This window comes from Diadema antillarum, unplaced genomic scaffold (genome assembly GCF_040938485.1).
Source record: "Diadema antillarum isolate AM-2024a unplaced genomic scaffold, OU_Dant_1.0 seq00000728_RagTag, whole genome shotgun sequence".
NCBI classification, from domain to species: Eukaryota; Metazoa; Echinodermata; class Echinoidea; order Diadematoida; family Diadematidae; genus Diadema; species Diadema antillarum.
Genome location: NW_027271630.1, coordinates 270,448 through 342,536, shown reverse-complemented (window position 1 = coordinate 342,536; position 72,089 = coordinate 270,448). Strand labels below are relative to the sequence as shown.

Here is a 72,089-nt window from a genome sequence, read left to right as displayed (position 1 = left end):
CCCCTCCCCCCCCCCCCCCCCCCCTTACAGAATTCCTGGATCCGCCCCTGCATGTATACATACATGTACATGTGTACAGATACATTGTACAGAAGGAGATAGTAGGGACTGTACGTGGGGAAGGTGACTTGCCATCCTTGTATTGAAGCGGTGGTACGTAGAAGTGCATTTAAGTAGAAGCAGACAGTGCTTGTTATGACCGGCAGCAAAATGTCCCACTGCCAAACTGCAAAAGTTTAGCCATGTAATTGACATAGTCTATCTGGCATTGGTTAGTAAATAACCATTCTGGGAGAGAAATGAAATCCCTATGATTGTTTCTATAAAGAGTGTAGTTATCATTTTGAGACAATGAGGGACAATGGAAGTGTTTAGCCAAAATATGTCCTGCTAAACTGGTTTGTGGTGCTGATTCAGCAATAAAAAAAAGCAATTCTCAATTATAGGGTGAGTACTGTGGAGCATAACATTCAAGTACATACATGTACATTGTAGTACATGTAACTTTGTACACTGTACTCGAAGTTCAAACATGTGTAGAAGTGCATAGAACCTAAGATGAGAAAAAGAGCAGCCTTGAGGGTAAATTTTATCCTGAAGAATATCTGATAATTACAAGAGCAGTGGCCCTAAACCAACCACTCAAAATTAAAAATGTGGTTAAATTCTTTACTAATACCTACATCAACAAAAGACAAAATACAGTTGATTTGGGTCAGGTTGATACAGTGGTGTTTTAGTCTAATGCTACAATGTATCTTGCTCTAAAAGGCCTAACCTTCAAGGAATGTAAAATCTCCCTACCACCAATCTTCAATCTGAAGACAATGTGAGATTGTCTTTGTTTGGTCTTAATAAAACTCTGGAAACTGTACGAATTACAGACTGAAAATAATATCTACGCATATATAAGTGAACACGGGGAAAGCACTGTTCAATGGACTGGTGGTATGAAGCAGGGCTGGCGCAACCGGAGGGCTCAGCTCCCCCACTGTTTTTTTGCATAATACATAGGAACACATGGAGTCTAACCACTTGGCCCCCACTTTTTTTACCCCAGAAGTGGTGCCAGAAAATGTGGTTAAGCTTTTATTGTTTTGCTTGTTAGTCGATGTCGATTGCTGATTGCCGGAGCCGACTGGAACTTGTACCAAATGGCTTTTTTTCCTCTTTTTTTTTGCCTGCTGATGACACCTGGAAGTGGTAGAAAAGAACTGCACGTAAGATCTTGTTTTTTGTTTTGTTTTATTTTGCTTTGCTTGTCAGCTGAAGAAACCCACAAGTGGCACCAAAAAGTTGCACTGAAGGCCTTTTTTTTTGTTTATCTATTTCTTTTTCCTATTTTTTATTTTTTGCTTGTTAGCTGCCACCACTTTCACTGGTTCTTGGGATGTTGCTGGAAGAAGTGATGCAAGGTTCTGCTGTGGTGGGGCTCAGACTTTCGTTTCTTGTTGGAGGAAGAGGATGTGGGAAGAGTTCTGCAGAGAAAGGTAATAAATAAAATACAACTGTAGGTACAGGAAAAGGCTGCTATTCAACCTGCAGGAGCACAAATAACAAGACAAGGTAAGCCGGCCAGCGATGTGTTGAGTGTTTGTTGTGTAATCACTATGCTGTATTTCAAAAGGACAAAATGTAGAGCTTACAGGGCATTTATCTGAACTGTAGACAAATTGCTAGCATCAATTAAAATACATATGCAGTGTAATAATGACAACGTAAGATGATATACATGAGCTGAATTCTCTCATTTCAGTGTTGTTTCTTTTTGTTGCTGTTGTTGTTGTTCATTAGAAAAGAAAGTGATTATAGGGGAGTACCATGACACAGTAGCCAAGCTAGAAAAATCTGCTTTAAACAGAGTAAACTGCCAGGTCCGTGCAAGGTCATGTAAGGGCAGAAAAGCAAAGACAAATTTGTGCAGGTACATTGTATAACAAGGAAAACTTCTGGTCTCAAATGAAACAGAAGACAAAACCATGATGCACTGTGACAAAACCATGTGTCTTTTAATAACCAGTGCATTACTGTTGGATTTGAACCATTCCTAACATTCTTCTGCATTATCACTGTTACAGTATGTGACTTTTTCCACTGACAAGCCGCACATACATAACTGTACATGTGTGCTCTGTACTATATGAGCTGTGATAGGCTTAGTGGATAACAACATAATGTAAGGCAGGTCCCATCTGTGACCGGACTATTGCTGAATCTATAACATTTGACAACAAGTTTCAAAATAAATCAATTTTAGGTTGGGTTTTTTGTTCTGTTTTGGTGTTTTTTGTTTTTTTTGCGAGAATACATGTAGCACTTTGTTGCCGCTTTTCCTATTCTTCAGTATTGGGTGGTACTTTGTACATGTTTGTGACTGGGTCATTGCAGACCATGCTCACTCAGTGTACATTTGTGAGTGTGTTCCAAGTTAAGAATAGTAGGAGAGTCCAGATATAACAAGATTAACTAGCCAGACCAAACGACCTCATTATACTGCAGGAAACAACCCCCCATGCAAAAAAACATTCTGTGGCCCTTGTAATGAGATTCCCGTAAGTTTGTTAGACATGGTGACGCAAATTTATCCCTCTCTCTCTTGACTTGTTCACAAACAGTACCTTTTTTGAGCAGATTTCCTCTGAGGGCTGGGCCTGCTTGGTTTGTGATGAAAACTAGATGAGGAGCTGGGAGTTGCCGTATGATCTGTGTGAAAAAGTAAAGTAGGAGGTTGCTGTGACATGCATCTACTTGGAACCATATTTCTGATCTTCATCGATCTAAACTGCCAATGTGGACCACACAATCAACCCTTTTCTAACAAGATTAGCACAAGTCTTTTCTTGTAGGTCTATATGTGTAATTTGCATAGGACCCACCAGGTTTCCATAACTATTGGTTAAGATTTTTGTATGACTCTGCCACAAAGTGTCTCAGACAGAATTGTGCTTTCAAGTTGTCTGTCTGCCTGTCCTTTTGTGAACAGTGTATCTGTAGATCCATTTGAGGAATCGACATGAAACCTGGCATATGTACCTGACCTGAGCTGAGCGTATCAACTTGTGGGTGCATGCACCAAAGGTCATAGGTCATGGTCAATTTCTAAATTTTACGATTCCCTTGTACGATGTATCTCTGCAATGGCAGAAGGCATTTTCATACATACAATTATTACTATATATTGAAACAACACTTTTCTGACAAGAATCTTTATACAGTGTATATAAAGATTCTCTTCAGAAAAAGATGGGCCTTGGGGTCAATGGTCAAAGGTAAAGTGAAAATGCTAAAATATCTTTTTTCTCCTCCATAGCTCTGAAATGGTTCAAGGTATCTTCATGAAACTTTAGTAGTACATACTATACACATATTGCCTGGTAATGATTCTTTTGGGAAGTTTCGGGTCTGGGGCCAAAGGTCAAGGGTCTATAGTTGGGTTAAAATGCTAGAATAATCAGGTTAAAATGCTAGAATAATGCTATCACAGAAATTTCATTGGTTCGTCATGTTTCTTAAGTGGCTTAAGCATCTCCATGAAACTTAGTACTTACAAGTGTATGCACATGTATTTTCAAAGTTTACATGTATGGGGACATAAAATAAAAGGTCAAAGCATAAAGGTCAAGGGTGAGGTGTCAAAGGTAAATACATAATGCTACCATTTTACTAATTCCCCTATATCTCTAAACTTACTCAAGCTTTTGGAGATGTAGCACACGTTTTATCATCTAAGGCTTCTCTGCTGAAAATGGTCATATGGTCATGAGGTCAAAAATCGACAAAATTGTACCTAAATAGTGTGCCACAAGTTCTATTTCTAAACTTTTTAAAAATTCCCAAATAACTGCTCTTTGAAATAATTGTACCATCCACATGAAATTTGGTTGAAGGAAAGTACATATAACCACTCAAAACGTTTTGGGGTTGTGCCATCAAACTTTCAAACATGTCATTTAAATGTCTTGCCAATCGTGTGACACTAGTCTTACAGTGTCAAGATGTACTGTAGTCCTATGGGGAGAATAATGCAATATAGTGGAAGCATGCCAATAGCAAAAGTAGTACTGCTTTTTCAATATTTTATACTGGAGTTTAGATAGCTCCCAGTTGACACCAATGTCTGCTACTTCAGTGGAAAGTGCCTCTACAAAAGACAAATGAATTATAATATGTTGTTTTGCTTCATGTGATGACAAATAGCAAGGACAAAGTAAAGCTTACAGAATTGAGTAAAGCTTACAGAAATGAGAATATTACTCCCACACAATCTATCACAGCATTTGTTTCACTGAACAAAAACACATAGGTGAAGATGAAAGCTACATACATTGGGCATGCTTAGCATCTGTCAGCAGTAAAAAATATTTATTTTCTTAGAATTTGTCAGCACTCTCTCCACGAACAATTTCACCATTGTGCCCAAATTTCGAAGCTCACAATTCAAAGTTGATATTTAAACATTTAGAGTTGATTTCTTACCTTTTTGCAGTATCTCTTTTATGGCTGAATTGCTCAGGCAGACATCAATGTGATGGTTGAATGCAACCAAGCTTGGGTACTCCTTTGTCATACCACAGATGGGGCAGACGAAAGACTGCATGGGAGTCAAATTTTGGTCAACTTCTGATACAAAGTCTGCAACACGACCAGGATGATGTTCAGATATCTGCTTTGCTGCAACACATTCAGTTTCAATCCAAGTGTCATATGCTTTGCCATTGGTTTCTGCCAAGTGCTCTGAGCTGTCACCATCAATATGGTGCCTTTGTGACTGAGAAACATCTGAAGTCCTTGTAGAGTTTTCATGTTCAGGTGATTTTGAGGTGTGACATTCTCTTGATTCACTCCTGGTGGGAATCTTGCTGGTCAGGAGCTGTTGCTCTTCTGAGGTTTTTCCATCAACTGTGCTACAAGGTGCATGACTCAAAGCATCATCAGAGACTGAAGAGTCTTGTCTTCTGGAATCTTTTGCACCATTGCTGGAGTCTGAATGTCCTTCTTTTGCCTGAAGTACATGGCTTGAACATCCTTGAGCGATGGCATTCTTTCCTCCACCAATCATTTCATGAGAGGGTAATGCATCATCATCATCATCATTACTATCAACAGCAGTGCTAGTGTTTTTGTCTAAGAGGTCTTTGGTGATAGTGGTCTGAGAGGAATTTTTGAGGTTTTGCTTTTTGCTGAATAGGTCCAAAAGGGTTCCCTGTCTACTCCTGGATTCCTTGCTGGCTTCTTGTAGGCTTGACAACCTCACTCCTGTCATGAAGATGACAAAAGAAAAAAACTGTTGCCAACTATATTGGATTTGAAGACAAGAGCTGCCATATTGTGTCTCCACATTGCAGATTTGCACTTATTCATGACACAGTAAAGATGAGGATTCCTTTGAAAATTTGGTAACACAACTTTACATTTGGAGGACCATTTAACTTTACCTTGACCAAACCAGCGGTACACACAAGAAGAATTCAAGTGAAAGTTGACATTGCCCTTCAGTCTACAAAGGGTACAAAATTCATGGTCGATTACAGGCAGAATTCTCATTTGTTAAATTTCTGATGGGTCAGTGATTAATGAAGATTAATGAACAATAAAACTGAGTGTAACAGAGGTGATATATTACCCATCAATCTGAGCCGAAGAGGTTGTGGATGGCAGGCCTTGATCTCTGTCTTTAGCAACTCCTTGGCAACAGGGAAGATCTCTTTGGCTGACCCTACTGGACTCTTCAGGGATGAGGCACGAGTCTTCACCTCAAAATTCACCTTCTTCAGTTTAATGGTCACCGTCTTGCCCTGAGAGGGAAAGAAGGATAGGACATTTGCACCATCACAGAAAGCTTCCTGTCATCAATTTTTCCATAATGTTTTCCAACTATAGATGGTTCATATCAAGCCCTTTAACATGTCTCTGTGAGCAGGAATCTAAAATTCTGCTCGTCTTCTTGCGAAAAGTACAATGACAAAAATACAACATGGGAGTTCAAGGCTATATACAATAGAAACTCATTAAAAAATCAAACAAACTAGGATCTGTTCAGTTTGTTCAGTTTTATATCATTTCTGCAATTTCCCATAAAAATCAAACATGAGTTAACACCAAAAGTACATGTATTTGAACAAAAATCTACAGAATGAGTTTAGAGTAAGTATACAGTGATCATGATAATCTTACAGTACTTGAACAAAGACAATGATATGCTTAGTTTGAGTTTAAGAGAGGAAAAAAATGCATGAGTCTGCCATTTTAAGCCCATGCTTGACAGTTGATGGCAGCCTCAGAAAAAAAAGGAAATGCACACACACACACACACACACACAAATAAAAAAAAATGGCAGTTGCTGATACAACTCTGCCCAAAACTTGAATGAAATTTGTCTAAAAATGTGGTCAGAAGAGTGCAGACAAGGAGACATGCAAAACATCATTTTCCATATACATGTAAAGACAGCACAAGGGAGATCAATACCCTATAAGTTACAGGCGGCTGATCCACATCGAATTTGAATAAAATAAATCATACCACCTAGTACAAAATTTCAATGTCATGAAATGCCACCTTTATGGTGCACACAGGACACAAATCACAACATGACCTTTGACCCTATAAAATGTGGAACACTGGGGGCAGCATCACCAAAATGTATAAGGGGTCTAAGTTTTGGTCTAATGCACCTCCAATACAATTTTGAAGGAAATTGAATGAGATATGTGCAAGGTAGAGCACATGCAAAAAGTATAACATGGTGGCTGCATTTTACCCTGTAAAAGGTTAAATATTGTGGGCAGCATTACCAAAAATTATAGGGGTTCAAATTACACTATGATTAACATCTGTAAAATCTAGAATTATCACTGAAGGTGATTAACACCCCCACCCCTAGTGTTGCTTTATAGTATGTGATGTCATGAGGGCAATAACGTTAATACCAAGTTTGTGCATTTGTCGAATTGGAAACAGAATAATTTTAGTTTACTGTACAATTACAGAGTTGACACTGAGTATAAAACTTACAGCAAATGGAAACATGCTTTCCCCCAGCATCACTACACTTAAAGACCATCATACACACCAAATTTGACCTTCATAGCTTGATTGGTTTATTTTAATACAAAAATGAGTGGTTACCATGGCAACACATTTCCCTTAAACAAACACATTGGTGTCTTGCATAACTACACCTCCCGATCATCATACATACTAAATTTGACCTTAATTGCTTGAATGATGTGGAAGGTATTCAATCCACAAGGTTTTGGTAAAATTATGGTTACCATGGCAACGCTTTGTCCGACAAACACAAAAATTATGTGTTCCACATCTATGCCTCAAGGCCATAATGCCTACCAACTTTGATTTCAATTGCTTCAAAACTGTGGAAGTTGTTCACTCCACAAGATTTCGAAGAAAACATGGGGTTACCATGGCAACACTTCGTCAAGTACAAGCACAAAGAGTGTCTTGCATAACTACACTTATAGATCATCATACAGTGTAGATACCAATTTTGAAATAGATTGCTTAAATACTATGGAAGTTATTCCATCCACAAGGTTTCGGGTAAAATTATGGTTACCATGGCAACGCATTGTCCAACAAACACAAAAAACATGTCTTGCACATCTATACCTCAATATCATCATTTACCCTAAGTTTCATCTAAATCACTTCAAAACTGTAGGAGGAGTTCGCAACACAAGATTTTGCAACAGACCGCCCGACTGCCCGCCCGACCAATATCGTGAGAATTCCTATATACCCCCTTCACACTATGTGTGGCAGGGGTATAAAAACTGGAACAAAATTAGTCCAGAAATATGGCTAGTAGAGCCCACGCAAGCACACCCTAAAAAATCAACCTTTCTGAGTATAAAGGTGGAACATGCAATCGCTCTACCATAAAATATCATATGCGGCTCAATTTTTTAATGCTACATGTGCATACTGAAATTGACTAAAATCTGTCAAGAAATGTTGTCAGTGTCAGACAAATGTGAAGCCATTGCCACAATCGCAGCTGCTTACAACACTGCTAAATCTAAAGTACCCTCTTGTACACATACAGTAGGATATGATCAACTTTGATGAAGTTTCTTTTGAATCAAGATACGTGTATATTCATAAATGTAGGATATCCCTGAGAATATGATGATACATAACATTCTTTGAAATGACAAATGCAGGATATGCTTAGGGGTGTGGCTGATCTACATTCCCAACTCATTAAAAAAAAAAAAAAAAAAAATCACAATAGAGGGGTTCACACGTACACCAATTAGCGGGATACAAATCTTGAGATTTGCATCGCAATCAGTATCTTGAGTTTTTTGCATGTGTGGACACAAAAAACTCGAAAAGTAGCGCGATCAGCATCGCGATTCTAATCCCAAGAAATCTTGCGCTAATTTGCCCAGCACCGGTACATGTGAACGGTCAGGTTTAGAATCTCAAGGTTTTATATCCCATCATGTAATGCGCACATCACAACAGCGAGGCCTCTGCAAAGAGGTCCTTAACCTCTTTGGCGCAACAACACCAGCGCGCGAACCACACCACTGACGTGCAAAAAAAACAATGGCCAAAGAGAAGCTCAGGCAGTGAAGCGCGCTGTGTGACCCAGTTTGCAGGTTTGGCTGTTCTCTCAATCGACAATTAGTGGGATAATTCTGTACGTGTGAACGGTTGCAAAAAATCTCGAGATATGGAGCGCGATGGTCATCCCCTATTTTGTACGTGTGAATCCGGCTATTGTAGATAATACAGTTTTTGAGCAAAGTCTAAATCAGCTAGTAATCTCACCATGATACGTTTCCTTTTCAGGTCTCTATCCAGTGCCTCACAGAGTTCCCAACACTTGTTGTAGAGATCACTTGGGACACTGATCTCTCGGAAGGTTCTCTCCGTACTGATACTCTTTCTCTCACCATCACTGAACAGAAGAAATTGATCAAAATCCAATACATTAATAACCTAACTCACTGCTCAGATAACATGAATTGATTGATTTACTGTGATTATCATACACCCATCACTATTTTTTTTGACTTACCTCCAGCTCAGAAAAGTGTTTGATCTCTTAATAGCCAGTGTGATGTCAGGCCATTGCAGATTGTCAGTTTGAGTGCCACTTGCATGACATAATGTTGCTGGGGTGACAAGACCTTTTATCTCAAATTTCGGTGAAAATCCATTTTTTTTTAATTGCCAGATAATCAGTTAAGTGCTGTCCTGTCCAAATCCTAGCCGTCTTACCCTAAAAATAAAGCTACCATGGCATGTCAAGGAGAGGCAATCCCATTTACTACAGTGCTCTGTCTGCCGTGTTTCTTTGCTCTGTTGATCATTGGTCAATTTTTGAGATATGATGATAAGCTCAAGCGGGTCTGAGGGAGCAGATATTTGCTCCATGAACAATGGCCAACTGTTGATATTCATTATAAATGCAAATTCCTATTTATTTCTGATCAAACAGACATACAAAATAAGAAAGGACTAAGAAGAATACTCTGTCAGCTAAGGAATGTGATACAAATTCAAGCATCAGGGACTAATGCCCTTGCTGTCGTTGTTGCTGAAGAAACTAAAACACTCTTCTCCATTTCCCTGTCAACAAATAACATACAAATATGTCATGAGTCGTGAGGTATATTTCATGTAAAGCCTAAACAAAATACAAAAGTCTAAAAATATTTTGTTTTCTCTTCTTCTTTTTTTTCAACAGATGTATTTACTGGGATTGATTATTTGTTACACACTGTCAACTCAAGTGAATTAAATTTGCATCTCTAGTTGGAATAAAAAAAGCAAGTCAGAAAACAAACAAGCAATTAAGCAAAAAAAACAACAACAACAAAACAAATAGACTGTACTTTTCTATATGAGAGGCACCAAGGCCAAGGCTGACTCGCAGAAAATGGTGTGAGGAGATTGACGAGAACAGAAGATTTAGAAGCGCCCTCTGCTGGTAGAGATCTGTACAGGTCTGGATGCCCAGGGCACTCACCATCCTCTCTGTCACCTTTCCTATTCCAGATATCTGAAGGTAAGTCAGTGAAGGAACCAATTAATTAGAAAAATAATTACAATAAAAACTTCTCTTTTGGAACCTATTTGATCATACACTGTCCGCAACTTCGGCTGCAGATAATCAAAAGACTGTAAATACACATATTCATATTAAGATTCTTAAATTGCAACACTCATTTCATAAATTCAAGCTGATATTTCTCTCTGAAACTGGCAGTTTATTGTACTTCTATTTTCTGATTTTGAGCATCATACAATGATCATTTCAGCAGCAAAAATTACCCCAGGACTTAATGGGTTAATTAGATAAAATGCAAGATATCACATACTGAGAGTGAGTATTACTGTCTAACTACATCACTGTCTGGGATAATTGAGACACAGGGAACACAACAATGATAGCTACAAATCTAATTACAAAACTTTTCCATAATGCACTTGATAAAATCTCGAGCACCTTTTGGAAGCAGGGCAAACAATGGTTGTGAAAGTAAAATGGGTATTTGCATGCTTATAGCACTCTGTGTATGCTGTATGTCACAGCCAGACAGATAAACTACCAATATAAAACATTGGTTGGGTTTCGTATGAAACCAATTTCCTTTTCTAACCATTTGAGTTCTCATGGTTTCACCAACTTTTATCAAAACTGCTTTAAAGTTCAACTCCATGTATTAATCTACTACATGTATATCTAACATTCGTAATGTAAGGAAACAAAATCACGGAAATGTGAGGTGAGAGAATGGTTCGATATAAGAACTTTTTACTGGAAGTCCCTTGTAGTATTAAATCATAGGAAATACAAGGTCTGGTAGCATTTACGATGCAATTCAAAACTCGCCTTTCTGATTGGTAAGTCCTTGATGAAATCCATGACAGCTTCTCGGGTTGGTTGGATTGTATACTGGCCATTAGGTTTGTTCCTGTCTGAACACACCTTGGCTAACATGCAGTTTGGCGCAATGCCTGACATTTGAAAGTATCAAAGGATGAAAAAAGAGAGAGTTGTTAAACTTCATAAGATTTCGGCAGCAGAATACAACTGTACATCTTGCAATATGCATATTGTTAAAAACCATCTGCACAAAAAAAAAGAAAAAAAAAAGAAATTTCCTGTCAAACAAATGTAGGCAGAGATATTCTGGTATGAAGAACTACATGTGTACTGACATGATATTCCTTTCAGAAAACCAGATTCAAGCATGATACAAAGAACATCCAAATTGTAGATATCTGTCAAGACGACATCTGGAACCTAATTTGCAGGCAGATTTTCTCATTGATCTGCATGATGGACCCACATGCTAGGGGCAAAGAGGGCAAAAGTGAGACGTAGACTACTGTCTGGTGACTGCTACACCTTACATCCATACATGATTAAAATGTTTGATAGTAATGGACCTTTGCCATGATAGTTACACATATGTACCTTTTTGTACAAATATCTGTGAAGAACAAGTACAGGTTCATCACATCATCAAACTAAAGAATAAGTACTGATAACTTTTGATTTGTAGATACATGTATCATGTAAATAAATGTTTCGAAATAGCTCTTGTACCTGCACTGGCTGTGAGCTGTGTCTTTTGCTCAATCCGGAATCGGATTTCTCTCACAACTTCCTCAGCTGTCAGCCCAAAGGTTTCATATTTCTGCTCTTCAGAGGATTGCTGTCCTTCCTCAGCAGCATCACCTGGTCCCTCTTTGCCTGATGACATCCCTGTATCATCTTTTATATTGACTAGAGATTTATTGGAAGAATGAAAGGTGTCCAGAGGAGTTGTCCTTTGTAATTCCTGTTGGCATGATCCATCTCCCACAGTTTCTTCATCAGTCTCTGCTGGCAATGCAGTCATTTCTCCATCATCTGTTTTATTTCGGAATTCATGAATACTGTTGTGATCACCTGTCACTAGGTCTTTACGTAAATCCACACAGTCTTGGTCACAGGAGTCTGGTCGTCGGTAAGGAAATGTCCTCTCCTCAATACTTATTGTCTGCCGTTGTCTCAAATATTCTGTCAGATCAAAGTAAGCTTCATCAAGGCTCATTGGGGCAAAGTTTGGGTCATACTCTGCCAGAATTTCCCTGACCTCATAGCTCACAGCCTTATACTTGTCATAGTGTGGGGGGACGATCATCAGCTCTGGACAAAGCTTCTTCCCAATGAATCCTGGCATTGCGGCTCTTACTCCAAACCGGCGAGCCTTGTAGTTTGAAGTTGACTGAATGTGAAATCAACAATGGCACAAGGAGTACAGCACGCTGAGAGTGAAGCACATTGATAGACAATAATCTTGGTATAGGAGTACATGTATATGAATTTTACATGTTGTATCTCAAGCTATTCCAAACAAAGCGCAATAACTTTGAGTTATGTATAGCATATGGACAGATGTTGCTACTCAAAATTGAATAAGGTTTGCATAATTTTGACGGAAGACACATAAACTATCACATGTATTCCTTATTGGAAGATGAGGGAGAGAAATGAGAACAACCTGCTCCTGTCCAAATCTACTTCACACAATGTATCACACCACATCAATCCAGACTGAATTAAAAAGATAGGGGTGGAATGTGAAATATTCCTGACATGGCTTAATCCCAATTAGGCTGGGCTTTTTTTTTCTTTTTTTCTTTTTGCTATGCTAAAACCAGAGGGGGCAGTGAAACACCCACAGTGTACCCCTACATCCAAATAATCAATAACAACTATGACAAAGAAGGCGCAAGATAATTATTCCTTCTTGCAAAGTAAGTGCAGATTTTAACACGTGGGATATTGATGCCAAGATCCCTAGTAGAACTAACATTTTTTTGAAAATTGGCTTGCCTGTTGAAGGAGGAGCTGCAAACATTGCACTACTACTCTGTGTGGGATGAACATACCAACATGCCCATTCCTCCAACGGCCATTGGTTTCTCCTTCAGGCTTGGGTCATCCCTCATCTCCACAGCAGCATAAAACATGTCCATGTCCAAGTGTACAATGGTCCGGGACAGGTCTCGACTCGCCTCAAGCTCCATCACCGACTGGTCTGCCTGTAAGATTGACACAGACATGGCACAGACATGACTAGGTTTGCATATAAGTAAACCATGGTATGGATACATATGTACCTATTTTCACTAAAATGCTCATTTTGTTGATTCAACACATCTTATTGGACCTGACACACAGGTAGACAGGAGGTGGAGTCTCAATAAGCATAATTTTGGTTACCCCAATCTCTACTACATTATGGAATTCACACAGGATTCACAATCATACAAGACACAGCAGGATTCTTCCATGCAATGGGATGAACATGATATCAACCCTTTACATGCCCAGGCACTTTGATAGCATAACTTGCCAAGCTATTTCATCAGCATTCAGTTACCCCTAAAACTTAACTTAGTTGTAAAGTATGAAAATCCACTCAGTTGTAGCACTGTGCCTCAGTCCAATAGAAAGGCCAAGGCAACACAATAGGAATTAATCTCTATTCATCGACAATTATAGAGTGGGTAGCGAGAATCCTGCAATCTCATTATCGAGAGCTATGTGTTGATTTTGTACTGGCCGCACGTTGAGTCACAGTGGTAAACATGTTATCGCGCACTTGTAACAAAGGTTCGCACACTCAGTACGAGACGCCTATTGGCTAAAAAATCATGCATCCAGTAAAATACTGGATGCATGGTTTTGAAAAAAAATCATGCATCCAGTATTTACTGATTATCCGGCTCTTGTCTATGGCAAGCCAAAAGGAAATGCATTCAAGTAAATTTGTCATCAGGTAACATGATAGAAAAATGGATTTTTGGCAAGAAAATTACCCATTCTATAACACAGATGACGCACATGTCTTTTCGTGCGTCAGGCGGAATATAGTGTGCACGCGGTAACTATGGAATTTAGCCTAAATCCACTTAGCTTCGCCTCGTGGGTTAAGCATTCCATAGTTATCTTATGCACACAATTCCGACTGACACACTCAAACCTGTGCGTCATTTGTATATCAGTTCCTAGATTCTGTGCCAATCGGCAAACACAGCACTCCAGCATGAACGCCAATTGGCGAATGAAGCGAAATAAAGGGGAATGAAACCCAAATACATATATGTGGGTTGAGTAAATGCAGAAATATTGGTAAAACATATCAGTAAGTTTTGTAAAGATTTGGTATTGCCATTGCTAAATAAGATGACTACAAAAATGTGAAATAAATGTCACAGGACAATGATATAAAGAAAACTTTTAATTCCCTTTTAGGGCATGTATCATACTGGGCACCAGACATAAAACATGATATTTTCGCAGCATGAAATTTTCGCGAATTGGAGGCGACGGCCTTTATTGCGTCATGAAATTTTCATGAGTTGCCTCTAACATCTAATGCATAAAGTGTAGACAAGAACTTTCACATGCATCTTAATTTTGCGAACCTTGGCCCTGGCGAAATTCAGGCCATTAAAACGCATGCAAACATTCCTCGTCTTACAGTATAGGTACACAATTACAGGAAAATATATTTTATGTCTATGAAGTACCTGTGAACCACTGCATTTGACTAACACTCTTCACAATAGAACCCTTAGGTGTTCATAGTAGCTTAACCCATTGAAGACGAGTCCAAAGAATACTTGGGCAGGTGTCTATGGGAAATGCGTGTTATCACAAAATCAGTCTGTCCTCAACGGGTTAATTGGTCTGACATACCTGTCGAAGTGCTGCTTTCTTCTCTGCATCAGTCAAGGTAGCAAGTTTGGCCATCATCCTGGCAACCCTTTCACTATTCTGCTGGTCTCGCTTCTTCTGATTCTCATAGAACCTGTTACGACATATTACACATCGATGACAATGTTGCTGTTAGCATTTTCAATTTCTGAACACATAGAGTAGAAAGCCAACACTGAACAATCGACATTCACACATCATTCAGTCACATCTGGACACATCATTTGGTGTTTCTCGATGACTAACATCAGATATTTCCATTACCAAGCCACAGCTTCAAAACTTGTTTAAGTGAAGAGAAAATTTCCCTCAATGACAGGAATGATGAATGACGAGGTCTTACTTTGATCCCTTTGATGCCTCCATAATGATTTTGTTGATCTTCTCCTTGTCTAGGCCCTCCATTCCAGCTTTGTGAGTATTGAGTTCCATGCTTGGTAACCTGTCCTCTGGGGGCTTGGACATTCCCCCGTCTGCTCCTTGAGCACAGCCTGCACGCGATTCAGAAAAACAAATATTGAATAAAAAATCTGCCTAAGAAGGGCAGGTAAAAACTCATAAAACATGTAGAACTTGTACTACGGGTGAAAAGGACAGAAATTAGATGGTGATAAAAACGATGGTAACTGATGATAACAATGATTTGTCATCGGTATACAGTGCACTCCCGTTACAACGAACACAGTTATAACGAAATTTCGTTATAACGAAGTACAACTTCTGGTTCCAAAATTATTGCCATTAGGCCTATAGTCTATGGTACAAAATTCGCTTATAACGAACACAGTTATGGCGGAATTTTCATTTCTTTTCCGAGCGCCACTGACAAAGAAAGACAAAAGAAATGTGCTCCATTATGACGAAATGCGGATCGCTTTCAAAAATACATAGCGGATGAAGCATTTATAGAGCATCTCTGCATGGGCAAACGCTTCACAGCACTGTTCACTCCATGTGTCATGCATAGTTTCTGAGGGGAACTTCCATTATTGTAATACAATAATCTAAGATTAAATAAGGTTCATTTTATTGTTCCAAAAGTTCTTTGTTACAAAACACACAGATTCTGATACACTTGAATGTCCGTTAGCTGAAATAGGGTTTGTTATTACGAACATTTTACCGTTATTCCAAACGTTCATTAATCCAACAATGAAATATAGTTCTTATTATGACGTTAGGGTTAGGGTTAGGGTTCTGGTCAGTCTGAAATGATAAGAATTCCAAACGTTTGTTAATCAGAACATGAAAAACTAGATATATCGCTACGGCTACTGATATGCCTCCGCCATAATGCATGGTTCTCCTAATAGGTCTATAGCACAATGTCTTGACAATGTGTGATGACAGTTTCACACAATTGGCAAAATATTAAAATGACAGGTTTGACACAAATGTGCTGAATGTTCACTTTCCTAGAACTAGGTTCAATTGGATGAATGATTAAAATGTAAGAGTGCAGGTATTTGGGGAATTGATGATTTTTACTTGACTTTTGACCCTTTTATAAGTTTATGCATTGAGTAATTTTCAAGGTATTGAGAAAAAGTATAATTTCAGTATCAAATGGGAAAATAGCATTATCTAAACCTGGTCTTTGACCTTTGACCTCACAGTTCCAAAGAGAATCACTGTTAGGTTGAACATGCATAAATATGTAAGTTTCATGATGATACCTTGAGTTACTTTCGAGATATGGAGGAAAAAGTGCAATTTAGCACTTTCACTTGACCTTTTACCTTTTGACCTTTGACCTTTAGGCAAGAAACTTCCCCAAAAATATATATTGGGTAATACATGCCATACATCAAATTAAAAAAAAAAAAACCTTCAGGCATATTGCATTTTAAGGAAAGTAGTGATATTTTGAGGAGTTGACCTCAACCTTTGACCCCCTGACCTTTGACCCATGACCCCCAACTTCCCTAGATAATCACTGCCCATCGGTACAAGCATATATACTAAGTTCCATGAAGATACCTTGAACCATTTGCGAGATATGGAGAAAAACATGAAATTTCAATTTTTTTTTCACAAAATAACCTGTGACCTTTGACCTTTGACCCTGTGACCCTAAAATCCACACAAAGTATTATCCCCCAAGGATATACCCTCATACCAAGTTTGATGTAAAACCACCACACGGTTCTTGAGATATCGACAAAAACAAAACGGGACGGACGGACGGACGGACGGACGACCCGAAAACATAATGCCTCCGGCCACTTCGTTGCGGAGGCATAAAAAAAGTTTCATTAATCCAAAAGTGAACTAGAAATGTGGTATGCCTCCGCCATAATGTATGATTCTCCTAATAGGTCCATAGTACGCCGTGACAATGTGTGATAACAGTTTCATCTAACTGGCAAAATACTAAAATGACAAGTTATAAGTGTTAACTTACCTTGAAATAGGTTTATTTTGGATGACTGGCCACATTTTCTAAGAGAGCATATATTTGGGGATTTGAGGACTTATGACCCTTTTATAAATCTATGCATTGAGTAATTTTCAAGGTATCTGATCGATAGAGAAAAAGTGTAATATCTGTATTAAATAGTAAATTGTTAGCATTTTAACCTGACCTTTGACACTATGACCTTAGAATTCCCAAGAGAATCACTGTCAGGCAGAACATGCATAAATATTGGTTCCATGATGATACCTTGAGCCACTTCCAAGACAGAGAGGATGAAGTGAAATTAAGCACTTTCAATTGACTTTTCACCTTTTGACCTTTGACCTTTTTGGCCAAAAACTTCTCAGAGAATCTCTATTAGGTAATACAGTACTCTCTGCATTTAATCAGGTAGGCTCGAGCAGAACGTTTCCTACCCAATTAAGCGGAGTACCCGATTAACAGAAGAACACGTCTGATTCACATTTGACACATACAATGTGTATACATGCATTGCATATTGCACCAAACACCTACACTGTACGCTCAACACGCATGCTTGCATGGCACATTATACATACCTTACACTTGCTCAGTCAAGAGCAATAATTTACACTCTTTTTTATGGACTAATATGTCTTCAGAAAACTTTGTCGTTTGACTATAGACTCCTCACTAACATGCAGGCGTTTTCTGAAATGAACACGTCTCTTTACGTGCACTATTGTCACTTAGAATGTCGGGTTACTTTTTGAGAAGTGACTTGGGAAAAGCAAAATTATGGAAATGGTGCACGGCCTGATTTTCGTTGCAAATTTCTTGTACAGGGGAAACTCGGTACCAGGTATAACGAACACTGCTATAACGAGATATCGGTTATTACGAGGAAATTTTCCCGGTCCCAAATTTCCTTCCACACAAGTCTATGTAAAATGCTACTCTAATAGCGAGATCGGCTATAACGAAATAACTGCTATAACGAGATAAATTCTGTGACTTCCAAACAAAGAAAAACATAGCCAATCAAACCTGTTATAGCGAGGTAAAGCAAAATGTCTTCGGGTAAAGCTTTACTTCGCATGTGCTATCACCTTCCGAGATTGTAAAGCTCGATGCGCCAAAAACTGCCTTGTACACACATATTTTCTTCAGTGCACTCCAGCTAGCACCGCATGATGTACGTGTATTGTGTGCGCGCACACTGATACATGCAGAAAATGTGGTGGGACGCCCATATGTATACATGACATCATCATGACGTTTAGCAGGTGTGAGGCAATCTGATGCTGTGATTGGCTTTCTACTTAGGGAATTCCCCATCTTCACACACACGCAGTCATAATGTACATACAGAATGTGTCACATACACACACAGCACTGTGCAGACCATATTCCACACACACCACACACTAACCACATACCAATCCACAGACGATCTTGACACAATCGCAAGCTATATAAATTTATAAATTCAAACATCTACAATTAATAAGAAACGCATTCTTGATGTTGGATTTCATTGGCGAAAAACATCTTCTTACCCATAAAGGTGAGTAATTCCCTCACACACATTATCAAGTTATCAGTATTGATTGAAAGATGATGGGTAGTCCCATATGTGCAAATTAATGTCTTTATGTTATGCTTTCTTTTATGCCTACTGATATAACGAGATATCGGCTATAACGAGGAAAATGACTCGGTCCCGACCATCTCGTTATATCGAGTTTCCACTGTATTGTGAATGTTGTTGCGGAGCAAGGAAGGACCATAAGTGTGTTCAAGTCCTGTCTGTCTATGCAAGTGTGAGTACCAGCTACATGTGTAGTGTTCGTTCACGTGTGGCAAGTCGGTACTGGTACATGTGTTTTGATGCTAATCACTCCCCAAATGATTGGTCTTTTTTTGCAAATTAGGCAAAGAATGTGATTAGCCATGGAAAGTTTGACATTCATGTTTTTAAAGTGTTTATATCTGAGATAAAATGTGGGTAGAAATTCGATTCTAAAGAAGAAAATTATTTACCCATTTAAGCGGAGAGGCAACCCGATTATCAGGTAATTGGTGCATTGGAACTAATTTTGACAATACTGCCCAATTAAACGGCGTACCCGTTTAAGCGATACCCGATTACACGGAGAGTACTGTAAATGTATTCACTAAGTTTCAAGAAAAATCCTGCAGGCATTGCATATGATGTAAAAAGTGAAATGTAACGAGCTGACCTTGACCTTTGACCCCTGATCCATGACCTCATGACCCCAAAGTTTCCTAAATAATCACTGCCAGTCGGTACATGCATATATACTACGTTCCATGAAGATACCTTGAACCATTTCTGAGATATGGAGAAAAAAGTGAAATTTTAACATTTTCACTTGACCTTTGACCTTTGAACTTTGACCTCATGACTCAAAATGCTCACTAGAGAATCTTTATTGGGTAATACACGTATATACTAAGTTTCATTAAAATACCTTTAGGCATTGCATAGATATGGGGGAAATAGTGAATTTTGAGCATTTGACCTTTGACCTTGACCATCTGTGCCTAAAAGTTCATAGGCACAACTTCCCCCCTCATACATACACCTGCCAAGTTTCATTGGGATACCTCACAGTTGTTTAGTTATGCTGTCCACAAAATTGATTACAGACGGACGGACGGAAGGACGGACAACCCAACAAGGCAAGTGACAAATTGTGTCTCGCCCATTCACATACAAGAAATTAATATTTTTCTAACTCTCAGAAGTTCATTGACCTGCCTATGACCTTTGACCTTGTGGCAACCTTCAACTCCCCAAAGGACATTTACCATCCACGTTTGGTCACAAACGGACAAAGGGATCAAAAGTAATGAGCCATAATCGAAACGCGCCATAAAAACTTAACATTGGGCCCTACAAATTTGTTGACCCCTTTCTGTGACCTTTGACCTTGTGATGACCTTTAATTCCCCAAGGGGCATCTACCGTCCAAGTTTCCCACGGCTATAGGGATCAAAAGTTCTAAGCCACAATCGAAACGCGCCCTAAAAACTTAACATTGGGCCCTAAAAGTTCATTGACCCCTGTCTATGACCTTTGATCTTGTGATGACCTTCACCTCCCCAAGGGACATCTACCATCCAAGTTTGGTCACAAACGGACAAAGGGATCAAAAGTTATGAGCCATAATCAAAATGCGCCATAAAAACTTAAAGGACAAGTCCACCTTTATATACATAAGTGGATTGAGTAAATACAGCAATATTAGTAGAACACATCAGTGAAAGTTTGGGGAAAATCAGACAGTCCGTTCAAAAGTTATGAATTTTTAAAGTATCTGCGTAGTCACTGCTGGATGAGAAGACTACTACAGTGTATGATGTCATATGCGTACAACCATATAAAGAAAATAAAAAGAGAATTTCACAAAACTTTACTTTTTGAATAAAGTGCACATTTCTTCGACTTGTTACTGACATATGTTAAGGGTGATATTATTCCCCCTGCCTCCTGAAAGAGAGAAGTCAAGTGTTCTTTTGTTATGCAAGAAAAGTGAAAATATGTTGAATTTTCTTTATTCTTTCTTTATATCGTTGTACTCATGTGACATCACAAGCTATAGTAGTCTTCTCATCCAGCCTTGAGTGAGCAGAAACTTTAAAAATTCATAACTTTGGAACGGATTGTCCGATTTTCCTCAAACTCTCAATGATGTGCTCTACTAATATTGCTGCATTCACTCAACCCACATGTCTATGAAGGTGAACTTGTCCTTTAACATTGGGCCCTAAAAGTTCATTGACCCCTGCCTGTGACCTTTGACCTTGTGGTGGCCATCAACTCCCCAAGGTACATCTACCATCCAAGTTTGGTCACAAACACTTACGGATCAAAAGTTATGGCCCATAATCGAAACGCGCCCTAAAAACTGAACATTGGACCCTAAAGTTCATTGACCTCTGCCTGTGACCTTTGACCTTGAGGTACCCTTCATGTTTGGTAAAATTTGTATAACCACTCTTCCCTCCAAGTTTGATTGAAATTGAAATCCTCAGTAGAGATTTATTCAAGTTTTTTGTAGTGTTACGGACAGACGACGGACGGACGGACAGACGGACGACGGACGGACAGACCGACGACGGACGGACGGACGGACGGACGGACTACAAGACGGACAGACGCCGCAGGCGATCCCTTAGTCTCCCCACACCTCCGGTGGACTCGACAAAAACATAATGCCTCCGGCAACACTTCGTGGCGGAGGCATAAAAAGGTGAATCCACTAACAAGACTTTGGGATTACAACCCTTACAATCGCCTTAAGAAAACCGAACCTCCGAAATAACAAACTTTTCTCTCCTTTTTTTTTTTTTTATTAACAAACCCCACTTAAGAATAACAAAACTTTTTTTCATTTTCAGATTAAGAAAACCTTCGGAACAACGAACCTTCGGAATAGTGAACCTTTCTTATTTTTTCTGATTTACAAACCCTTGGAATGATGAACCTCATTTCATTTTCCGACCAATGAACCTTCGGAAAACGAACAATATATTTCTATCTAAATCATGAACTTTCGGAATAACCTATCTTTGGAAGAGCAAAACTTCAGATGAACAAACCTTCGGGATCTCGGGAATGGCGATACTTCGAAATAAGGAGCCTTTGGAGTAACAAACTTCAGTAAGAAAAAAATCTTTAGAGTAGCAAACTGTAACCGAATCCTAAACCATCATTTTCTACTACATGTGTGACAGTACAAACAACTTTATGCTCTCTTTTAAATGTAAAACCTAAACGAAATTTAAAAGGTACCATCCCATTTGACACAGCTTTCTAGTATATGATGAGTATTCAACACGCAGAACATACAATGCGTATTTCCCTTGTTTTCGTTATATATTGTATTTGTTCGGTTATAACGAAAGAAAACTGCCAGTCCCGAGCATTTCGTTACAACGGGGGTGCACTGTACAAATAATGCAAAGTACACAAGGTGTAAAGTAAGACACAGTTTAACACAATACACAGTCAGAACACACAAGGCGAAGTGGAGTGCGTTTTGCACTGTTCAAAAATTATGAAGAGCGGATTATTTTACTAATGCCTGACCAAGTTTTAGAATTAGTGACATGATTAAAATTCCACAGTAGCTATTTTGGCAAGATTCACAGGCTAGCACCTGCTGGCATGCGTAGACATCAATACCGGTAACAACATGGGATAACACAACTGATGATTTTCTCTTATAGTTACTGTAAATTATTGGAGATTAATTACCAAAAAGTCCAGAGAAAAAAAACATGTAATGCATGAAACAAAGCATTTTCCGACCTATAAATACGTAAAATCAAGTTTTGAGTTCTCACGCTACATCTACATACGTATAAACTTGAATATATGCTTAAATGTAAACAGACTATCCCTATGAGTGTGGTATCAAATTAATGGACTTTTCCCTGGTATCCCTTGCACGCAATAACTAGAAATGTCGCTAAGGCGACTGGTATGCCTCCGCCATAATGCACGATTCTCCTAATAGGTCTATAGTACATGTAGACAATGTGTGATTACATTTTCACAAAATTGGCAAAATATTAAAATGACAAGTTTTTCACAAATGTGTTGAATTTTCACCTTCCTTGACCTAGGTTTAATTGGATGAATAGGAGAGCATGTACTTGGGGATTTAAGGACTTTACCTTGACTTTGACCCATTCATAAGTTTATGCAATGGATAATTTTGAAGGTATGGAGGAAAAGTGCAATTTCTATAATGAAAAGTTCATTGTTACCATTTTCATCTGGCCTTTGACCCTAAAATTCATAGGATAATCACTGTCAGGCACAACATGCATAAATATGTAGTAAGTTTCAAGATAACTTGAGCCACTTCTGAGATATGGAGGAAAAAGTTAGTTTAGCACTTTCCCTTGATCTTTAACCTTTTGACCTTTGAGGCAAAAAAAAAAAAAGAGAAGAAAAAAGAAAGCTTCCAGAGAATCTCTATAAGGTTATACACGAATACACCAAGTGTAAAAAAAAAAGATAATCCTGCTGGCATTGCATAAATATGAGGGAAATAGTAAAATTTTGAAGTGTTGCCCTTGACCTTTGACCCCTGACCTTTGACCAATGAACCCTATATTCTCTAGATATTCACTGCCAGTCAGTACATGTATAATATATACTATGTTCCATGAAGATACCTTGAACAATTTCCAAGATACAGAGAAAAAAGTTTTGATATTTTTACTTGACCTTTTGACCTTTGACCTCATGACCCCACTCTTTCACTAAAGAATCTTAATTGGGCAATACATGCATACACTAAATTTCAAGAAAATATCTTCAGGCATTGCACAGATATGGTGGAAATAGTGAAATTTTATGTATTTGACCTTGACCTTTTGACCTTTGACCTTGAGCATGTGCACCCAAAAGTTGATAGGCACAACTTCACCCCCTAATACACATACATGCCAAGTTTCATTAGGATACCTCGAAAGGTTTTTTAGTTACGCTGTCCACAAATTCATTACGGACGGAAGGACGGACGGACGGACGGACAACCCGAAAACATAATGCCTCCGGCACCACTTCGCGGCGGAGGCATTAAAAAACAATGGTCCTTTCTGCTGGAGAAAGTATGAGGTCAGAAGTCTCTTCATGGTAGGAGTGTAATGCTGGCTCAAAGATGCCCTTGTGACCTTTTAACCTATGTACAACTGTACTTGGGGAAGCAGCTTATTTTTCTGCTTTTCCTAAAAGTACTGAACACACGACAAAATGTGGTATACTCTTTGCAATATAAGTTCAGGCAGTTCTAAGTTTTGAGCGATCTTCAAATGTTGAGGACAAAAAGTTCAGACCACCCGGCCATCCGCCATCCAAGCGATTCCTATATACCCCTATACCGTACACACTATGTGTGGGTAGGAGTATAAAAAGTTGTACGGACCCCAAATTCACACTATTCCCCTTTCTTTTCACGCTAGAATCACTGACAGTGTAATCTCACCTTGCAATGGCATTTGTGCCATCAAAGCATCAGACCTTGTTGGCATTGACAAGCCAGGAGGAAAAGACACAGGGTGCATCCAGTCTTCATCCTCTTCATCTTCACCCTCATCTCCCCTTTCAGCCATCGTGGCTGCCAGTATGCTGCCGACTTCTCCTGCCTCCATACTTTCACCGTACAATGTATCTATGACAACAATTATTTTAATAGACAATGCAATTTAGTTTCATCAAAGTCAATCGATCAAAGATCTACTGTATTATCACATTCTCACAGTGGTAAATGCAAAGGTTTGCATTTAGTGGTGATATTTTGGCATGAAAAATGCTAAGAAATGGAATTATTATAATCTGAATACATAATAGATGTAGCGATAATCAAAAATAAATCACCAGGTAAAATTTGGCTCTTCAAATATTCCTTTACTACCCAAATTGATGACCTTTGTTGAATCGATATGCCAGGAAATCGCTACACTTTGACTGCTAGCCTGACCAAACACTGTGTGAAGCACGTGCAATTTGCCTATAAAGATGGCAACACTTGTGTACAGTGACAGGGCTGTGTATAAATTCGACTGCGTGAAATAAGTGATTTGGAACTTATGTCCATGTGCTAGCTGATCCATCACCCTTCAGGACACTCTGTTTGACACCTGTTGTATTGCGGAAAGAGGATGAATGAAGAAAAACATCTTAAGATCATGGGAACAGTCTGGATATGTTCAAGTTTACAGTGAGGAACATGTAAATGTATGATGCAGTCTATTGGTATAACACTATAAATGCCAGCCTACAGCCAGATAGCTGGTAGGTGAAATAGGCACTTTTAGAGGTGTCTGAATTTATGTTGCTTCTCAACAACTCAAATTGTCGGCTACAGTATTTATTCAGAGTGCTTCCATACACATGGTAGACAGTGGAGTGCTCGCCCAGAGGTTAATCTAATTAGGTGATATGCAGAACATGCATATCACCTATGCATATCACCTATTGTATTCGTATCAGGTCTTTATCTATTCATTTTTATTTTTATTTATTACTGTATAAATTTCGAACTTGTTTTTCTCAGAAACCACCTACATGTTGTATCCAGTCCCAATGAAATTTTCACAGTAGTTCTGTCTCACATACTTTTACAAAGTCCCCTATTTTGAACTTGATCAGTCAATCGTGATGTCATCTAGATGCCAATTTGTATTTTGACCATAAAAAACTGTTATCAACGATTTCTTCGATACTAAGCATCACAAATCAATGAAACTTGGCATGGTACACATAATCGTCATGTCATTATCTATCAGATGATGCCATGTGACTTGGTGTGCACGTCATGACGTGCACACATGCGGGCATCAAAATTTCAAAATGCTCAAAATCCACTTTTGATATGTTTTGAGTGAGTTTCAGACCATTTTGAGCATTTCAAAAAAAAAAATCTGCGTGTACGCGTCCACGCGCACAGCACAGAAGCTAAAAATGTCGTTTTTTCAACTGTTTTGGATTCCGGAGTTCATAATGTTATATTTCCATAAATTTGCAATAATTGTCATGGAACAACAAGACCGTACACGCATGTCAAACACTAAAATCCGCGCATGCGTCTATGGCCACAAGCTGTCAAAATATGCTTAAATGAAGCCTACTTTCAATCGGCTACACAATGTATAGCTCCTTAGGATGTGGGGTGACCCCCATTTTTTGTTACATAATATGAAAGCATATGAGTCGTAGATATGATTTCATATGTCAGAATGGCTGATGAAACATTGTTACATCATACTGGTGTTTGAATGTAAAAATCAGAATTTTCATGTGTGACATCACAAATTTTGTATTCATTCATGAGTATCTTACTTTAAATGCTTGGTCGCTTTTCTCCCAAATTTCAGTATGTTATAGCTGATACAGTTTTCTTTCGGAATTGTAACATCCATTTTTCAATTTGATGATGTCATCATGGTGAAAAAGTTTGATTAAAGGAGACATTGCAAAATTTACTTCATTTACGTGTAACGTCTATGGGATGAGATTTTTTCTGAAATCTTGATTGTACATTGCAACGTTCTTCGAGCAATAACTTGGTCATTTTGACTCAGTTTTCTTCCAACTTTTGAGATGTTGTAGCTGAAACTCTAAGCTATCGGAAGTGTGAACTTCATTTTTTAATCAGACATCAGGATCATGGTGTCAAGTTTGATTGAAAATTGGACTTTTGAAGTACTGTAGGTTGATTTTCACTCACGTGTAAAGTCTATGGGGAATACTTTGGTCTAGCTGCGGGTGAGCATCTGCCTCCCATTGTTATGGCCCCTAGTTCGAGTCCTTGTGGGGTAATTTTTTGCCTCTCTTTGCCTGTTATATGTCTATATATATTTTACCTCCCTTCAACATAAAAAAGACTTTTTAAATCATGTTATTGATCATTTGTCATTAATTCACTTTTGAGTAAGTATACAAATATATTTAATTCAGTTATATCTATTTCATATAGTATGACTCCATCTTGGCTATGCAAATGAAGGTCAAAGTTCAGATATCCCTTTGTTTTGTATCTCAGGAACCAATCATCCAATTGAGCTCAAATCTTTTATGCGTATTGAATGTGATCAGACATTCATTTCATAAAATAACACCAATTTAATTTACACCAACTTACTAGGATGCCATCTTCGACGTGTAAATAATGTTTTTGTGTGTAATTCACTATTTCACTAAACACGTGACCTGTTACATCAACACAGTTTGCAAGCAATTAATTACGGATATCCATCTCTGCATTCATTATCACCTCTTGGGCTCAAACGTTAGAAGTTCTATCTCATTTGTGTCACGTCACGAATCAAATCTAGTTTACAGCTGGTTTAGGATGATTTTAATGTAATGTCAATGATGTCATACAACATACAAATGCCTAAAAATGTCAAGTGGTAATCGAAAGACAAAGAACACAGACTAGATTCATTATTGTATTGTCATGACAACTGCCATCCCAGCAAGAGTTGCTATCATATCAACTTTTATGAAACGGGGTCCAGGTTCGGTCCCCTAATATTAACCACACGAACACACGAAAATTACACAGCAACTTACAGCAGAAATTGTTGGACTTACACAAAAATGACTTGGTGGGACACCTCCGTTCTCAACTCAACTCGACTTGGTGAAAATGAACTCTGCTCGATTTTGTCAGATGCAATTATCCAGGGAAAACAGTAATCGCTCTCCGCTATTACCTCCTTTGGCCCCTCCTTCAATATATTGCTATATTTCATTGAAATATTGATATCACAATGTCATGATTGCGCTTAGAAACGTCAGTATGAAGCGCCATATAAATGCAATTATTATTATTATTATTATTATGATTATTATGGTGTGCGAAGCATCAGCTAGGACGGCGATGTGTATAATGGTGTGGACGAAATAGTGTTGTGTACGTACGATGGGCTTGGTTACGGAAAAAAAGGCGCCGTTGGGACTCCTGAAAGCGGGAAGCCAAGTTAGTAGACTTGCTAAGGGGGTAAACGCTGCATTTTTTAGTACAAATGTCCTACTTGGCACAGATGTTCCCCTGGGGCAATTGAAAATTTTTCATCTAAAGAGACAATCTGTATCATGCAAATAAGCCTTAATTTGCGTAATTTATGCAAAAATACAATAAAAATTATTCAAAAATATATGTACATCCAGCGGAAATACCTAATTTGGTTAAAAATTTCTATTGAGTAAGTGGAAACAATTCCTGCAAAATTGATTTCATACTTATGTAAATTAACATAAAATTTGCATAATTACGCAAGTTATTGTGCAAAAATCTGCATTTTTGAGAGAATTTCTCAACTATTAAGCACTTCATCCATTTCAAGGCCTCCATCCATTTCAAGCTTAATCGCTTATGATGGTGGTCTCCTGCATTCAATTATCTCTGTTGTTTACTGAAAAATACTGTATATTTTATTTTATGTTTCTGTGTATCTACATTGCTCAATGCAATCACCTATGTGAATCTATTTATGTACTGTTATCGATTTATTTCACTGCACTTGTTATTCTTTGTCTTTGTACTTTTTGAAGTTTGCATTCAAATTGCATCTGATTGAATGCAGAAATAAAAGCAAACAAACAAACAAACTTGGATCTTGTAGTACAAAGTTTGAACCTGGGATGGATGTTCCTTGGGTCAAAAGTAAATGATTCATCTGAAGAGACAAATTGTCTCTATGAAAACAACCTGCTATTTGCATAATATGCATATCAATACCTACACATCTACAGATAATCAGAACAAACAATAAGCCTAATGTGACAATGTCTTAAATCGCTTTGAACTTAATATCCAAAAAGCTAATAGAATAAGACAATATTCTCACAACAACACTTCAGTTGCTTAAATTGTTTCCATATTGTTAAATTAACTTAGGCATTTTAAGCATAAATTGTGTAAATAAGTACACCAGACGTGAAATTTCAAAACATATTGATCTTTGAAATAATTTTTGCTAGCAACTTTCCCTCATTGCATAAATGCTTTGCAGGGTGGAAAAAAAATAACAATCGATAGTGACACTCTTTAAATATGATTATGCAAATCTAACAGTAGAGCCTACATATGAACAGATGCAAATTGGAAAAATACTGCTTACAAAAGGACTGTGTTTCCCTTGCAAACAGTACACAACTGAAGTCATGGTTAGAAAATCATTACAAAAAATACTACCATATTGAAAGTGTGAATTCTAATTTTCATTGTATTTTCGGTTACAGCTCGTTATTCCGAAGGTTCGTTATTCCGAAGGCTCTTTAATCCGAAGATTTGTTATTCCGAAGGTTCGTTGTTCCGAATTTCATTTTCGGATCAACGAATCTTCGGAATAACGAACCTTCGGAATAATGCCACAAATGTTCGGATTAACGAACCCTTTTTCATTTTCGGATTACCGAACCTCTAGGTATAGGGAATTTGCGTGTTTCGAATTAACGAACCATCGGAATAACGAACCTTCGGAATTGCGAACCTTCAGAATAACGAACAGCACCTGTATTTTCTAGGCAATCAAGCGACTAAGAGGCTTTTTACATCAAACTGATAGTGCAAATTATGTGGATGCAAGGGTAGCTGCACACATTAAGAACTTACAAGCTTGAGTTAGAAACAAAGTCTGTTTCTGGAAAAAAAAAAGTTAACTCAGTATACTATGAGCTACTTTGCATGGGAACTATGCTAGGAAATTTATACACAATAACATTTTGATATGGCAATAATATGCAAAACTTGTCATGTGAACAATAAAGGAGAATATGTACTTTAAGTCAAATAATCTCAGTCTCAGACTTAAAATCAGTCAATTTCAACCATAAATCAAAGCAGAAATACTATGTTCATAGCCATAAAAGAGTTAATTCGATGGCTTTTACAATAATTACTAGGATGTGATTTGTCAACAGATCGTCACAGGCTAGTGTTTACGTGAATCGTAAATGTAACTTCCTGGCGGTCCAAAGAATGTTATATTCCACCACATATCAGTTGATACCTGTATAGATGATCATGACCTACATGATCTTGAACCTTTTTCCAAAAAAATAATTATGTTAACTGGTTTAGTGTAAAACATGTCAGAGGTTAAATTAAAAGAAATACACAGGTAAAAATGTAAAAGGTATAAAGAATGTCAGAGGTTATACATGTGTGCATCAAAATTAATTCCATGCGACCCATACATGTTCATTAAATGTAACGACGGTGATGACTAAACCATGTCACTGAATTTCATGTCCTTTCCTCCTTTATCAAAAGGAAACAAAAACACTTGAGAGGGGACGGCTTAATGTTTTTTTTTTAATAAACAAAGGTATCACTGTCAGGTAGAACATGCACAAATATGTACTAAGTTTCATGATCTCACCTTGATTCACATTCAAGATATGAAAGAAAAAGTGAAATATAACACTTTTATCAGAGCTTTGACATTTTGGCAGGAAATTTCCCAGAGAATATCCATTAGATAATACATGTATATATGAAGTTTCAAGAGAAATCCTACAAGCATTGCAAAAACATGAGGGAAATAGTGAAATTTTGAGGGCCCAATTGACCTTGATCTTTGACCCCTGACATTTGACAAATGACCCCTAAATTCCCTAGAAAATCCCTGCCAGTACCAAGTTCCATGAAGACATCTTGAACCATTTGCGAGATACATAGAAAAAAAAGTGAAATTTAAACACTTTCACCTTAACTTTGACTTTTGACCTCTTGACCTGAAACTCTCTGGAGAATCTTATTTTGGTAGTACATTGTATATGCAGTCAGTAAGTTTGAAGAAAGTACCTTCAGACGTTGCATAGATATGGGGAAAACAATTAAATTTTAGCATTGACTCTGAACTTTTTGACCTTTGACCTCTTGCTGATTTTACTCACAAACTGCTTAATCACTTGCCCCATCATACGTCACCTTTGGACCAGGTTTGGTGAAATTTGCATAGTCTAGTCTCGAGTTATCGCGTAAACTGATACAATTTCTTAAGTCGACCTTGACTATTGACTTCTGGTACATTCAGGTATTGATATGCATAAGATGCTAATTAGGTGGTATTTGCATAGACAAATAGTCTTTTGATATTACACACCATTTCCTTTTGACTAAAGGAAATGCATACTACTTCCGTAGTTTCGATTATAAAATGCAGTTCTTTGACTGTAAGAAAACTTTAAACATAATGTTTTTACTTTACTTTCTTTAGTAATTATGTATATTAGCTGGTAATGATGGTTCAATAAATTTAATTTATTTTCTCATTTTGTTTCATAAAGTGTTTCTAATGGGTTAAATCTATCTAGGATGAGATTTAAGGGGAGTTTCTTTAAAGCTTCATTAAGGCTTTTTGTTTGTTCTGATTATCTATTGATGTGTAGGTATTGATATGCATATTATGCAAATAACAGGTTGTTTGCATGGAGACAGTTTGTCTCTTCAGATGAATCATTTACTCTTGACCCAAGGAACATCCATCCCAGGTTCAAACTTTGTACTACAAGGTCCAGTGCTTAATAGTTGAGAAATTCTTTGAAAAATGCAGATTTTTACACAATAACTTGCATAATTATGCAAATTTTATGTTTATTTACATAGGTATGAAATCAATTTTTGAAGGAATTGTTTCCACATACTCTATAGAATATTTCTACCAAATTAGGTATTTCCGCTGGATGCACATATATTTTTAAATAATTTTATATGTATTTTTGCATAAATTATGCAAATTAAGGCTTATTTGCATAGATACAGATTGTCTCTTTAGATGAAAAAATTCCAATTGTACAGAGGAACATGTGTGCCAAATAGGACAATTGTACTATAAAATGCAGCTATTACCCCTTTTTTCGCCCTTAGCAAGCCTACTAAGTATACTGAGTACTCTCTGTTTGTACTAGTCATTTATGCTAGAAAAAAAATATACTTATACATGTACAAGCATAATACAGTATGTTGAATTCTCTTTACGTTTCCACTGTGAACCTCAGGGTCGGCGGAGCGTTTTCAAAAGTGGGGGGGGGCACTTCCGGGTTTCAGGAGCTAACAAGTCCCCCCCCCCCCAAAAAAAAAAAAAAAGAAAAGAAAAGAAAAGAAAAGAAAAGAAAAGGGGGGGGGGGGCCTTCAGCGCAACTTCTGGTGCCACTTCCGGGTTTATTCGGCTGACAAAAACAAACAAACAAACAAAAAAAGGTCTTCAGCTCATCTTTCTCCTTCCACTTCCAGGGGGGGGGGGGGGGGGAGGGCGTTTCATCAACGAGTTCGTCGGAGGTTTTCACCGACAAATTTGCTATCAGCCAATCAGACGCAAGGATTTCAGTAGCTTTTAATAGTTGTCAGTGTAAATCACTGACAAAAAGTTTCATGAAACGGTCCGCAGGTTTCTTCAGCTGACAAGCATTGAAGCAAAAAAAAAAAAAAAAAAAAAAAAAAAAAGGGTCTACTGCGCTCACTCAAGGTCTCTTTATATTTCTTTTTTTCTAGTGCCACTTACGCACTTCCCGGGTAAAAGAAGTGGGGGGCCCTAAGTGATGACACCTTAAGTATTCCTTTGTATGGTGCGAAAAAGTGGGGGCCCGAGCGCCCCCTCCCCCAGTTCCGCTGGCCATGCGCCTAGTCTTCTTATCAGCGATGGCGGTACCGAAACAAAAAATTAAAAAATAAAGATTTTTAAAAAGCACAACTTTTGAAAGCATTGTCCGATTTTACTCAAACTAGTCACGTAATAGCTGATTGTCGATGTGTTCAAATATTTCTGCATTTAGGCCTGTCAATAACCAGTACGTTTATTTGGGTTGAATTTATATATGCATTAGGCCTATAGTGACAAGCGATACACTTTTGGAAATTGGGATTTGCAGGCAGCGTGCACACAAATGAGGGGATGACGATGCAAACTGGATGCTGTAAGAAAAAAAAATAATAAAAAAAGAGAGCGGGAAGAGATTCATCCAACTTGGGTAGGTCAAATGCAGCTCCGCAAAAATTGTATTTACTTCCAACACTTCCAGCTCCGAATGGAAGTTCAATGAAAGAGAGCAACCATGCAGTAACGAAAGTGAAAGGTTCTCCAGCAAATGAGAAGTGAATCATGTCAGGTTGGTGCTATCATGCATTGGTGTTCCGGAAGAGCCTTATAAGGTGCAGAAAACTCAGTTAGGCGGGAGATCATACAATGTAACAGATTCAGGCTTCTACCAATTAACCTTTAGTAATTTTGCTGGCTTGATTTCGTCCATACTCCTGTGGACTCCTTCAGGCCAAGTGGTTACACCGTTTCTCTTCACTGCCTGCTTGTTCCTTAATTGATCTGGACTGACTGAAGGTATTGTATTCGGAATCCTTACTGAGTGTGGGCTTGGATCTCTTGATCAAGATGGACTCTAGCTTTCACTTTTCCTTCGATTCATCCCAAAAATCATTCCTTCCAATATTATGTCCCGTGCGGGCGTATTCAGCATAGACCCTATACAGCTGAATGAGCTCTTTTGTGTTACGTCAGTCGATCATGGGTTTTGCCAGTTTCCCCATCATAACAATCAGAGGAATCTAAGCAGGTCACCTTATAGATAAGACCTGTCCTTGTTCTCTTGGTTCTGTCTTTGCCTCAAGATGTAGACATATACGCGTATAATCTTCTCCCCACAGTCAGGAGAGAGTCTCAATTCAAGATAAAGACCGAGGTGTATATAGAAAGAGCCTATCGTGATGGGGGAAAAGTGGACGATTGTTATACATGACTATATATACTAGACACATTCAAATCAAATCACACCGACGCAAGTGAATTTATTCCTCCGTCAGATACTCGAGTACCCTGCCAAAAAACTTCATAAATGAGCGTTCCGTTTGGGTTGTCGACAGATGCCTTCGGAATAGCGCCATCCTTTCACTGTTTTTGTTTCTCTTTTGCGACGTCATTTAGTGTATCGTTATTATACCATTTTTACGTTGGGGCGTTACTCTAGGGCAAGAATGAAGTACACAATAAGAAGTGGAGGTGGAGGAAGAAGAGAGTTAGATAAGGACCAAGAAAAATAAAAATTGAGAATGAAAGCACCAATAGCCTAAAAGTCTAAAGACCAAGCTTGAGTTCATATTCCCTTCTCTTCCGCCTTCATCAATAAATTTTTCTTTCCTAATGAGTTTGCTGAGAAAAACATTGTAGGCCTAATGGATATGCAAAATCGCGAATGTTTACAGGTCTTTGTCTTCTTTTTTATATATTTCACCTGGACTTCATTTTTTGTATATAGCCGTTTTCCGTTTTTCCATAATGATCGACCGAGTAAGTCTCGGGTAAGTACAATATGGGACCTGATTTGTGCAAAGTTAATGACATAAAAGAATAACATCTGAATGTTAGCGGACTGGTACGTCTACTAGACTGGCAAATTCAAGCGCTGATGAGGAAGGGAATTTCCCCCAACAATATCGCCCACCCAACCCACCCCTCTCCTACCATGGTTTTGCGTCATGGTTGTTCAATCACGCCCGAAAATACGGCGCTTTCGGTTTACAGTTGCAAACTTCATTTCGCTCAATAATTACAGCAGATACTCCTGCAAGACGAGTTCCTGACGCATTTCCTAGTTGATGCGATCGACATCGAGAGAGCGATATCTGTTGCCTTCCAGTAAGCCAGTTATCCCCAGCAAAACCATTTCCAGATCATAGTAGGGAGTCTAGATTTGCATGGCAAAGGAAATTGTCTCATGCCTACCACTGCCTATCAACATTCCAACTCAGTGACTTCAGCTTTTATCAATGCTCGTCAGTGCGTCAGCACTTTTGTATTCATATCGACAGTGCCTATATTCTGATTGCGGAAGCGCTGGATATATTTCTTTTGGCAGCGTGATTGTGTCTGGTTGTGGTCACCTTCCCATGCCAGCTAGTTTATTTGGAGCGATTGGTAGGCTGTCTGATGGTGCGTTCATGGATGTTTTGGCCATGAAACACCAATTTCCTGGCCTGGAGTACTTGGAAGCAATCCCATCGTTATTAAAACCTGCGTTACCTCGTATCGTGATTTACACAGGCTATCATGTCCTTATCGCGTTGATGGAGGATTGTTCACTTCCGTAGAGGTAGGTATAATCGAACCCAAGCAGCCATGATAGTTATGGCCTTGCTATATCTGTCGTAGCAAATATACATACATTTTTCTTTCATGAGCTCCAACGGCTAATTTTGTCTGCCACACGAGATGTATGATATCACTAATACACTATTTTTAGAATGAGCTCACTTTCAAAAACCAAAAGGGCTTGGAATGACAGCCAGGAGGGAAATTAGGGAAAGCGTGTAACTACAGCAGGTAGAGTAAATTGAATCTGTAACAATCAACAGGAACATGCAAACCTTGCTTTTGCCTATGTCAAAGCCAACGGGACCGGAGAAAATCATTCGTTTCACACAACAGAATTGTCGTGTTTGATATCTCCGGGGTAGAATTTTACTTCGACTTTGGCAATTTTTCGCCTTGTGCAAGGTCGACGTAAGTGCGAGGTTGACTGTAGTTTCTTTCATTGTTTTGATTAGTTTTTTTTTTTTTTTTTAGGTAGATTTTTTTGTGGGGGTAATGAAACGGTTTTGCCCAGTTCCCGTATAAGCTCTGTCCAATGCTATTCTAATTCTTTTTAGCTCCGCGTGTATAATAAAAATATCATCCTCTCTTCTCTTTCTCTCCATGAATGTACAAATCATATTCATGTACTGACAATATAGGGTCAGACTAAAATAATTTAAACTTTCGCTTTAAAGGTGTTGTATATTGTTTTTGTTTATGGAAAAAATAGATAAATGGATCCTATTGAAAAATGATTTGCCCATACATGCAGGCTATACTGCTTTGAAATCAAGATTCTGTCAGCAGATCAAACTTTGTTGTTTTTTAAAACTTAAATATGCTAAGTTCTATGCTTTTCAGTAGATTCCTCTACATCCTATTATAAAATAGGGTTCCCTCTTTTCTCATGCATTAGAAGATCCCGTTTGTATGCCGCAGATTTATTTTGCTGTATAAAGCTGTTAAGTTCCACATTATGGATATCATATATTTCTTGTGAGGACCAAGATAAAAAAGAGGATATTTAATATACTTCAATGTTAGTCACAGTTGTAGAATTATGAATAACGTATTGACAATATTTTCGCAAGTCGTCAAAAAAAAAAAAAAGAGAGATATCTTATTCCTATAGCAATAGCAAGGAGTCATGCAGAACCGGTCGATGCCCCATGTCCTCGCGTTGAATAACGTGTGGTATTTCTGACGGATACTAACGTCCAAATGATTTTCTCTATGCATGTTACATAATCTATCCCTATACAGTCACTTGGAAGTCTCATGTTAGTTGTTGTAATCAATGTGATGCTTGCCTATGAGTATTTATATACTTACTGTAAGACGCGCTGTCATGTGCATGCTGGGAATTATCTCACAATAGGGACCTTTTTAGTGTTCGAGACATTTTGAATGATAAAGAAATGACCAGCATGATGACGATTGCTCTAAGCGGAAATTCGGTGATTTATTTGCTGAAATCACGGAATACAATCTTTTTCATTTTATAACTTCATTTCGAATGTACTTTTTATCTAATTTGATAGACTTTTTCTGTTTATTTTGCTTTCTCATGTATTTTGATGGCAATACGATAATCCGTTTTTTTTTTCATGCTATACATCCACATTAACCCGTTGAGGACGGACTGATTTTTGCTGCGTAACACGCATCCCTCTGGACTCGTTTTTAACGAGTTAGGAGGTTTATACCTCCAGCGAAATATAATGCTCGTCAATACTTTCAGTATGCTGATTCATATCTAGAACTCATCTTAAAGAGATTGCTATTTCGAGAATCAGCATGTGCTAACGCTCTTCAAAAACGTTGGAAGATGTTTTGATATAATCATGAGCATTTCGATGTCCGTAAGTGAATGGAGACAATGTTCGAAGGGCATCTCAGGATAGTTCCTGATACATTGAAAGCTGGCCTTGCACATACTTTTCAGTATTTCCTGAAATGTCATTAATGTCATTTTGTGATGTTAAATATTATTTTGTTTCTGCCATATAGACAAGAAAATAACAATATTCTAAATCAAAATTTCTACGAAATCAAGAAACAGATATAGAATCATACTGTGTATACAAAGCTTATCAAGAGAGGTATGACGCAAGAGGAAAAGCTATAGTAACTTCACACTGAGATGTGGCTACTTTGGATGTCCCCGGGACACTAATTTTGAAATGCATGGTGATATCCGCGTCCGGGATGCAGTTGCAATGTTTTGTACACTATAGCTTTATATTTTTCAATTTTGATAAGTCCGATACCTGGATATTGGTAGCTTTACTATAAAGTGAGTAAACATTCTTGTGACAGAAATAGCAGTTCACTTCCAATGTGTATTTCGGGTTCTTGCTAACTTGATTTTCTCTTAACAGTGATTTCCGGAAAAATCAACATTTCGCTTTTCTAAAGGATGATTATTGAAACTATACACACCAGTTATCATACTAAGAAAGGGATATTTACGTCTGCTGAGCATATGGCATAACCGTGAAGATAAGAGTACATTCACACCGTATTATTTGTTTCAATTTCCAAATAATGACGTTTGTTTAGAGTAACTTTGGTACATGACATGTACTTAAGTTTCACTATCCAATTGACGTTTGTATACATGTACACGTAGACCCTACTTAACTTCTCAATTCAGTTGAATCGGAATCATTAGATAAGTGAAAACTGTGTTTCAACATAAAAGTATATAAAATTTTATAATTGTGATACTTGTGATGCAGCTTCTCTTTAATTCGTTATATCCTGTTTTTTGTCTGCTCACAGAGAACTTCAGAGAGTACACGGTTCCGCTGCGTTAAAGGCGTTAGGAAGGAAGCTGGGTCAGTATTTGACCTCTGTGATGTTTTTTTTTTCTTCCTGACGAAACAAATGACAAGTTCACGCCAAGAAAAGAGATAAGCGTGTCGACTGAAGCTATTGTGTCCATTCCAGCACACTGCACCAGTGACAAGCACACACAGCTTTTTGTTGTGCATGCAGATATTGGTGCATTCTTCCAAGGTTTGCATAAAATGATAGTATACCTGCAATGGACCAGTCTAAGGTGGAAGAAACACGTATGAACGTCAAAGGTAGCCAAGAAAGTTGTTGCAATGGGACAAAAGGATGTCATGATGACTGTTTATATGACTTTTCTGTGATTCATTCAGATAAGGACAGTGAGCTGTGTAGTCGCTTTTTCAATGTGTTAGAAGACAGGTTTCAGCTGAAAGGCTACCACAGTCAGCGGGACCAGCAGCTTGGTAAACTCAGAAGGAGTGAATTGGTTTTGGCATTGCAAAGCTCACGGTACATCATCGAGTTAATCTCGCCTGATGCAGCGGACGATAAACGCCTCCGCCGCTTGAGGACCACTGCCCATCAACTCCAGTGCAACGGGATCAAGTATCCGAAACTTCTGCACATCTTTGTCAATCTTGACCGCCAAGCGCGCCATCGCTACTCAGCCACCGTTGGGAAGGTGTTTGCGGACGACGACAATTTCTGGAGAGAACTGAGTTCGTATCTGCTGGGGAACAGCATTCAAGACTGTAATGGTCATCAAGCACTTTCACCTCTTGCTGGACGCAGAAATGATTTGAAACACAGTTTATCTCTAGAAAACAACAATAACAACCCTGAACACAAAGACCTAGAAGAGCCAGCATCACGAAAAATTCGAAGGAAGCACAAAGTGTTTACTGGGCTCTTCTCAAACAAGAAGAAGCGAAAGCAAAGCGTTACACGAAAACGATGGTTAGAGAATAAGAAGAGTGAAAATAAATCGAAAAAGAGGCGGAAATTGTTGCGACGTCTACTCCTGTGTGTGCCATCTCAGTCCAAATCGCCGCCATCTTTTAGTCCACCTTATGAACCCAGTTCCAGCACTGGTCCTGTAAACGGCAGTGTCCACGAAAAAAGGTGTGGAGATAGCAGTGGACGCTGCGACATTAGCAGATCATGACTATTCGTAAGTGTTGGTTCTCTCTTGCAAAGTATTTATGGAAAAGTATTGCATTTAGTATTGTATGCCTCGGTCATGGAGTGCCGCCAGATGTCTACTTGTGAAGTACGGTCATTCAGCCTTGAACAAAGGCTGGTTTGACAAAGAAGTCACATGCATCATTCCTCATTAGATTATACCAGGAGAGTGTCATTCATACACAAAAATTTAGACCATGTGGGAGTGGAGGAAGCCTTCAATTGGGTACATAAAGTAAACAAAAGGTTATCCTAGAAATATTGGAACCTCATGTAGAGAATGATAAATGCATATTTTGACATTCGGAACTCACTGCTCAATAATGCCACCTATTGTAACAGATTCTTTTTTTTTTGGGGGGGGGGGGGGCTGCTTTAATTCGTCAGGTAACGATCAACTAATGGGCCTCTAGTTGTTCCTTCTCCCCCCTCTCCCCCCCCCCTCCCCCCCCCCCCCCCCCCCCCGTTGTCCTCGGCTAGTTTAGTAATATTATGATCATGACTGCATCATGAGTGATCGGAATGTGTACAACAATTACAAATTTCGTGGCTGTATCTCTCCTTCCGCTTGCTATTTTTATATATTACGAGTGAAGCATGTACCCTAGTCTCTGTTTTGTTTTCACTTTACACGTGTGTCCATGACAGTAGTAAGTAACGACTATAGTTAAGCGACCAATAGATACTAACGTCTCCAGTAACCAAGCGGTAAGATCGAAGAGTCATTATAGGCACAATGAGTGTCACAACTTGGCAGACGTGGTATTGTATGAATTCTACCACCATAAACAAAACTGATACTTCTGCCTTCATGTATTCTAATATATTATCATAAAGGGGATGTGTAGATGCAATCAAAGAGTGCAGTACAGTGTATATGGGCAGTTTATATGGGCTTGTATGCAAGTAGCGGACACTATTCTTTTTTTTTTTGGGGGGGGGCTGGTAAGAATGTACATGCCAAATACATACGCAGAATCAAAAGCTAGTTCTGTGACCACACTTGCATCGGTATCAGTAGACATGTATTTCATATCCATGATATCCTTGCCGTCGACATGCAGGATTCTGTTTTTAGCATGAAATGAATAAGATTCGTCTCACGTAGGCCTACGGCTCTAATCGGCAGATCCAGAGAGGGGGGGGGGAGGGGACGCACCGGCGCACCCCCTCTTTATTTGTTGTTAAAAAAAAGAAAAAAAAAGAAAGAAAAAGAAAAGAATGAAATGAAACCCGGAAATAGCACCAGAGATATTTTTGCGCCCCCCCCCCCCCCCCGCGATCCTTACGGAATTCCCTGGATTAGTCTGATGATATCTAAAGATGATGCTTTTTTCTTTTTTCTTTTTTTTCACAAGGAGCAAACGAGAATCATGCCGAAGGCTTTGTCACAGAATTACCAGCAGCTATAAAGTCGATTTCTTGAATGTTTGTCACGGGCAAACCCTGAGTAGTCAGTCAGATATAGGGCGATCCATTTTGCATTCCAAGAGGGAAAGGACAACTATAGAAAGGAAGCAACATTTGACATTTATGTGGGGGAGATCTTCTGACTTCTTTCTACAGAAATAATACCACAGAAAAAATACTACAGAAATAATTACACGTTGGAGCACGTGTTTATGTCTCGTCTGTATCAGACCCCAACAATTTTGGCTCTTGGAAAGAAAGGGATAAAAATCTTGAACCAAAATCACGACCCATGACTTTCCGCCACGGTTCGGGCTAGAGCATGGTGAATCTTATTTGAAAGAGCAGGACATTGGGTTCATGGCGAATCGAAAGTGATTGATTTGGGGGTATATTGAATGACAGACACTGTGGTGTAACATTGCTATAGGATATTCGGGATTCGAATCCTGCCTGGTGTACACATAGTTTACTTTACTTAAAACATTACATTGCTTTTCCGGAATGATTTTATATAGGACAGAGCCTGTTCATCGAACAGACAGGGTTGAGTTATTTTCTGCTGCTCCTAGTGTAAGTATATGCATTGTATCTGTGTATCTTGCGCTGTCATCCAATAACGTTCAAAGCTAAACTTGTGCTACTCTCCTGAAATCATGAAATCATGTCCATGACACCTCTTCTTTATGGAAGACCATTCAATCAAACGCTTTGTTAGCACTGAAATACTCCCTCACAATCATAAATCCTTGCATGCAATTTTCCTAGCTTATGACCATGTGTTCAAATTGTTCAAAAACACGCAAAACTTTGTGATAGTGACCATGCAGGTATCCTTGGACAAGATGAATTTATCAATCTGTCACCCCTGACACAGGTATATAAATGGGTAGCTTGGCATGCTGGGAAAATCAGGATACTGATAAGGGAAGGTCCTTTGGAAAAACAGTGCCTACAACGGAGAGTCATGTTAAGCTCAGTGAAAAAGATCATACAGTTTTATTCTATTTGAAAGCTAAAGAAGGTAAGGAAATTATCTTTGGTCTTAAATTTGCACTATGTGTGGTATGTGCAAAAACAAAAGTCTGGCACTGCATGAGTACCCTTGGTAAAATTTAGTCATTGATGCTTTTCATGTTTTCATGGTAAGCAGGATCACGTTTGTGCCGAACTCGGCATATCGTATGATGGCAGACATGTGACACTGCCTTCCCGGCTATGTCAAGGGGAGAAGCTGTACAGGCTGATGGTCCAAAGTGCGCTATAATAGATTCCATGTCACATTTAAAGTCGAAATAGATATGATGTATTGTTTGACAGCAACTGACATGCATTTGAATGTCTACCTTATGTCCTCCTCTCTCCAAGCCCCTGTTTGATGGTTTTGGCACAAACATGATCACAACACTGATTTAGCGCTGTAGTATTACTTCCAAATCGTAATGTTAGAATGCGAATCATGACACAGTCTTCAATAAAAATGAAAGAAAAAGAAGTAACACATGAACGTCAATTCAACTGTAATATGACAAAATCAGTGATAAATAAACTTGCGTATAGCATACAGTACATATCATAGAGATATCCAAGTACATGGAAAAAATAATATATCAAACAAGTCATGTAAACGACAAAATACTTTTATCGACGAACATACATTGTACTGTATAAGAAAATTCAAAATTCTGATTGAAACTGAAGGAGCAATGACTAAACAAAGTCTCTTCAGCCTCTAGTTATAGGCCTATTATACGATAAATTGAGGGCATCAAGTGTAACATAAGATTATAATTTTAACGAGAGAAATACGGGGACAGGGAAGGGGATACATGAAGAAGAGAGAGCTTTTCTTTTTTCTTCATATAAGATGATTTAAAACTCGGAAGGGAAACATTGCGTCTAATATTGTCAGACATTGAACTCCATGCGTCTGGTCCATGATATTTTATAGATTTTTGTGCTTTAATGATTTTTAGAGTTTCCAAATGATGATCAGCTGCATGATGCCACTATCGAGACCGTTATCACCCAATCTTTCACGAACCTCCCCTATCAAATGAGAATTTACGTGATATGTAGGCCTAGACTAAAATGACGTGATGGAAGGAGGAAATTACAAAAGGATCGAAGAAAGTTTTAAAAGAGTCTGAAAACAAAGACACATATAGCATCTTTTAATGTCAAGGAGTCTAATAGTGAGACATTCTTGAGGCGGCTCATGCTGAGTAGCTATCCCTGTCTTAGACTGTGACATGTATTGCGTAGTATAGTAATTTGTCTTCCACGTGAAATATGGCTATTGCTCAAGGAAGAAAAATTGCACCACGAGTGTCATCTGACAGATATAGGCTTAGTGCTATAAAATTGTTATATCTATCAGGGGAAAATTTGTCACCTTGATTCTTTCGCTCTCTTAATATATATATATATATATATATATATATATATATACCTATATGTGTTTGTTTGTATGTGTGTGTGTGTGTGTGTGTAATTGTGCGTTATCAGTGTTATTGATACAAGTCTGGTTCTGTGGCAAGAAATTATACAAAGGAAAGTAGATTCCTCCCCAATAGCATAGCTCGTTTGTTAATGATTCCTATTACGTGGATTAACACTTATTATTTCTCAGGTAGCCTATATGCCAAAAAAAAAAAAACAACCAGAAAACAAAAACGAAAAACTCACTTCTAGAAATACACATTATAGGGACCTTTAATTTTCGCATACGGTTTCTAGTTACGTTGTTCTCATTTAAAGGATTTCATTCACATCATTTTTTTCTCTTTTGGAATATTCTGATTGAAAACGAAGTACCTATTGTAATTGGAAAATAGGAACAAACTCTTCAAGTTTCCTCTTTTGCCTCTTCTTGCACGAAAGTAACTTCCCTCACTGTCTTGTTTAGTCATTAATTTTTGTTGTATTTGTCATAGAGGAAAGTGATATTGATTACACAGGAAGTGTTCGATCCAAAATTAGAGAGTAGTTTCACAGCAAGCAGGACCTTCTCGTGGAAAACATGTTCAGGATATTTGATCAGAAGGAGTGAAATATATGTAGCATGAAAGAGAGAGAAAGGGAATGAGAGGAAGGGGCTGTAGAACAATTTGATAGCGTTGTGTCTATGCGTTTGTGTTTGTTATGTGTGTGGGTTATATGTTTGTTTACCATAAAATAAAACTCAGGTTTATTGTTTAAAACAAACATTATAGTAACAGTCATAACTCTTATGGAATATGGGTTAACATACATATACCGTTTTTTAATATTTGTGTAATTCATGGATAAATTGGCTTGAAGACAATGAGTATAATATACATGTATATGCACATGTATAATATTACTTCAATCTTTGAAGAATGTATGTGAAAACTTCGTATAGACACTCTTATGTTGGCTTTTTGATTAGATCACATGGGAGAAACAGTCAATGAGACGGATGAATGCAGAGGTTATCCGCTCATTTACCCTTTGTATTAGTAGTAATCGGAAAGTTGGCTTTTACACCATAGGAACTTTAGTCATATGAAACACGACTGCAACTGGAATATGTTGGGAAATCACTGCATGTTGTTAAGTAAGAATTTCACTTCTCTAAAGAAATATCCATGGCTCAAACATGTCTGTCTGTCTGTCTCTCTCTTTCTCTTAAACTGTCCTAAAATAGAGTGCTTACTGTTCACATACACAATTTGAAGAGATGGGCAATGTTTTGTTTCTCTCAGCTCTGCGATTCACAACCTCGAATAAAGTTATTTGGTTTGTAAGTGGGCAGATGACTGAAAGGCAGGAAATTCTCCTACCTAACGTTGGCAATTCATGTTCATATGCATGATAAGATACATTTCTAAGAGAGAGAGTATAAAAGTGATCACACAGGCGTCCTGTTAAAGGACGGTATAGTATTCAGCTTTTAACCTTTTCGCGAGATACTTACTTAGTAATAGAAACCGTTTTATGAAATGTTAAAAAGCATACAACATCAAGAGGATTTCAAAGTTTATTTGATTAAAAAAAAAAATCAGTTTTACAACGGCTGAGATAAAAACAAAGTGAAACAAAGCGATGGTAATAAAAGGTGGGTCCCACCTTTTGTCAGGATATCTATGTGTTGGATAAAAAGCCATTTCTAAACCAATTTTCACCAGATAAACGTAGAATTCCTCTTAGAATAAATTATACAGCTGTATTAACTATGCTCCTTCGCATTTCATAAGAGATTTTTCATTATCTCACAAAAAAGTTGAAACCTGAAGCCTAATCTCAACCAATACTATACCATCCCTTTAAGCTTATAGTACATTTGCTGGTTTGAGTTCGAATGTGAGTGGGAGTATGAGTGAGTGTGTGTGTGTGTGTGTGTGTGTGTGTGTAAATACAAAAAAAAAAGATTGATAGATATCAAAACCGTTAGAGCCAACAGATGCTGACCCCCCCTTTTTTTTTGGGGGGGGGGACACTTTGGAGAAAGTCCCAAACTACTTGCCTGTAACTCCACAGTAAATTCAAGTTAAAATAAAATTCAATTCAAAACAAACTTTAAAAGAGGTAATAAAAACAGAAGAGAGTGATTTTTGTCAAAGACAAGCGAATAGGACAGTGGCATTTAAGGTTTTCACATGATTTCACTAAGTAAAGTGAAAGGAGTTCCTATTGCAGTGTTGTATGCAAGATATTTAAGGTGATGATGTGATTGTTCTATACAAATATTCCACTAAAAGCATACTCTCTGTCCTGTATTCACTTTTTAATAAATTAGAAATAAAAACTAAAAGTTTTCCATCAAATTGATCTGTAGCTTTGAGGAAATAGCAGTGGTGACATTTATCAAAGTAGATTTTATTTTATGCCAATGTTTCCTAATTTTTAACAAGCTTGATTCACGAAACTTTCCCCTTTTCTTTCAAACCTATAAGGGAGAGTTATTGTGAGGCAAGGCCATCACTGCCTCATGAAGTTCGCACATTCACTGTTTCATGAAATATTCACTGTTTCATATTCACTGTTTCATGAAATACTTCATGCAAAACCTGGAAATTACTAAGATTTCCTTTATCTCCGTGTAACACCAAAATATCGGAAATAGAGTGGAGATAAAAGCATGCTTGATTGCGGATGAAGCAAATAATCCATGAATGTGATGTACCATGTATGCCTTTCCTTTATGTCTTTTTTAACGTTAAGTTTTATCATTTCTTTTCATTCTTTTGGAGACTAATTGCGTTTTATCTCTTCTTCACTCTTGGTAGGTCGCATTTAACATCAACAACAAATTTCTGATACTACCGAGAATCGTCCAGAGTATATGTCGGAAGGATAATCAGGTATATACAGAACCTGACGATACATGGTATTGTCAAGGAGAAAATGAGGAACTATACGCAACCAGCGAAATGAAGGAGATGTTAATGGAGTGTCGACTTTACGCTGTGTGCTTCACCTATACTTCTGAAATCTTTCTGATGTGAGAATCAGATGCCAACAAAGTCCAAACATGATACTAGACCTCTAGTTGAAAGCAACTACACAACAGCACCATGTCAGAGAGTGATATGATGGTTTAGTCTCGTAGTGGATCGTGAAAGACATTCTCAGTAGATTATTTCAAGTAATGAGTGTGAACAGCCCAGCACGTTGCTCTACCTAAATTTCATTTCTAAGGACTCTTCGAATGGAAAACGAGGAAGGTGGGCTTCATGTACTTTGTTATTTTTGAAATCACTATTTGTGCTGAGGACAATACAGAAGAATACATCCCTGAAGGCAGCCACAAGCTCATGCCGAATGTCTGTGAGTTGGTTAGAGATTCCAGCGAGATAGTAACAGATATGATTTGCATTGAATCCTGTGCCATGTACTTGTTTGTAGGGAAACTTCTGATTAGTGCATTATCAATTATTGTAGTAGTACAGTTTATGTTATGCATTTATGTAAATACTTTATCTGCTACCTACACATACATGAGCTGTAGGTTTGAAATGAGAAAGTGTAAGGCAAACATGTCAAAACTCTAGCTTCTCAGAGTTGAAGATGAGTATCGGTGATCCCTTGACGCGTGGCCAGGATGCTCTTGAGTCGCTCAAGATGTCCGATGATGTGCCTCCTTACTCCTTGCACGACCCAAGCAAGAGTTCCTTGCTTACTGACCCAATCCTTCGTGCTTCCTCAAAGCGCTACAACTTCCTGGTCCTCCACCACGAAAACGACTCAGAGGCCGCTAACCAAATCTATGATCGGTTGGAGGAAATGGACCTGTGTGGTTACAAATATGAGAGGGACAAGGTGATTGGCAAGGACAAACTGACCTTAGAACAAAATGCCATTGAGCAGTCAGAGGTTGTCATTCTCCTCCTCTCTAACAGTGCGCTTGAATCTCCCGACTTCCAGCACAAGACGCAGCTGACCATCACAACTCCGTCAACCGGTGTTATTCCCGTGCGGCATGGTATTCGGAGGGAAGAGGTCCCACGTGCTCTGCGCAACCATGTGGACATTCAGTACGGCCATAGACGTTTCTGGAATCGCCTAGAAGAATCATTTGTTGGACCACGGCACTTTCCAGAAACTAAAAAGCCATCTGAGGAGGCTGGTACCTCTCAGAAATCTAAGCAAGAAACACGGTCGTTGCAGTCACCTGTGTCTAGGAAAAAGACAGAAAAAACAACAAACACTCGGGGTAGTGATCCTCCCAGCAAACAGAATCCTCCACCCACCTTGCAGAAAAATTCGAGAGCAAGTAGCCTGTTGGGGATTTTCAAAACAAAGAGGTCCAACCCAAGTAATGCGCCAACAGAAATTCAGCTTAAACCTGTGAAGCAGAGCTCGAGGAATAGGTAAAACGAGCTTCATTACTCAAGCGTTTTTAGAGCGATTTGATGAGTAAAACAGAACAGTCGTGTTGCAGGAGTTATGTGGCAAGTATTGCAACACAATTCTTAAAATGGGATGATGATTGTGGCACATCAATCTTACTTTGAACAGATGACTGAGATGATATTAAAATGGACGGTGAAAAGCAACTTTTTTATACAAAATAACGTGTGTGGAAGAATGGCGCTGGCTTCAGAGTGTATGAGAACGAATTTCCTGAAAAAAAAAAGTTTCGTTTCATTGACTACAGGAATTTGATTAGACCAGCGTACACTGTATGAATGATATAAATAGTGACATAATGTAGGTTATGAATAATTGCTGTGTGGTGGATACAAAATGCCATACAACAATATTTCTTGCATTAATATGCAATATATTCAGTTTGATGTCAGTCTTGCTGGATGTCTGTTAACATGATGTTCTTGATAGGCCTTACTGTGCACAGATTACTGATGAGGGCTACCAATGTCTTTTTTCGAAAAGAAAAAAGAAAATAGTGTGCTTGAAAATCAAGATATCAATATTCTGTATCTGCTTTTTAATTGACACATAGAGTGATGCACATCACACATGCTGTCATATTATGTTATCTCTGTGATTGTTTGTTATCATGCTGGTCATGATGCATGTATTATAGATGCAAAAAATTTCAAAGTATTTGCAGTGTCTGAATGACACTAAGTCTTTATTTGTTCGAATCGAAACAAGCTCTAAGGTCCCCTGATCTACGTCACACATTAACTTCTACTGGCGTGAATAGGTCTACAATCACAAATTCTATTTATGGAATTATTTCATTAAGATATGATAAGTCGCGGATTTTTTATCGTTCGGGTTTTCTTTTTTTTTTCTGAACCCACGAGGCTCCTCCCTTAAGATTGTAACCCTGTTGCCTTTTGTTATATCATGATACATTTGCATTAGTGTTCATGCTGGACTCAGGAAGGTATGCTGAGTCAATAATCTTGCAGCTCACTTTGCTGGCTTTAGTCAACAGGTAGCCATCTTGACAGTGTCTCTAGTCTTGTTTGAGACTCTGCATTTTATTTCATATCAACACACCTTTCGTTATATCACCATTTAAAGTCGGGGAAAATAAGCATCACAATGCCTGATATTATGCACCTTACCTTGACTAACGCACAAACTCACAAAACCAAGACAGATCTCATAGAATAGCACTCCAGAACCTTTCAATTATGATGATTATGACTACAGAGTATGAGAAAAATGTTCCAGGATTAGGAGTGAGGCAATGAAAGGTATAGAATCGCATTTTATGAAGTTTGTGTTTGCTATTGATTGCGAGCTGATGCACCTTACTATGGCAAGGTACATACCATAAGCATAATGTATTGCTTACTAGTATTAAGCTGACTTTACTCTTGATGACATCAAGAAAGGGAAAGAATATTTTTGAAGGATGGAGTTTAGTGACGTAGAAAAATGAAAAATTAGATGCTTAAAAACATATTGATGTATATTTCAAAGGAGCAATTTGAATTTGTGATTTGAAGACTTATTCATATCAGCAGAAGTCATCATGGACACAAAATAGGAATTATTTTTGTGTCGTGCTTGTTAAATCCCCATTATAATGTTGTACATAAGACTTCTGTGGTCCACTCATCAGCTGTGCCAATGTCAAGTTATGATACGGTTAACTGTATGAGTTTCAGGTAAACTTTCGTTCATGCTTTTATGATGACCATCTGTTATATTGTGCAAACGTAATATCGAGGTACTTGGAAGGCGTATCTCATCATTTGTCATTTCACCACAGTCACTAAAGCTGCCAATAAGATGTTCTGAGTAGGTACAATTTTATAACAGAGCAGATACAAATGAAGTTACCCGTTATTTCTATGAACATTATGAGAAATATACAGTCATATACATAATATGAATTAACGCGTAGTAACAAATTTTCTGATTATTCCGGTTAGTATTTTTTACATTTAACTCTGTGTCCTGCAATGATGCAATGCAATCGTGAAAGTGTTCTTCAATAAGGCACTTGATAATCTAACAGGGTAAATAGATACAGAATAAGAGCTTTTGAGGTTTAGACAAATGTTGTTTTGAACAGGGAATCTGTATTTCAGTACCTAACATCTGACAATCAGTTAAGTTGTCACAGATTAGGAGTTTAATAAGCACAAAATCATCTTACTGGTATCTTTAATTTGATGGTTTCATATCGAAATGTTTTTCCAGTACTCTAATCATTTTTTCCATACTTGGTCTTCTTTTTACACCTATTGCCTTTCATTTATTGCTTCCATGTTGATACACAAGCAAAGCAATTGAATTAAATTGAATTGAAAAAAAAAAAAACGGATACTTTCCACTAACGTCCATCAACCTGTCTGACGCTATGGTAATAATTCAGCAGTGCGTTGGTCATACAAGGTTGTCTTTATACCTTTAAGAAACAAGAACAAGAACATAACAATATATATGAAGTATTCCATTTATGAAACAAATGACGTGTGAAATGGATCCATTGGGGATTTTCCGAAATGGAAATTGATAACCTCCTTTTGTAGCAATGTGTGGATTACATTAGCCATGAAGTACGATCTGCTTAGGATGTCCATCTTCCTTCTGAGTATGAGGTACACACAAACGTATAAAAACACTACGCTATTCGTAGAGGTCACGCACATACACACACACACACACACACACACACACACTATATATATATATATATATATATATATGTATGTATATATGTATATATATATATATATATACACTCAGCAAAAAAGAGAAAGTAAATGTGATAAAAACCTAAATAGTCTAATGCCATTTTAGGTTTTTCTTTGTTTTTTATCACATATACACACTTAGCAAAAAAGAGAAAGTAAACACTTATTCGAGTTCATAACTCTAATAGAAGAGTTTGATGAAAATCAATGTATTAATACCATATTTACTGTAACTTGATTAGCTATCAACTTATTACGTCAATATAAACGGAAACTTTACGCATGAGTGAACACATTCATTTTTGTCCTCCAAGGCACAAAAGCAAACTAGAAATGTCGCTATGGCGACTGGTATGCCTCCGCCATGATGCATGATTCTCCTTATAGGTCTAGATAGTACATGTGGACAATGTGTGATTACATTTTCACAAAATTGGCTAAATATTAAAATGACAAGTTTGTCACAAATGTGTTGAATGTTCACCTTCCTTGGCCTAGGTTTAATTGGATGAATAGGAGAGCATGTATGATTTGGGATTTAAGGACTTTAACTTGACTTTGACCAATTCATACGTTTATGCATTGAGTAATTTCCAAGGTATGGAGAAAAAGTGCAAAAAGTGCAAAAAGTGAATAGTAAATTGTTACCATTTTCATCTAGCCTTTGACCCTAAAATTCATAAAATAATCACTGTCAGGCAGAACATGCATAAATATGTAGAAAGTTTAATTAGTTCAGCACTTTCACTTGATCTCTGACCTTATGATCTTTGAAGCAAAATAAAACAAACAAAAAAAAAAATTTCCAGAGAATCTCTATTAGGTTATACATGCATACACCAAGTGCAAAAAAATAATCCTGCTGGCATTGCATAAACATGAGGGAAATAAATATATATATTATATTAATATTTTTACTTGACCTTTTTGACCTTTGACCTCATGACCCCCAAACTTTCACCAGAGAATCTTAATTAGGTAATACATGAATACATTAAGTTTCAAGAAAATATCTTCAGGCATTGCAGAGATATGGTGGAAATAGTGAAATTTTATGTATTTGACCTTGACCTTTTGACCTTTGACCTCGAGCATGTGCACCCCAAAAGTTGATAGGCACAACTTCACCCCCTAATACACATACATGCCAAGTTTCATTAGGATTCCTCAAAAGGTTTTTTAGTTACGCTTGCCACAAAAATTCATTACGGACGGACGGACGGAAGGACGGACGGACGGACGGAAGGACGGACGGACGGACAACCCGAAAACACATTGCCTCCGGCAGCACTTCGTGGCGGAGGCATACAAAAATTGACATGTTGTCTTTCATTTGCAGATGCCCTTCAAGATGACGATGATAACAAAAAGACCAGTTAAACACAATGAGAGACACGAATGAAATAGTAAAGATACGTTTTCCTTCTCTTTATCTCTTTATAACCTCAAACGAAAGCAAAGTGAGAAAATAAGGGGGGGGGGGGATTAGAATTTTCTGTCAACTCAAACCTCAAATGAAACAGGGTGTAAGGGCACAAAGATGATTAAATGAACAGAATATCTTTACTTCATTCTTTAAAGGGAAGGTAAACCCAAAGAGCAATGTGGATTGAGTGAAAGCAGCAACATTAGCAGAACGCATCAGTGAAAGTTTGAGGAAAATCGGACAATCGATGCAAAAGTTATGAATTTTTAAAGTTTTGGTGTTGGAACCGCTGGATGAGGAGACTACTAGAGGATATGACGTATGAGTGGACAACAATACAAAGAAAATATAAAGGAAATTCAACAAAAATTCACTTTTCTAGAATTATGAAAGAGCAATGGACCAACCGCTTTCAGAAAGCAGGGGGAATAATTGCTACCCTTAACATAATGTCAATATCAAGTTGATGGAATGTGTAATTTTTCATGAAATATGGATTTTTGTAGAATTTTCTTTATATTTTCTTGGTATTGTTGTCCACTCATACGTCATAACCTCTAGTAGTCTCCTCATCCAGCGGTTCCAACACCAAAACTTTAAAAATTCATAACTTTTGCATCGATTGTCCGATTTTCTTCAAACTTTCACTGATGTGTTCTACTAATGTTGCTGCTTTCACTCAATCTACATTGCTCTTGGGGTTTATCTTCCCTTTTATTTAGTAATATAAGAGTTCATGAGACAAATTCACGAACCAAATATTATTTGCAATTTTCCTAATTAAGAAATCAATTCAATTTCTTACCATTTTGTTAATATTGCTTCTCTCATTTCCTTTGAATTTGGATTTGACAGAAGATTCTTCATTTTCCTCCATTATATTTATCCTTTATTGATATTTTGGGCTCAAAGGAATATTATAGAGATCATAGGTTTTATTTTCACAACTTAATAAATGTTTCTTATTGTGTTTAATTTGTCTTTAGGTCTTATTGTCACATGGAAGAGCACTTACGCATGAATAACAACTTGGTCATTTTTTTTTTTCAATTTTTCAATTTCTACTTTTGTGTCTTGGAAGAGAATTACATAGATGTTCACTCATGCGTGAAGTTTCCCATTCAATTGACCTACCAGGTTGATAGCCAATTAAATTACCTTTCATATAGTACATAATACATTAGCTTTTAGCCAAATATCTGTGAGAAATATAAACTTGAAAAAGTGTTTACTTTCTTTCTTTTTTCTTTTTTTTTTTTTGCTGAGTGTATATACATAATACATAGTGTTCTTTAGGCAAGCAATAGACTTAGGTGGCATGCAAAGAGACTTCAATGGCAAGTTTTCTACAATTGTGTCTACAGATCAACAGGACATTGACGGCTTGATTCAATTTGGACTAAAAGAAAATTCCTTAAATCATTTTACCCTTTTGTGATGAACCTGGTCAAAATGAAAGTAACCGTGTTCATATCAAACACAGAGATTATAGCATCACCTTAAAACTTTCCTATTCTTTTGTAAAAAAAATTTCAATAATTCAGCATTATCTGATCAACGTCGCATTTCTCCATGGTTGCAAAGCTGTATAGCAAGTGGATGTGGAAAAATCTTGAATAGGCCCCTTTGAAATTCTAGAATTGAGATGAAACAGGAAGTTGAAGTAAAGATTTGTGTGCGAAAGTTTATCATAACCTTATGTGATCTCTTATGATGATGACTTATCTATATCACTGTTCTAGAAAATGTGTGGAAATTTGAAATTGTTTGGAAAATGAAACTTATGTAATTTCACCCCATTCATAAAAAGTCAGTTTGAAGATGGAATGGATCTTTCACTATTGTTAATGTGCAATGCTAATATTATAAAAGAATGACCTTGTTTTACATTGTTTTTTTTTTCACGTGCGATCGAAGGAGAACCCAGCGTAACATCCTCTTCCGCAGTTCTTCCTGGGTGAAACTATTTTTACACTAGCTCCACACCCGATGACGTGGGATTGTGCTAAATCCTTTAAACGTATATCCTGTGACTTTTTTTAGCTTCTGTCTTGTGTTCAATGTCTAAAATTAAAGCAAATAAAGGACAGTGAACCAAAGCTCTGGGCATTTCTTTCGAGGGCACATGATAGACGTTGAAATTGGCTGCATGTATTCCAATATATCTCATTCTATCGGTCAATCTGCTTTTATTTCCTGTATTGAAACCACGTTGTATACGATTTAGATATCACTTTATACTGAGAGAGATTACATTTAGGCTATGGGTGTAATGAGCCTTTACATTCTGTGAGTGGTTGATAGTGATTTTTAAGAGCTGTGCAACAATAATATTCAAAAACAGTTGTAAGCCTTTGGTCATTCTTATTTTGACAGTAACATGTCACAAGGCCTCATCAAAGCTTGATTAAAAACAAATGAGAAACATGTATACAATTTAACGGAGTGTGTTTGTGCCTTTTGTCCCTGCAACTAGTATTTTTGTTGCAATTATTGTCTTTATCTAGTGCTTACAATCCACTTGACAAGATCACATGTGTTTGTGCTAGTGTGAAAAGCTTTTTACATAGGGCATACATACAATCTTGTCTCGGAGTACAAACCAGATGCCTACGGGAATCTGGCGGGTCCTGTGCAAGTGTATATAATTATATAGATTCAGACAGAGGCGTCTTTGTATGAACGTGGCATGCTATATCAATCTCCCGTAATTAGCAGACTTAAATTCAAATGTGATCACCGCAATAAGATTAAATGTATCGGGAGAAAACTAGAAAATGTATCCTGATGTAAGGATGGTTAAAGAATTACAAGGCTCCCGTCTTTGTTTCTTGTTTGTTTGTTTTTTTTTACCATCAGGGCCCCGCTTCATAAAACAGTTGATATGATAGCAACTCTTGCTGGAATGGCAATTGTCATAACAACGGCAAGAATCCAGCTCCCTGACTGACTGTAATTGCTTTTGGAAGTTGCCATTCCAGCAAGAGTTGCCATCCTAACATCTTTTATGAAATGGGGCCCAGAAGTGCCCATATTATGATAGGTCTAAATACGTCAGCACATTCTTGGGAAACTGGTCGCGCTTGAAACGGAATTATGAAGCATTTTACGTTATTTTGCAAAGTTTGCTCACAATATTTGTCATGTATTATTTTCACGTTGTAGCTGGTTACGTGTATTATTTGTTTTATCGCATCCCGGAATTATTGGTGAGACAGAACGATATGTTTCCCTTCCCCTCACGACGCAAAGTTTTTTTTTTTCCTTTGGGGGAGGGGGATCATCTCCTCATCGACGCCCCTGGATTCATAATCTTGTTTGGGGAAGAGTCAACTTTTCAACTTAAAGGTTCTCCCAGAGATGCTAATAGAAATCCTTAGGCGAAGGTGTTCTATTAAAGATAAGAAACTTCATCCAAGAAAGTTTGGGTATCGTGAATTCCCCAATCATGGTATATTCCGATATACTTGCATATTCGAATTTTTGTTTAATAACTTCTGTACTTGATTCCGGTGGTGTAAAATATATGACCAAACAGAAGGATCGCGATGACGTGTCACTGCTGGTGTATCCGCTTTACAGTGCGAGTGTAGGTCACAATGTGTTACCATGGAGCTACAAGTAACTCCATGGTGTTACAGATGATTTGATAAAACAGTGTATATAAGATCGAGGTAACGGAACTGTGGAAGAATTTTCATTACAATTGGAGAGAGTTTATTGGGCTTTGTTTATGCTGTGTGCTCACAATTATGAGACAGTGTACTTGTCGCAACCACACATTTGAGGAGCTGATCGTGGCTCAGTGGATAAGACCGAGGCCTTTAACGGCCACGATGTCCCTGGTTCAAGTCACGTGGCTACAACGGTTGGGCAACGGTTGCGAGGCAAAGCAAGTTATCCTCTTGCCTAGTCCTCTGGAAGGAATTTACAGTCGTCGGTCACGTGGTTGCTTGCTGGAAGGGGAAATCCAGTCCAAATATGAATTAGTCTGATAAGAGAGAGTAAAATATTACGAGTTCAACGGTAACATTTTGATCAAAATCGGGTGAAAAATAAGGAAGTTATGACTTTTTGAAGTTTCGCTAATTTTTCAGGAAACAGTTCTTGAATGGTCAATGAATATGCAAATGGCAAAGTGAGCCTGTCATAGTTTGTACATACGATTTTGAAACTTCTAGTTTTTCATTCAAACGCGATTATGCCCGAGGCTCAAATCCTGGTATATCCAACTGATCACCATTCTGAAGTTATTCAATCAGGAATAACATCATGTCTCAGACTTCAATGTCAGAAATATTGAGTTTTCGTCATTTTTTTTTACAGGATCAATGGAAAATTGTGAAGTTATGACATGGTTAGCTCACTCATTTGTATATTCACATCCATTGTACAAGAAATGTTCTGTAGAAATTAGCAAAATCTAAAATGTCACAACTCCCTTATTTTTCATCCGATTTCAGTCAAATTTTTACCGTTGAACTCGTAAAAGTTTACTCTTTTTTTATCAGACTAACTTATATTTGGACTGGATTTCCCCTTAAAAAGGATCCAATGCTTCCTTATACCGGTCACGTAAAACCAATCAAATCAAATCAACTCAAATCAAATCAAATCAAATCAAATTAAATCAAATCAAATGAGATGAGATCAAGTTAAATAACATCGGACGTTGATGTCATTGCCTCAAAATTGTCCTTGTTCATTATAAATGCAATGAATCTTGAATTCTATACTGAAAATAAATGAACAGTAATACATGTATACACATTCATAGTCACATCGATATTGTAAGATTGCAATAACTAACTCAAGTAAAGGACAATATTCATGTTTGACACTGACATCACTGTTTTGGAATGAACTATATATGAAATAGATAATGAAATCAATGATCTCTCTAAATCTATATCTGAGTTATATGAAACTCCTATCCGATTCGAATAATTAACTCTAAATTAGTCAACTTGATCAATATGAAGTGTAATTCTACTTTAATGCCTCTCTTTCATGACCTCTGTTTTAGTAAAATCTCTCACAAAGTTCCGCCTGATCACTTTCCAAACAACACGAAAGACAACAGAAACAAAGTTCGTTGTAGTGGGTGCAGAAAAGGGACCCCCCCCCCCACACACACACACACTCACACACAAACACACACACTCACACACAAAACCCAATGTTCAGTAGTACGATTTCTATAGTGTGCAAAGGGTATTATTTATTTTTTATTTATTGTGTCTTCGACGTCCCTGTTTGTCATATTGACATCGACACCACTACAGGCCGAGTCGCTGTCAAATAAGGAGACAAAATAAAGCATTCAGTTAATATGTAGGCCGATTGTCACGCCTTGCCATTGATCAGACTTTGGTCTATGAAAATTGTTGCTTAAGATTTCTCGAGGACCACATTGATCACTCAAGTAGGATTGAAAGATGTTAAGAGAACCATACAACCGCCGCAGTTCCTTGATTCCTGACCACACTCATATCACGAGCTTTATTTATCTTAATTTTCCGTGCACTAACCACATCAACGTCAAGTTTGTTTCGGTTTTGCAGGCTTGCGAAAATAACAATGAGAGATTTGCTGGTATATATCTATGTCTGTACTAATGACTGCCATCCCACCCACAAGATTTCATTGCTGGTACATTTGCTGCATTTAGAAAACTGTAATACGATGTAGGCCTACTCGGTTTACAAGATTATCAACTAACACTGTCTGGTATTCATTCCAGGAACTTGTGATATGGATTAGATACTTTCACATTTAATGATACCAGGACATAATTAATGAAACGATAACAAAAGCCAATGCCAAGAGATTGCTAATTAGCATTGCACTGCGCAATTACATGACATTACACGCTTGATATGATGTTATATTGTTGGTCATAGTGGAATGGTGTTGGTGAATGTTACGTATTGTAGACGAGTTCATTCACGTTTCATACGGATTCAGTTCGTTATTCCGAAGGTTCGTTAGGTCTAACCCGAAATGAAATAAGGTTCGTTATTCCGTCCGAGGTTCATAAATCCGAAATTGAAATCAGGATCGTTATTCCGAAGGAAGGTTCGTTAATCCGAAAATGAAATAAGGTTTGTTATTCGGAAGGTTTGTTCATTCGAGGAAAAAAAAAAAGGTTCGTTAATTCAACTAGAAATGTCACTATGGCGACTGGTATGCCTCCGCCATAATGCATGGTTATCCTAATAGGTCTATAGTACATGTGGACAATGTGTGATTACATTTTCACATCACAAAATAGGCAAAATATTGAAATGACATGTTTGTCACAAATGTGTTGAATGTTCACCTTCCTTGAACTATGTTTAATTGAGTAAATGGGAGGGCGTGTATTTGGGGATTTAGGACTTTTACTTGACTTTGACCCTTTCCTAAGTTTATGCATTGATTAATTTTCAAGGTGTGGAGAAAAAGTGCAATTTCTATATTGAATAGTAAATTGTTACCATTTTCATCTGGCCTTTGACCCTTGCCCTTTGACCCTAAAATTCATAAGAGAATCACTGTCAGGCAGTACATGTTTATGCATGTTCTGCCTGACAGTGATTCTCAAGTTTCAAGATAACTTGAGCCACTTCCGAGATGTGGAGGAAGAAGTAAAGTTCAGCACTTTCACTTGGTCTTTGACCTTTTGACCTTTGACCTTTTTGGGAAAAAAAAACTCCCCAGAGAATCTCTATTGGGTTATGCATGCATGCAACAAGTAAAAAAAAAAACCCTGCAGACACTGCATATATATGAGGGAAATAATAAAATTTTGAAGTTTGCCCTTGACCGTTGGCCCCTGACCTTTGACCCCATGAACCCAAAATTCCCTAGATAATCACTGCCACTCAGTATACATGCATATATACTATGTTCCATGGAGATACCTTGAAACATTTCCAAGATATGGAGAAAAAAGTGAATTTTTAGCATTTTTACTTACTTGACCTTTTGACCTCATGACCTCATGACCCCTAACTTTCACCAGAGAATCTTAATTGGGTAATACTAGTACATGTATACACTAAGTTTCAAGAAAATATCTTCAGGCATTGCGTAGATACAGGGGAAATAGTGAAATTTTGAGCATTTGACCTTGACCATTTGACCTTTGACCTTGAGCATGTGCACCCAAAAGTTGATAGGCACAACTTCCCCCCATAATACACATATACATGCCAAGTTCCATTAGGATACCTCAAAAGGTTTTTTAGTTACGCTGTCCACAAAATTCATTACGGACGGACGGACGGACGGAAGGACGGACAACCAGAAAACATAATGCCTCCGGCACCACTTCGTGGCGGAGGCATAAAAAAGAAATAAGGTTCTTAATTCTGAAGGTTCGTTAGTACAAACTTTTTTTTTCCATTTTTGCGATTTCAATTCATTACTTTAACAAGAACCCAATAACATGCACAGCATGATGTTGTTCTTTTTTCTTTAAAATTGATATTTATCGTTGATCTACAAAAATAATTCATGTTGATGATGAATAACAAAGGCCGCAATATTATCATTCTGCAAAACCAAACATGGCACATCTTTAGGTATTGAATTACATTCCTTCAAAGAAAAGTATACCACAAAATACAATCTAAAGAAATAATGATTTAGTACATAATGTATGCATAATGTTCCTCCAGATTCTTTCAATTTTTTCGTTTGTGTTCTCGAGTTTGACCTGCTTATCGACGAGATTTCATATTATTATTCCGACACACCAATGAAATTCATATAAGAAAAAAAAAACATATGACAGAAATTAGAAACACAATTCTACTACAACAGATATCTCGGAAGTTCTCAAGGAAATGACCCTATGACGCATGGCTTTACAGTACCAGGACATTTAAAGTTTACTTCGGAAAAGTGCTAATAATAGTTTTCACTCTCTTTTGGAAATGACCTGCAATATCAAGATTATATTTTTTTCAATTCAACATAAGGAAATAAAAGTACCGTAATCCATGGATCTCTGGATCTCTTTTACTTGGATTGTTGTTGTTTTGTGCCCGTTTAAAGTCATTTTTGACAATGACATTGTACATAGTATCATGGCTTATCATACTCACCGCATGCGTGCTACTCATGTACGCCCGGAGACATGTAGTGTCATCAATATACACACTTATACACCGGCTATTCAGTATTGATGCTACATGGTAATATGATAATATATATAGTGCCAACATGAAACAAGTACTGTATACTCTAACATGTGACGGTCTAATCAGTCATTATTTTATTCTGATCTTGTCTGTATCAAAGAAATTTTCAGTCTAATTTGGAATCGCGCACATGGGTATGTTTCTTAAATTGATGATAGTTTCACAGACACAGACAGACAGACAGACAGACACACATACACACACACACACACACACACACACACACATGTGGAGACCTGGGCCCCATTTCACAAAAGATGTTCGGATGGCAACTCTTGCTGGAATGGCAACTTCCAATAGCAACAGCCAATCAGGAAGCTGGATTCTTGTCGTTACTATGACAATTATCAGCAAGAGTTGCTATCATATCATCTTTTTATGAAACGGGGCCCTGATGCGTTACTTTAGGAAGCGATAGGACAAACCACCACTTAAACATTTGGGGCGATTCCCGGTTTAGATGCTTTCCCACATGCTATTATACACACCCTGTATAAGCCTACTTCTTCAAGTGCAGTTTAATGTTAAAACAACAATACTGCTTCGGTAGTCATTTTTCTGTTTTAAATCAAATTGTGATGCAGCGCACACATCGCTTTTGCATACATTTAAAAATATTATAGTGTTTTGCGGTGTAATAGTGAATAAGGCTTTGAAATAGCAAACAGCAGATCAGACAACGCAATCTCAACAACTGAATTTGTCTTATAAAAAGCTCCCTTCTATTTTGCTATAATTCTTTCTAATAACAGAATATGCAAGATTATACACTCTAGACACGCACACCCAATAAATGTTACTTGACATCATAATGTCGAGTCCTGATATAGAATATAAACTATATATATACACACACACACGTGTGTGTGTGTGTGTGTGTGTGTGTGTGTGCGTGCGTGTGCGTGTGTTGCTGTTCCTGATTGCGCCGGCACCATATCACTACCTGACTACTATCGAAGATGACTATATACAGTATAGATTATGTGCATGTTTTAAACCCATTATAGGTCTAGATTTACATCGTGATTGTAGATAGATCTTGTCCTCAGGATGATGAACGCATCGCACTGGAGTCTTTCTCTTGGATAATGCATGATCCCGGCACACTCTCCACTGTACATTAGTAAACAATATGTTTTTTGATTTTTTTTTATTATTGTGCACAAGGCAATCACGTGAATTAGCCTTTATTGTCACCGACTCTTGTCTCATCGTTTTACCCATCGGAGATCCAGACTTTTTTGTGTGTTTTTATTATGTCGTTGCGTTATTTGTATCTGATGTATCCAACTTAACTCTACAATCTCCAAAAATTACTCTCCATTAATTTTTCTAAAAACTTGGTCGTTTTCTTTAAAGGGATGGTACAGTATTGGTGGAGATGAGAATTGGGCTTTTAACCTTTTTGTGAGATACACATGAAATAGTACAGAGCATACCATTTTAAGAGGAATTTAAAGTTTATTTGATGAAAATCAGGTTTGGAATGACTGAAGCATCCAAAAACAAAGTAAAACAAAGCGATCGTAATAAAAGGTGGGTCCCACACTTTATTAGAATTGCTCTTTTTTGGATATCTCAGCGACTTCAAGACAAATTTTCATCAAATAAACGTTGATTTCCTCATGGAATTACATGTTCTTTCATATTTCATAAGAGGTTTTCTCATTATCTCACCAAAAAATGTTAGAAACCTGAAATTAGGTCTCCACCAAAACTATACGATCCGTTTAAATCATGCTAATTTGTGCATTTTTTGGTGCATATTTTGCATAGGATTTTAAGCTCTAAGTCCCTTTAAAAAGTTTCAGATTGGCTCATTTTTTTCTGCAAATATTTTGTAGTATAATTGACGAATCAACATGAAAAATATTGCGGTATCAAAATCAATGGCTTATGTGTGCTGTTGTTTTATATTTCTTATGCATTTATTTGTTTTTACTTGTTAAGTATTCCTTTGTTTTTTATTTTTGTTTTTCATTTTTTTCCTTTACCTAAAATGGGTGATGATAAAGAAAATGGATGTTATCTGAGAAAAACCAAAGAAAAACATTGAACTTACACTTCTTGCAAAACCCATTATTCACACAAAAGTCAATGGAAATTGCTGCTGTCAGTGATATTAATCATTGGTCACGAAAATGTGCTACTAGAAGTATATCTAGGCAAGGGTACCCCTGACATTCGCAAATAAAGTATCAAATGGTGCAGAAAATGTGAAATGTGAAATGTACACTGGATTAATTTTTTTAGGGGGGGGGGGGAGAGGAACGAATACCCATTCGCCATAATGATATTTCTAGTTTGTATGTACAATAATCCACCTGGTGTACACGCTTGAAAATTTGAAATTGTATTATTTCTTTTCTTTTCTTTTATGTTCAACTACTCCCTGATGGTTGGAGAGGCCAAAGGGTCATAATGATTTTGATTGTTTTTTTCTTCCAACCCGGCTCCTCAGGGAATCTCAACAGGGAAAGCCTGACACTTTGTTTTCTTGTGTTTTGCTTGTTTTATTTGTTTCTCTATTATCACTCGCATTGTTTTGCAAATGCCAAATGAATGATAATAATAATGATAATAATAATAATAATAATAATAATAATAATAATAATAATAATAATAATAATAATAATAATATTAATCAGCATCATCATCATAATAATAATAATAAAGAAAAAAGTCGTGAAATTTCAATGGAAAAAAAATCTTCGCTAAAAAATGTATCTCGAAAATACCGAGGGGGGCTTTTGTAGCCCCCTTTCCCCACCCCAGGCTACTATAGGCTTAAAGGACAAGTTGACCTTTAGAGACATGTGGGTTGAGTGAATGCAGCAACAATCAAGTAGAACACATCAGTAAGAGTTTGAGGAAAATCGGACAATCCGTTCAAAAATTATGAAATTTAAGTTTCTGCTCAGACTACTATACCTTGTGATGTCACATGTGTACAACGATACAAAGAAAGAATAAAGAAAATTCAACATATTTTCACTTTTCTCGCATTCCAAAAGAATACTCGTCTTCTCTCTCAGAAGGCAAGGGTAATAATATTACCCTTAACAAGGGAATATTACCCTTAACATACGTCAGTAACAAGTCGAAGAATGTGCACTTTATTAAACAAGCAAACTTTTGTGAAATTCTCTTTTTATTTTCTTTATATCGTTGTACGCACGTGGGTCATACACTGTAGTAGTCTTTTAATTTAGCAGTGACTGCACAAATATTCTTAAAATTCATAACTTTTGAACGGATTGTCTGATTTTCATCAAACTTTCACTGATGTGTCCTACTAATATTATTGTATTTACCCAATCCACATGTGCATGAAGGTAGACTTGTCCTTTAAACGACTGTCAAAATGAGGGAAAGGACTAACTTCTCTGATAACAACACCGAGATAAGTGCTAGTGGCGCCGAGCACCACATATGATTATTATGTCCGTTGTTTCGTATATAGTTTTGACATAATAGCTTTGCTGCATGTGTATTCAAATGTCATGGCATAGTAATTATCTTTGTTAAAGATTTGAATTTCTTTTAAAAATATCTATCTTAAGTAAGATTGAAACGCTCCATATAGAAAGAGGAGCTTCCAACAAGATTTAGATTGCTCGTGTGTATTGTGTAGTTTTGTTGTTAAAATCTATTGACTGATCGTTGGCTTGTACTGTGGTATGTCCCATATATTGTGATGGTAGAACGACTGTCAGCTGAGACTAATGCTATATTGTTTTGGCCTCCTCTTCGAAACGGGGATTTTCCCTTAGCATTCCCAATGACGGTTGTTGACGTCTGACTGCCGGGGTGCCGCTGCCAAACCAGTTGCCACCAAAGCATATTACGCATGTAGCAGTTTACGAGTCAAGGGGCCGGTTGAGCCATTCTCTTTCCTGTAAAGTCTTTTCTGTACTTTTTTATTTCGTTACTTGACAGCTGATATGCTTGTTCATGCTGGACAAAAGCAAGCCCTGGGCTTTGTGGTTAAAGGGTGGTACAGTTCTGGTTAAGGTGAGGATTTAGCTTTTAACAATTTGCGAGATATTCAGAAACCACTTTATGAGATGTCAAAGAGCATGCAATTCTAAGGAGTATCAAAAATTTATTTGATGAAAATTGGTTTTGAAATGGCCGAGATATCCAAAAACAAGGTGAAACAAAGAGATCCTGGTAAAAGCCGTGGCCTGTCGCCTTTTATTATTATCACTTTTTTGGATATCTCAGTCAGCCATTTAAAAACCAATTTTTATCAAATAAACGTTGAATCCTTAAAATTACATGCTCTTTCATATTTCATGAGGTTTCTCCTTCTCTCACTTATTAATGTTATAAACATGAATCCCTCTTAAACCGGTACTGTCAGTCCCTTTAATCTTGTGGAGACAAGAAGGCACGGCAGGAAATATTCGCCAGTAAATTGGTCTACGTTTTCATGAGCACAAAAAACACTTTTTAGTCTTTTTCTCCACCGGGGTAAAAAACAGTGGAAACAATATCTTATATAAAAGCAAAAAATCCTGGATCCGCCAAGGAAAGGCGACACATGACTGAGAGCATACGGTTTTCGGTTTTCTCAATTTAACTACATTGAAAGTTTCAATATCAGTGTATTCACAGAAAGTTTTCAAGAACACATCCTGTGGGCTTTTTGTGCGAACACTAATAAAAGAAATTCAATATGGCTCTTAAGTGTGCTAAGTGAAATGGCAACTCGAGAAACGTGTCCAATATCCTTATCATACTACGTTTTCGTTGGCGATGTACGAATTGTCTATGTTCTCTCATTTTCCATATCGCATTAAAAATCAGTTTCATACATACTACCTCTCGGTGTCAGTGAATAGACATAAAGAAAAAATAAGGTAAAATCGATATCAATTTCTGCTGAAAATAGATGATAATTTTCATTACCACACGACTTATATCGCCACTCAGCACTTAGGCGTCCCATAGTCACAGTCTGGAGTTAAAGAAATAGATACTGTGTTTTAGAAATGTTAATTTTGAAGTTTGATTTAATGTGTTAGTACATAGTTTTATGAGGTCTTGTTAACTACGTGATATCAATCTGTGCGGATTTAAAAGAAAGGTTACTGCCTTTTCTTCTTTGTCGTGCACGTTACATTTGTGATTTCAGTGGAATGCATTTTATTTCAATTGACAATATGAAAAACTGTCGATAGGACATTATACACTGCTATACTTCTGACTTAATGCTTCTCTAATCAACATGTACTTGTATACATAAATCAGGGCTCGACACTAACGGTGGCCCGGTTGCCCGGGGCCACCAAAAAATGAAAGTCGGGCCACCAAAATTTCAAAAAAGGGCAAATTTGGTGGCCCGCTTTCGGGCCACCAAAATATTTTGAAAAGTATGTCAATAAATTCGTAACTTTTTGCTCCGGAAATTAGCAGTTAAATTTGTTCAAAGGATGGATGAAAAGGACTGAATGAATGCCTGAGAGTGAGTGTTGCAAGTTTGTTGAAGTTTATTTATGAGTAGATATGTCCCAACTTCTAAATCTTACTATCATAAATCTTAAATATTTGACTCATTAAAAAAAAAGGACTTTTAATGTTTTTTATTGTTTTTTTTCGGGACATCAAATTTTTCTCTCGGGCCACCAAAAATTTGAAATTTAGGATTTTGGTGGCCCCATCGGGCCACCAAACAAAAAAGTTAGTGTCGAGCCATGCATAAATGCTCACATAAGATGGTGATTATATATATATTATATATATAATGTATATATATATTATATTTTGTATATGTTGAGTAATTCGTAGTCCACGTGTTGGTACAATAACATCAAAAAGTAGAACAGAACTCAAGAAATATACCATGCATTCAATACCAACAGTTTATTCGAATAACACACAAATTCTCGGGCCTCCTACCTTTGTCAAGTGATTCAATATCACTTGACAACGGGCATGGGACCCCGAAAATTTATGTTTTTTTTGTGTGTGATTCCTTAACGTTTTTAATATACGTATGCTCTATTCAATCCATGTTTTACTGCCGACAAAAATGCTTTGCACACTCTTTCTATAAAATGTGACTCCCTAAAGCTGAATTTAGAGTTTATATATACTGTAAATATCAGCATGTGGTGTCATAAAATCCATATTATGCACACACACACACGCACACAAACACAAAAATATAGGCATGCAGATGCAAGTGTTCTGCTATACCATATTTAGGGGCCTACTTATCACTCAACCCCCTCACCCCCCCCCCCCCCCCACTTTTCAAACAAATTTATGAAAGAACATTATTTACACTCATACAAAAGCGCACAGACTTTGCAAGCACACACACGGGGAGAGACAGATAGAAAGACAGATAGGTATCATTTTATTAATCTCGTGCAGTAATTATAGAAAAAAATATAATAACAGTTTATATATACTTATTATTCATGTCCCTGTATATTACATTTTGTTATCAACATCCCATGAAACAGTCACAACTATAATAATATGTTCCCCTGTATCTTCTATCGCATACACGGTGTTAAAAAGATGGACACAAGCATAGCACCATGATCAAACGGTGGTTTATATATATATATATATATATATATATATATATATATATATATAGTGAAGGAACAATGGAGAAGGCTGTTAGGTGTATGAGTGTGAAACGCAGAGAATCGAAGGAGAATGGAACTGGAAGAAAGCTGATGAAGACCCGGAAAGAAATGAAACTAGTGATAAAATTAACAGATTTGGAAATTGTTGAGGCTTGTCTTGAGACTTCATAAACTGACTCCATGGACATGATGGAGGAGAGGTTATGAAGCATCAGATTCAACAGTTTGAGCGGAGCAATAAATGAAACCCGTATGCACAACAGTCACATACACACTCACACACACACAAATATGAATGAAACACATTTTTAGGCACAAATAGCCAATTGTATTTGACATTTCTATACCATCACATGAAACATAAAATTCCTCTGAATGTATGAATGCAAGCCATGCATGGGATTCTGGTGTATTGAATCTTACAATTCAACGGTTTGAACACTGTTAACCTTCTCATGAGCACCGTAAGATCCTATCGACAATATGTTTTTACATGCTGCCCATGCGATATGGGAATAAGTTAACTAAATATTGCAAGCAGACACACTAGGTAATGCCGTTCAGATCCTGGAAAATGTTCCGTTTTTAGTGACGTCATTATGTATCCAAAATACAAGTAAAGACCTTGTGTAAGAGTGACCACAGACTTCGAAAATTTGAAACCCGGATGAAGACTTTTTTTTGCGTCATAGGAAAGCATCTAGAGGTTCCTGTTTAGCTGTGGATGATTTTGTCTGCATACCTAATGGTAGGCTAAAAATTGCATTTACAAGCCCCAAAGTAAGATTCCATGCCATGTTCACATTGACTGATGTTAATTAAAGTACGATAAGATTAACAGAATGGTACAAGTCCCCTCAATATCTCATTTAGAATTAAAAAAAAAAAAAGACAAGTGAAGGATTTCGTTCGGGCAATGTTTTCACGAATCAGTTATATTCGTCGCACTGACATCTATAACTTGGGGGAGTTGGTCAGGGGCTGATCCAGGAATTCCGAAGGTGGGGGGGGGGGGTGGGCGCCAAAAATATTTCTGGTGCCACTTGCGGGTTTAATTGGCTGACAAGCAAAAATGCAATTTTCTGCTGCAACTACAATCGGCTAACAAAGATGATTTCTTTAAAAAATTAAAGGGGGAGGGGGGGGGGGGGGGCGCCCGCGCCCCTTTCAATTTTTCTTTCTATTTCTTTTGTTTTAAGTTTTAAAATGCGAGGGGGCGCACCCGCGGCGCTCCCCTCTGGATCTGCTTATGTTGGCGATGACGCCATCATCCCAAGTCTTCTCCTGATCTGTACTTTATATATCATTTACCATTTTTGAGAAGACAAGAAATCACACAGAAATTCAGTTGTATCATTTACATCAACAACATCAAACATAGAGTATAATTTTTTTAATGTGTTTATTCTGAACACAGCCTTCCATTTCCATCGCCGGACATCGTTGCTGTTGTTATTATTGTTGTTTAAAGACATTTAGTGTATATCCAGCGAACAAAATGCATACATGCAGATAACATCGCGATGGTTTTAACATGTTGGGGGAACATCTCCAAAAGTAAATAACTTGTGGAGGGAGGACCTTTAACGTAAATCAATAGGCCTATAATGTAGAGTAATATCCATACGGGGTCATGAGAGATGAAGGCACAGAATGAGAGATATAAGGGACAAGGACAGAGATACTGTATTGACATCGACAATGACGTGAACACGGACTTACATAACACTAACGATGTGTAATATAACCGAAGTGCAGGACAAGGGGTGAGGAATGCGGAATGGAAAACAGACGACTCAGGCTTAAAAATAATGCATATAACAATGCATACCCACCCCAATGCTTGAAACCCTATCTAAAAATATCAGACATTTATGGTATTTATGTCAGTATTTTCTGATTGCAATTATATAGGTAATCACACCATGTCACATCGTGCAATAAACCATGTTAGCTTTCCAAAATCATATGGCTGTGAACGCGGATATCTGATCAGGCCATCAGCAGAAGAACTTCACAATGGTTTTCACCATTCCTACAAAATTTTGACTGACTGATTTGATTGATGAGGCATTCAGTATATAAAAGAAGAGACCCAGGCGTCTCCCGCTCACCTGAGCATCGCAAGTTCACATATTCTTGCAAAATATTATACCCGAGAAAAACATAGCAAACATGGACAGTTTTGGGCGGACCTCTACACTGTCTCCCGGAGTACATGGTCTCCAATCGTGTATTCTGTCACATTGTCAATAATACCTGGAAAGTTTGGTAGAAAATGTGATTATGCGATTTCAAAAAGAAGATCAAAATGTGAAAACTGGTCCCGCTGGTCTCGGCCTAAAGGGACCCACCCCTGGATCTGCCATAAACAAACTTGACAGTACACTCACTAATGTACATTGTATTCACTCAAGAGTATATGGAAAAAGATTTCACAGATTCTTAATTTAGAGGATTTTGAGCCCCTGGGGGCACCACGGGGGGGGGGGGGGGGTCGCATTTGGTCCATTAACCTATTTGAGCAATTCAAGACCCCATCACCCTTCGAATGCTACCTGTCACGTTTGGTGAAAATCCGTACAGTGCACTCCCGTTATAACGAAATGCTCGGGACCGGCAGTTTTCTCTTCGTTATAACGAAATTTCGTTATAAGCGAACAAATACAATATATATCGAAAACAAAGAAGCCAAGCAGTATGATATTCTGTTTGTTGAATACTCGCCATACACTTGAAAGCTATGTGAACAATAAAACAGATATTTATTCAATTTCAGATTACTGTATATAATAACGCAAGTTCCCCTCGAAAACTGTGCGTGACACACCAAGCGAACACACAGTGATGTGACACGTTCGCCCATGCAGAGAGACGCTATAAATGCTTGTTCCGCTACGTATTTTCGAAAGCGATCCTCAGTTCGTTATAACGGAGCACATTTCTTTTGCTTTTCTTTGTCAGTGGCGCTCGGAAAAAGACTTCGTTATAACGAAAATTTCCCTATAACCGTGTTCGCTATAAGCGAATTTTGTACCATAAACTTTAATGGCGATAATTTTGGGACCAGAAGTTTACTTCGTTATAACCGTGTTCGTTGGAATGGGAGTGCACTGTAATCACTTTTCTTTTCCAAGAACACGCTGAAAAGATGTGAAAAGTTTACGCTGAAGCACGACAAACGACGGACACCGGACATACCGGATGCCGGACGATTAACTATCGCAATTGAACCTTTGGCTCACGTGAGCTATACTAATACTTGTACAACACTCTGACCATGGACCCTACTTGGGTCCATGCTTTGACTACATAATGCCTTGTTCATATGACACGATTTGACAGTTATCTAGTGTATGGTCAAGTAGACTTTGCGGTGGCTATCTGCTTTTGGCAGGAACTTTTATTTATGGTGGTAATGGAATTAAATATCTACCACAGGTCACTTCCTGAACTCAAGCCACTGAAACTGTACACCAAGTGCGTGTACCGCAAACCACTTTTTTTTCCCCAATTCAAGAAATCTATTCAATCGTGTAAAAAGAGACAAAGGGGTCTCGCGCTCACCTGAGTACCTCCCACGAGTTCTTGCAGACTATTACTGAGTACCCGAGAACATTGCGAACTGGTGGGCAGGGGGCATCCTTGAGGGCTTGTATGGGAGCATGGTGACCGGCCATTTGCATATTCCATCATAGTGGTAAAAATACCTGCCCAGTATACTGAATGTGTTTACACAACATGTGACTATAATTATGCAGTTAAAAAAAGAGACATATAAATGCAAAAAAAATAGAAAAAAGAAAGGTCCCCTCCCCTCCCCATTCGATCCCCGCCAAACCACTGGATCTACTTCAATAACCTTGAAAGTGAACTCACGCATGTATTTACTCTTGAGTATTTCCAGTTTCAAACGATACTGTGTATAGGGCTCACGCATATGCTATAGGCATGTAAATAATTGTCACGCTTGTGATAATGCACTTTGTTTGGAGACAAACTTAACCAAGTGATTTAAAGAAGAAGATAATATGCTGGTCTCCCACCCCCATCCCCCCCCCCCCCCCCCCCCCGGATCTGCCATGAACATGTAGCACAAACTACAGTGTATCTCTTCTGGTTCTAGATAGAAGAGTAGTCAAGATTTCTTAAATTTAGATGCTTTGTTTCCCCTCCCCGGCCCCTCCCCGGCCCCTCCCCGGCCCCTCCCCGGCCCCTCCCCGGCCCCTCCCCGGCCCCTCCCGGCGCATTGTGGCCCTTGGAGCCCCCACGTGGGAAATGGTGCATATTGAGGTATACATAGTGTGATGAACTATTGCCTGTTCAGTGTTGAACAGAACCGATATATTAAAGAGGCTGCGGAAGGTTTTGTAATGTGTGTGTGTGTGTGGGGGGGGGGGGGGGGGGGGCTGCAGACCGTTGAGGGAGGGAGTGTTCAAGGTTCAAGTGAAACTTCCGCGAATTGCCACTGGAATTCAATTGTTTAGAATCGCGCGCATTTTGCTTTCGCGAATCTGGGCTCCTCGCGAAATTTGTGAAAGTTTTATGCCCGCGAAATTTTCTGCAAAATGAAATCCAGCATTTACACCATGGAAATAAAAATTTTCCAGAGGGCTCCTACTCTTAATATCAACGAGTAGGTCCTGAGGGGTCATCTCTCCAAATTTGGTGCTTTTATCCGCCGTGATACAGTAATTTCATTGAGCGACCCGACTAAAATATGTATATATATATATATATATATATATATATACACATATACATAATTTATATACATACACACAATGAGTAAGTTGTCCACGTGTTGGTGTGATAATATATCATCAAAAATAAAACTGAAACCAAGTTCATGCTGTATTCACCAACAGTTTATTTCGGCACACAGATTTTGGAGCTATTCCTCTTTCTCATATTTTGAGTATCAAGAACACTTGAGAAAGAGCGAATCGCTCAAATATTATACATATATATATATATATATATATATATATATGTTGATAAGGTAGTCCACGTGTTGGCAAGATAAAAAGATAAGTAACAAAGCTGCAACAAAGTTCATGCTGTATTCACCAACGGTTTATTTCTTCACAGAAATAAACCGTTGGTGAATACAGCATGAACTTTGTTGCAGCTTTGTTACTTATATATATAATCCTTATTCTTATATAAATACCATGATGGAACTGCATACCACAAAAAAAAAGCAAGTCAAAAAGTGTGGCCACTACAGAGAATAGAAGTAAGCAATTTGAATAAGTAGAATGCAGACAACAGACCACACACACACACAGAAAAAAAAAGACAACTTTGTGTATAAGGACGATAAAGGCAAAATAAAATGAGGGTTATGAATATTACAGGCGGCTGGATTCCGAACACTGACAGAAATATGACCTTTGACCCCCCCCCCCCCCCCCAAAAAAAAAAAAAAAAAATGGAACACTGGGAGCAGCATCACCAAAGTTCCATCAGTTTTCATTCTTTGTAATTTCTTCCTATGTTACAGGATAACTCACATTAAATGGTAAAATTATCGAAAATACAATAATATATCACATTATAAGGTCGTTCGCGTATTTCGGAAGTGCGGCAACACATACAGTCATCACTTTGGCAGACGCTTTCAGACGGCGGAAAAACTTTGATTCTCCGAAAAAGATAGATGAAATTCGGTGGTCTAGTGGATGCGATGCCTGTTGTCAGGAGGTCGTAGGGTCGAATCCTGCTCGAGTATGTATGCCCATCATTTCCTTTGTCATGGCTACTACTAAAACACTGATCAATTCAGTGCTACTTACGTCGATGTAGGGCAATATTGATTTTGTCACTCTCTTGCAAGACCAAAGATTTGTACGGCATTAATGTGTACTATAGATCTCGGTTTTAGATAAATCTAAAATAAGTCCCAATAATCTCTATAATCTCCGCGTTTCCAAGACTCTACCCTTCGCCATTCATTGCACACGGTTTGGACTACTATGACAGAAATCATAATATAGATTAAAGACATACATCTCAATTCAGTCTATCGAACTTTGGCCTATGCAGGCTTTTCAATTGATGTCATGAGATTTTCATTTTTTTTAATGAGTTATGACATCCCATTTTGAAC

At 37.8% G+C, this 72,089-nt stretch overlaps 2 protein-coding genes across 3 annotated transcripts; one reads left to right on the top strand and one right to left on the bottom strand.

Annotated features, from left to right (window-relative positions):
• Nucleotides 1–1,359: 1,359 nt before the first annotated feature.
• On the bottom strand, nt 1,360–15,221 carry LOC139738181 (DNA polymerase kappa-like). Its single transcript, XM_071648841.1, has 11 exons — nt 15,100–15,221; nt 14,739–14,850; nt 12,923–13,075; nt 11,592–12,255; nt 10,872–10,996; nt 9,871–10,037; nt 8,801–8,930; nt 5,624–5,795; nt 4,477–5,256; nt 2,619–2,703; nt 1,360–1,478 (listed from the first exon to the last, which is right to left on the bottom strand). The coding sequence occupies exons 1-11, from the start codon at nt 15,219–15,221 to the stop codon at nt 1,376–1,378; spliced, it is 2,613 nt and encodes an 870-aa protein (XP_071504942.1). The 3' UTR covers nt 1,360–1,375.
• Nucleotides 15,222–34,329: 19,108 nt separating this feature from the next.
• Nucleotides 34,330–48,312, top strand: LOC139738178 (uncharacterized). Of its 2 annotated transcripts, none has more exons than XM_071648838.1 (3): nt 34,330–34,792; nt 37,558–38,743; nt 45,417–48,312. In XM_071648838.1, exon 3 carries the CDS (start codon nt 46,198–46,200, stop codon nt 47,002–47,004), a length of 807 nt encoding a protein of 268 aa, XP_071504939.1. In that variant the 5' UTR covers nt 34,330–34,792; nt 37,558–38,743; nt 45,417–46,197; the 3' UTR covers nt 47,005–48,312. The 2 variants fall into 2 exon arrangements, with proteins under 2 accessions (XP_071504939.1, XP_071504938.1); XM_071648837.1 differs by having other exon boundaries at nt 34,345–34,792.
• Nucleotides 48,313–72,089: the final 23,777 nt, after the last annotated feature.

Excerpts from the sequence above, each read along its gene's own strand:
- LOC139738181 (XM_071648841.1), bottom strand. The coding sequence starts at position 15,221 with ATGTCCAAGCCCCCAGAGGACAGGTTACCAAGCATGGAACTCAATACT. Across the intron at positions 12,256-12,922 it reads TTGGAGGAATGGGCATGTTG|TCAACTTCAAACTACAAGGC; the intron begins GTATGTTCATCC and ends TTTCACATTCAG. Across the intron at positions 1,479-2,618 it reads AGGAAATCTGCTCAAAAAAG|AACTCTTCCCACATCCTCTT; the intron begins GTACTGTTTGTG and ends CTTTCTCTGCAG.
- LOC139738178 (XM_071648837.1), top strand. The coding sequence starts at position 37,823 with ATGGACCAGTCTAAGGTGGAAGAAACACGTATGAACGTCAAAGGTAGC.